At 37.9% G+C, this 67171-nt stretch overlaps 1 protein-coding gene across 6 annotated transcripts; it reads left to right on the forward strand.

Moving 5' to 3' along the window:
- Window positions 1-44149: 44149 nt before the first annotated feature.
- On the forward strand, window positions 44150-60654 carry LOC131240338 (homeobox-leucine zipper protein REVOLUTA-like). Of its 6 annotated transcripts, none has more exons than XM_058238476.1 (19): window positions 44150-45513; window positions 46207-46366; window positions 47179-47264; window positions 47374-47464; window positions 47674-47769; window positions 48076-48189; window positions 48288-48371; window positions 48936-49091; window positions 49164-49238; window positions 49474-49580; window positions 49745-49928; window positions 50529-50717; window positions 51645-51725; window positions 52068-52202; window positions 52320-52657; window positions 53853-53958; window positions 55149-55298; window positions 57145-57317; window positions 59916-60654. In XM_058238476.1, the coding sequence occupies exons 1-18, from the start codon at window positions 45278-45280 to the stop codon at window positions 57289-57291; spliced, it is 2535 nt and encodes an 844-aa protein (XP_058094459.1). In that variant the 5' UTR covers window positions 44150-45277; the 3' UTR covers window positions 57292-57317; window positions 59916-60654. The 6 variants fall into 6 exon arrangements, with proteins under 6 accessions (XP_058094459.1, XP_058094458.1, XP_058094460.1 ...); XM_058238475.1 differs by lacking the exon at window positions 59916-60654 and adding an exon at window positions 57929-58134; XM_058238477.1 differs by lacking the exon at window positions 59916-60654 and adding an exon at window positions 57940-58134.
- The last annotated feature ends 6517 nt before the right edge of the window (window positions 60655-67171 follow it).

The following is a 67171-nucleotide window of genomic DNA, read 5'->3' on the forward strand; positions in this document are numbered from 1 at the left end:
GTATTTTATCCACGCTGTTCATTTATTTTTTCAGATTATTTTAGGTCATGAGCCAAAAAATCAGATAAATAAAATATCGAGTGGACCACCCCACATGAAACAGTGTCATTGAAGGCTTACCATTGAAAAGCCTTTTGAGGTCAGCAGAGTTTTGGATCAAGCTTATATTTGTGTTTTCAAGTCATGCAGGTTTGTGTGACCTTATCAATAGGTTGGATGGAAAATAAACTTTACAGTGGTCCCAAGGAAATTTTAATGGAAGAAATTCAGTCAGCACTGTTTTCCTGTAGTGTGGTCCACCTGAGAGTTGGACCTCCATCATTTTTGGGATCTTGACCTAAAATGAGCTGGAAAATGGATGTACTGCGTGGAAAAACACATATCATGGTGGGGCCCACATCTCTGACACCAGCTAGCTTGCTGGTGCCTGGGGTCAGGGTCACTAGCCAAACCGCGTACCAAGCTGCTGATCTGATGGGACCAATCAACAGGTTGGATTGCAAATAAACAACAGGATGGATGGCAAATAAACATCCCTGTAGGTCTTAGGAAGCTTTCAACGGTGGACATCATTATCCCCACTGTTTTATTTGGTGTGGTCCACTTGAGCTTTGGATATGATTCAATTTTGTGCTCGTATCATAAAATGAGATTTAAAAACAGATTAACAGCGTAGATGATGACATATACATCATGATGGCCCCACAGAGTTTACTCCGTACGCAATACCGTACACCGGCTGCGGTTCACCGTCAATTCTTTGAATCCATTCCGTGTATTTCAATAGGATAAGTCGAGACTTTAACCATTGTGATTGGGTTCATTTCAATGATCCAAACCGTTCACGTGATAGAGATCATCTATGATGGTGGATTTCCAAAATTTTCCTGAGATTAGATGTTTTAACCCCTTGACTAAAGAAATTTCATCGTTACCGTCCTTTTTCAAAGCAAAAGACCACGTTTCAAAGGGTTGAAAAAATCCAGTTTGAGAGATTTTATTCGTTGTCTATTCACCATTAAAGGTGACAGTGATAGTATAAACGGTCTAGATCGACCAAGGCACGAAGGTTAAAGTCCCGACAAATCATATTGAGATACCTAGGTATGTATTCCAGCAAACCTATGTCACTTTTTGAAATATCGGATATATCATCGGCTACTGTTACACCTCCAAGAATGGTCGTCTGTACAAAACCAGCTGGCCGTAGAATCCAGGCATTCCATATTTGGTGTGCTTTGGATGAAATGGGCCATCCATATATTATAGGACACATCAAACGGACGGTGCAGATTCATTGATAGCGTATCATTTTTACATTGGCAGCTAATCAAAAAGTCAATTCTCTGCATGCCGGGCAAGAGTCCGGCAATTTAAAACCGTGGGCTTTGATGGGACATGTGACTTTCTTACATGATGATCTGAACCATTCATGTTCTGAATACTATGTTACACAGTCCATCGCAAGAAGAATTCGTTGAAAGAATGATTGCGTGTGAAGATGGATTTGAAATATTGAAAATCAGAATTTTAAGGATATCATATTGAAATCCAAGAGTCAAACGTGATGACATCAATGCAACATGATTATAAGATCATAGCTTCTATTAGTAGCAATGAGAAGTGAGAGCTTGACCGACTTAGATCGTCATTTAAGAAAATAAGGAATAAGGGCCATTTGCATGCCAGTAAAATCAGGGTAAGTTGTATGCCTGTAAAATCAGATAAGTTGTGAAAGGTTTATCAGTAGATATTTTAGAGGGACTTTTGAATTGAAATTTTTGGGAATAAAGGCAAAAACCATGATTTGGATTCCAAGTAAGAATTAGACCTATGGAGAAATTATACATGGTAGAATATGGTGGTTGATACACACATGTTGATTTTGGGGCCACTGTGATGTGGACAGCACATCTAATTTATCCATCATGTGTCCCTTAATCTATCTTAGGCCTGTTCCAATTAAAAAAAAAAAAAGGCTGATTAATTCATCAAGTGAACTATATGATAAGAACAATTGGGATGGGATGCTTCTTGGGCTGGTGTCTAGCAAATTAAGGTGTACCTTAAATTTTTTGGCCATATAGATGTAATAGGGGCAAGGTATGCTGCAACTTATGATGACTAGATTTCTTTGGTAGATGAGTTATAGTGGATTGGTTAATTAATGATTTCACCTTAAACACAATAGATGTGGGTTACGTCGAAAATCGATTCCTCGATACGCCCTAGAGAACTTAAGATTAAATATATGATTGTTGATCAGTTTTAGTTGTGGTTTATAAATATGTGAATGCTCCATGCGCACACAATCTTCATCTACTGTTCTGGTTTCAATTGTGCAACTATAGTGTAGTATTAACTCAGGTGCATATGGTTTGGAGTCACCACTACTTAAATGAGGCTTAAAATCTACGGTCAATTAGAAATTGTAAAATCGTTTGTGGGTTTGTAAATCTTGAGATTCTCTAATTTAAATGATGACTCCCCTGATTGATTTATGATCGATGATTCAAAATAAGGCTTCAATGACAAAAAAAAGTAGGAATTAGGTACCATTTTCTTCCCATGACATGCGATCTTTATTTTATGGGACCTATAGGATTTTTAAGAGATTTAACAAAATTGACATTTTATACTTAGCCATGCTTCACAAAAACCATAAGGTTCTGGTAGGCAATAAGAAGAGAAAAGGACTATCTAACATTGCTTTGTAGAATCAGAAGTTTTAAATTGGCAAATAAAGCAAAGAAGTGGCCCTAACCTTACTTTGCAAAGCTGAAGGCTCCACATAGGCAAATAAAGTAAAAATGCAGTCTTAACCTTATTTTGCAGACCTAAAAGCTTCGAGCAGATAAATAAGTAAAAATGCAAGAAAGAATAATTGTGGATTGAAATTAAAGATAAATGTTACAAATGTGGTTGGAATGTCTAGAATAGAATGTGATCTGAGTTTACTTAAATGTGGGAAGGAAAGGGGGAGACCAAACACCCATTTTCCTAAAAAAGGATTGTCAGATATCCTTGATTCTAATTATATTTTAGATTTCAATAATTTCTTTTAGTGATTATATTGCTCCCTTAGATTAGGCAGCCTATTGGCATAATTGAAAATTTTCGAATTCTGTAGAACCTTAGTCCCCTCAAATACCTTCCGACTCTTGTAAGAATTCTCAACTCTTTCTAGATCTTACATATTTCTTGAATGGTAGCCATTATGCTATATTTCTGGACATGTTGCCGGTCTATGGCTAGTTGACAATGATGTATCTAGCAGCTGCCCACTCATAATGATTTTGCTTCGATAAGGTTAGGCAACATTTCTTGTTATATAAAAGTAAGTCAGGTGGAATGCGGGCTTACTATGAGCCAAGGGTTTGTTTTGTCCTTCTCTGAGCATGGCTTGCATGCGAAAAGGTTATTCAGTACCTTGGAAGATTCGGATGATCATGTGAGATTTAGCTTGCCCAATTCAAGACTGACAGATAGGATTCGTTGGTTATTTCCATAATGTATTAATGACCTTTTCGACCTAACTTGCTCAGGTTTTAAATGTTTCTTATGTCGATTAATCATAGTTTTTATAAAATTCTACTTAATTAGGGTTTCTAGAGAGTTTGGATAATTGACCCATATTTGATGTGTCAAGTTTCTGATCTACTAATTAGATCTGTTGATTGTTAAGGCTCATTCCTATGTAAATCGTTTGGATTTTCAATGGTTTTCAACTCACCTAGTGATAGTTTTATTGAGGTTTTATTGAAGTCAGAAGATTAGCTTATTCTTGTTTCTAGGTAGAGTGTCTAAAGGATCCTAATATCTTAGTGCACATGGAATTATGACAAATATGTGATATCGGATTATGAGATGTGCAACCATCTTATGTGAGATGACTAACTTAAATGTCAAGATATACAATCATGACCATCAAGATCAACTAGGTGTTGTTCTACCTTTTTTTACTTATCCTACATAAAAATTAACATGTGTCTCATAGACATATGATCCAAAATAAGACATTTGGATTTATATTGGTATGATAGAGGTCAAGTCAATAAGTTAGGAGCCCATTTTGATCAATTGGTGATCGGGACCTGATGATGCATGAAAGAAGATCAAACCTTAAACTTAAGGACTTGTAAGGATCACGATTTTGATAGACCAATTAAGGCTTTTCTCACGATGTAGATGTAATGATATATTATCTAAGCACTTTCATGAGAAGTCAATATTAATTCTTATACAAGCCAGCAAAGAATTCACTAAGTTTATATAGAGACACATCTATGTATCTGGATTTGATCATTACTTTTTTTATTACACTTAATGATGATTTGATGGCCCAAATATGAAAGACTATTTGATCAACATAGCATATAGATCTTTGGTGGATGACCATGACAATAGGAGAATTAAATCATGAATAGATATATTAATGATGTATTTAACGAAATTTCTTTACAATATGATACATTGAAGTCCATATAATAATGGAACACAAATACTTAAGTGTACTAAAACTTTTTCTCTTTACTTGGGTATGAAATCTTATTTACCAGTAAATGTTTTATAACTAAGGCTTAACAGAAAGAACATGATAACTAGAGTACCCATCAAATTCTTTTTTATGTAAAGTACTAATAACTTAAGGGCTTGTTTGGATTCACGTTTTAGGGTGTATTGTATGGTATTAAGGGGCTTGATGTGAAATGTACGGTGTTTGGTTTAGAGTTGAAAGAGGTGGAATGTCATGGGCGCAAATATAACGTGGAGCCAAAAAATCGCAGCAATTGTAATGTACTGTCAGACGTCTCGAATGACATCTTTACAACCTATTCAATGCATAGTATTCGCGTGCCAACGAATTTCAAAACGTTGTAGAAAGTCCAATGAGCGGGAAGAGGACTCAGGGGAGATAAAGTTGGCCGTGGCTATAAAATGGCTAGAAAGAGAGGTGCGATAAACAAAAGAGTGGCAGCAGCTTCAAGGGCTATAGTTGCAAATTTGTAGTTCTACTGTTGATGGGTTTATATTGCAAGGGTGATACTGACAATGAGATTGTTGGTTCCTACAAGATGCATGGAGGGACGAAGGCAAGAAAACAGGCAACAATGGATGACTGATTTGGTAGATGATTTGATGGTGGTGGAGAATGGGCCGATGGGAGGGTATCGATCACATTGGAGATGGATGGTTTGCAGCGGCAGTCAATGGTTTCGTGCCAAGATGAGATGAGTTTTTTTGTTGTGGTGTTATGTTTGGGCTGATAAGAGATGATGTAATAAGAATAGTGATTGTGAGACTAAAGGGTTCCATGGTGGCTTATTCGGGAGAAGATGTGGCTTGGTGTGATGGTTTTCAGTTGTGGACAGAGGAATCTGGTGCTGACGAGAGTAGATCTTGGATGATGGACTTTGGGAGTCATGGCTGTAGAAATGGATGATGATGCAGATCAAGATGATGGTGGGTCGTAGAGATGATAGCCCTAATGGCAGATCCAAGAAGAAAGCAATGGCAATGTCTGATGACAACTTATATTTCTAACATATGGCCCTTATACATCGTTTCCAAACATTGATCTGTACAAGAAACTGTATACTTGCCCGAACAATACCTCTTATCCAAACATTGGTTAATGGCATGTTGAGTTGGATGCATTCCGAAAATCATCGAACGTATACATGAATAGTAACTGGATACAATACAATACACCCTTATACGTGAATCCAAACAGGCCATAAGTCAAGCAGGTATATTGAAGTAAAAGTAGGATTTGAGTTAGGATTTTTATTACTTACCTCTCTTCATCTGCGATAGGTGTATTTATATGGTCTTTAAGCGGCTTCAAGACATGTGAATCCTGATGAGATCCATTGAATTTGTTGAAGGGTCCTTATTTGAATGAAAATTAACCCTCGAAAGTATCGTTGAGCCCGCCTCAGTTGACATGATTTTCAAGTAAAATCATATTGAATCTTTCCTTTTTTTGGATCAAGACAGAATTCTCTTCGATTTTTCATCCCGTTTCTAGCCATGGTTGATCTAGTTAGCTCATGAGGTAATTCACCCTTATCGAGCTTTGCCCTTAAGCAGCTTAGATTAGGGTCAGTTTAGGGCCCATCTTTTTGTCGGTAGGGTCACTTACTATATCGTCCGAGTTCCATGTCTTATTAGCTCGGGAAGCTCATCCTAGTACTCTAATCGGCTTAGCTTTAAGATATTTCTTTTATGATTGGTTACACTTCCTGTATGGCGAAGCAGTTTGATTTTCCATATAATAATTGTAATTATCAATTACTTTGTATGGATATGATTATATGATTATTGAGATGTCAGGACATGACCCTTTATTTGAGGGTACAGATCACCGAGAAGTCATTTTAGGGCCTGTTTGGATTCGCGTATTAGATTGCATTGTATGGTATTAGAGGGCTTGATTTGACACTTACGGTGTTTGGTTTGGAGTTGAGATGCGTAGAAAGTCATGCGCGCGAATACATCCTCTATCTAAAAATTCGAAGCAATGGTAAAGGATTGTCAAATGGCTCTGTTGCCATTAGTACTCTCTATTCAATGCACTGTATTCGCGTGCGAGAGGATTTTGAGAAATATAGAGAGTTTCTCTCTCTCTTTCTCTCTCCCATTTCTCTCTTTTCTTTCCTTGTTTGCGTTTTCCTGTGGTCAGACATGGGGTTTTATATTGTTCCAAAACCTCCAGATTGTTCCAACGTATTTTCCACACGGAACACATCTTGTGCGACACGGCTACGTTAGCGGGAGTGCGGAAGGCCGTTTGGACACATTCCACCATCCCTTCTCCCTTCTTTTCTGATGGCCAAGGTCGGTTTTGGACAGGCCTATCAGTGGACGGCTGAGATTAGCCTATGGAAGCCGCACGGTCTTCTTGGGTAGTCATCTTCCTGACGAGGAAGGTGGTGCACGTCAATGGCAGGTTCCAATATGGTCAATCGTCTTTCAAGATAGTTTCGTTAGATGGTTGGGATTTCCTCGTTGGTGTGTTTTGGGCCTCAAGATCGGAGGTCCGATCATTCTGGAAGTGGATTGCTTCCGGTTTCTCTGTCGTTTGTGGAATAAACGGCTTCGGTCTCCCTGTTATAGTCGGTGGGGTCCACTCACGATCATCTTGCGATGGATCAGGGTCATTTATTAGTTTTGTAGGATCGAGTTACGCCATAGTCCAAATGTGAATTGAATCCGCGTCTTTGGGTAGACGACATCAAAATCATTCGTAGTGTTGCTTTCACCTGTGTTGTGACCGCTGGTGTGTACATGGATGCTTATGGACGGCATAGGCTTGGTAGGATTTGCCTCTCGGATGCAATGAACGGTTCAGATTTTCCTATCAGATTTTTCATCCGTACAAATGTTATTGTATGTTGTATGATTGTACAATACACAGGCCTAATACATTGTATCCAAACATTGATCTGTATGAGAAATTGTATACTTGCCCGAACAATACCTTATATCCAAACATTGATTAATGGTATGCTGATTTGGATGTATTCTGAAAACCATCAAACATATAGATGAATATTACCCAGATACAATACAATACACCCTAATACGCGAATCCAAACGGGCTTAGGCATTAGAGGGTGCCTGTCCGCAATAGACAACCCTGCTATTCCCTCCAAATTCAAGCAATAACAACAATAAAATTAGTCATATACTCCATGAGACTAAATCGAATGATTGGGGCTATCTGATGGGAAAGGTTGTGGGTTGTATATCTCCACTCCAGCTTCGGGCCCATCGTACGAACTGTTTGGATCGCAGGAAGGAAGACACCGCATGTGAAGTTTGTTGGTCCAGCCAAAGCACCATTATGCATTTTATATTTCATTTCACAAATGGCTCCCACGGCTCAGTAATCAGATTATTAGCCTGATGGCCCACCAGTGATGTGATATGCACCAAAAATCTCCTAGATGTGATCATCCCAACATTTTGATTTCTGCCCCACATAAACGGACGGCTGACATACGTGATATTCTACGAAAAAGTTCCATCCACGGTGGGAAACAACAGACCAATGGTCTGGATTACCGATCCACGGTCCCCACTTGTCAAAAAAACAAAGAAAAAAAAAAACCCGAGTAGAAATGGGCCGAGGACGAGTAATTCCTCTGCACTGTGTTTTCTTCCCCGACAGAAGGAGAGCTGGTGTGCGTATGTGTTAAAGCGTCACTTCGGTAGCGTGCTTTTTCGACCCCCGACAGGAACAGTCGAGATGCTCTCAGCTCCTATGGTTGTTGCGAGTGACATGGTGGGCCCCGCACTCCACCGAAACACCACCGCCCCGAAAGCGACGTCCACATCTGCTATCTGCCTATTCACGCAACATATCTAAGGGAAGTAGTGGGCCACACCTCCCTCTCCCGGACAAGGTGGACCCCACAAGCCAGGGGTCTTGATTAGACCTCTGGGGTCCCAAAAAGATGTAAGCAAGCCCCATGTATATATTCCTTCCCTGTGACTAAAGCAATGGGCTAAAGGAAAAGGAGATAAGAACACACCACCCGTCTATGATCATCAAAAGCAAATAAATAAATAAATAAAATAAATAAAACCAGCGATGCTCCAGTTCTCTCCGAACACTATAACTTATAGTGCTCCTACTTGTACTGAGTCACTTAAACAGTTTCATCAATTGATCTAGACTGTCCATTAGGTCTAATACATATTTCATTAGATACCATATAAATATCAGTCCAATCAGACGATCTTAAACATCTACTCAACAGCCACTAATAAGGACGGTCAAGATCATTTATACAAAAATAGGTGTAACTAACAATTAGATCCGTCTATTTGATTGCTTCCTTCGTGGATTCCTTATGATTCAAAAGAATCACTTCTATTAGGAAATCCTAACCATCCCATCCATGGGTAAAAAAATGGATGGATAAGGTCGAATCTAGGATGGAATGATAATCCGATCAGAATTTTTTTGCATGGTAGTACTTGAAATGTGTTCTACACATAATGGACGGCTTGGATCGATCTATTGGATGGTCCAAGTTACACGATGCAACTGAGATCAGTGTACTCAATATTTCTCTAAGAGCACTGGAGCTTTTTTTCTTTGAAAATTACAAAAAGAAAAAAAAAGAAAAAAGAGAAAAGGATGGGAGGAGACAAAGTGGAAGGAAGTTAAAACCCATCAATAAAGGAAAAGTAAGTGTACCCCATTTGACTTGTTTAGAGCTCATCATAGACCATTGATTGTAGTGGGATACTGGAGATCTGGAATGGTCTTTCGAGACGCGCATGGACGTAGGAACTCCTTGCATGTGTCCCTGTAGCAACATCCTGGCCGTTCACTGCATGGGGATCACAGTACTGACGCTGATACAGCTATTTCTTTCATGGTGACGTGTCTTGTATGGAATATCTGATCCATGAGAAAGGTGGGCCACACCATGATGATAACCTGGGATGAAAATCAGGTCAAACGAATTATTTGTTGGGCCACATGTGTACACTGAGTGTTCCATCATCATGGTGTGGTGGGGTTTTAGCGTGGAATGGATATTCTATAAATGCTCCATGCTGCTTGGAAAGAAATGAGTGTATCAGATTCAGCTCTTGTATCTGATCGGATCTCAGCAAAAACACATTCACTTGGTCTTCTCGTCAGCAGGTCCAGCGTGGCTGTGAAAAGAACGGATGCGGATTCCGGTGGAACCGCGACTGCAGGGCCCACTGTGATGTATGTGTTTTATATCCATCCTGTCCATCCGTTTTTACAGCTCATTTTAGGGCATGAGCCCAAAAATGAAGCAGATCTAAATCTCAAGTTGACCACACCACAGGAAACAGTGGTGATTGAATGGCCACCATTAAAGACCTCTTACAGCCCACGACAGTTTTGAATCAAGCTGATATTTGTGTTTTACCTTAATACAAGTCCGTGTGACTTTATCAACAGGTTGGATGGCAAATAAATATTACGGTGGGCCCTAGGAAGCTTTTAACGATGGCCTTTAGTAATCACACTGTTTCCCGTGGCGTGGTCCATTTAAGATTTGGATCTGCTTCTCTTTTGGGCTCATGCTCTAAAGCGATCTGAAAAAAAAAAAAAAGGATGGACGGCGTGGATATAAAGAAAATACATCAAGGTGGGCCTCACAGTCAGGGAACCACCGAATCCCTAGGGAAGGACAGACAACTGTACACCTTCAACGTACATGTGTGGGCCACTCTCGATTTTAGCAGCTCACGAGATGAATGCTCTGGAACTCCCGAATGAGTACCATGCCGGCACATGTTGGGGCGCTTGTGTTTAGCGCGTGGAGATTCACGATTGCACATCGCATTCATCGATAGAGACGGAAGAAACCCGCTGGCATCACTCGCGTGTGGACGAGGAGTGTGTACCTACCTATGTGGGTGTGACTTTCATGAAATCTAATCCGTTAATCAGGAACTTTGTCTCTCGATCAATGAAGGATCTATAAATCATGGAGATAAAAAATTCATCTAAGCCACACCATAGGAAAGAGTTGGGATGCAATGGTCACCGTTAGTTTTTTGTAGGGCCCTTCGTAATGTATATATCTCATCCAATCCATTCATAAAACTTACATGATCAGGATAAGAGAATTCCCCAAGAATTACGGTATTCCGAGATTCATATGGGCCAAAACAGGTGAGTTTAGAGGTTTAAGCAACAATTCCCTAATAGACCGGCCAACAATAGTATTAAATCATCCCAAGTTCCGGGATAAGAGAAAACAATAGATTTCCTAACAGATGGACGGTTGGATCTCATTAAAAAAAATCCATTCCCCTCATAAAATCGTCAGGCACGCTTCCTGCGTACCTACGCAGGACACGCAAGATTTCCCGGGTATAGAAGGGTCTCAAAGGATTATGTCCGAGGTGCTTAGATACAATAATGCCGACAGCACTATCTATGGTGCATGAAAGCCTTTTCACTCTCTAAAAATGTCCATTGCTTTTGCTTTTTTATTTTTATTTTTTCTTTATGAAAATTCCGTAAGTTCTATCTGATTTAAGCACGCTTCACAAGGGTAGATCTGGGGCAGGCAAGGTCGGTCCACAATAGCCAAACGTTTTTGAATTTTGTTGGAAAAAATCACATAACCGATCACCTACAACCAACTGTAGGTTATCTCAACCTGTGATTTACAATCACTGTCCTAGAAAATAAAATTGAAAATCAAAAGCTCCCAAGACATAAAGTGGTCGTTTGGACCATGGATATTTCAGTTATCTGATATTGGAAACATGATCTCCGGCGCCCTTTGCACACGTGTCATGATAACAAAATCGGAACGGTCCATGTGATGCGGCACCCATGAAACCTCCAGATTTCAAATTTTAGCATGAACCAAAATTCTAGTGGACCACAGAAAACGGAAACAATGTCCTCCCTTAATTTTCCCCTTCCTTTGCAATGGGCCACCAGTGTTTTAGATCAGGATAAAATTTGGGTCTTGGGGTTTCATGGGATGCCGCGCATGTGGACCGTTCAGATTTTGTGTTTATGACACGTGTGTGAAGGTATGCATGAATTCTCACTTAAGGTGTGCAGAAGAGCATTTCTCTTTGATATTGTAATGTTTTTTATTGTGTTTGTTAGCAAATATGATTTTATTTTTTTATTTTTTTTGTCCTTGTAATCTATTTTACTTGGGTATTGTGATTTCTATAAATTATAATGCTGCTGTTTGGTTGGCTTACAGGGTGTGAATCACATGTGGTATACTGTCTTTTAAGAAGCGTACATCTAAATTCAATGAACAAGTGGCCTATTTTTATTAACGGATTAACTACATCTCTCAAATATAAATTGTAAGTTGTGCGCTTAAATCGATGGGTGAGATTGTGTGTTGCTTGCATGAGCAAAATTTGGATGTGTGATCTTCAATGCCAGGGGAATGGACGGCTTATGTTGCATATATACATGTGGGTCTCACTATTGATCACCCATCCTATAAGAAAATCACTTTTATCAGATGATCCTAACCATCCATTCAAATATTACATAGATGTTCATATTAATTATACTGCAAACATTTTAGTCATTGATCAGGTCATTAATCATGCAGTCCTGCCCTTAATTGCCCATCACTAATATATATATATATATATATATATATATATATATATATATATATATACTTTTTATTTTATTCAATAATTAGGAAAATTGATGGTTTACAATTATCATACCGCAACATTGATCTAAACCATCCATCTTATGGATCCCACCCTTGGTTCGTCATTCCTCTTAAAAAATCACTTCTATCCAATCCTAATCATCCATTCAATGCTTAAGTAAATGGACAATCCATATTGATCATGCTATAAGCAATCCCATCATTGATCAAGACATTCACCATGTGGGTCACACCTTTGATTATCCATCCATCTCAAAAATCAGCTTAGACAAGCAATCTTAGCCTTTTAATCAATGGCAAAGGAAATGAATGCCCACACTACAATGGTATAATCATTTATTTAGACCCTCAATCATGTGGGTCCCATACCTTTAATTATTTACCACTCTCAAAAAATCACTTTGGCCTATTGATCTCAACGATGACGTGTTTTCCACCTGAAATTGCGCATCCCTCTCAACGGAGTAGCCACAACCATAATTTAGATGAACATCCATGTCCCGCATGAGTTGCGTGTGCATGTGCATGTGTGGATAGTAAACCTCCACATTTGATAAAAATATTCCTATGGACGTTGTTATTTTCACTTGGCCGTATGAGAAACGGTTGTGCGTGCGATGAAAGAAAATGAAAGAAAGATCCATTCTCAACCACACACATAATAATATTGAAACAAATAAATAAAAGAAAATATAAACTACAATAGAGATTTATATGATTCTCTTTTAGTGTGTCCACAAATTTATCATGTAGAAAAGTTATAAAAATGAAGAAGCAACTCTCTCTCTCTCTCTCTCTCTCTCTCTCTCTCTCTCTCTCTCTCTCTATATATATATATATATATATATATATATATACACACACACACACACACAACAAATAAATTAGGGTTTACATAAAACAATGTGAAATTACAAAACAAGTTTCCAAATAGTGTAATTAACTCGACTCATGACAACACTAGCTGGATGAATTGTACATCTTTGATAGTCAAGCTCCACAAAGCTTAACAATGTGTATGTCATATTGTAGTAAAAGTGTGTTACTTTGGCCCAACGCACTCCTATTCCAATAAACGATGTTTAAATCATGCATTATAAGTATTTCATTTCATTTATTGATGAAAAAAAATAGACTAAACAACTTTCAGATGAACATCATCATAACATTTGCCTAAATATAAGCAATCCGAGGCTAGCAATTGGCTTTTAAATGATAAATAGGCCAAAGTTGTGCTAAGATCAATTGCTGCTATATATCAATTTTCATTTTTTTCATGTCGAAGATGTTGAAATTGCTAGCTGTGGACAATAACAGGAGCTAGCACACTAATATAGTTTAGAAATTCATGGTTTTAAGACTCAACCGAGTTTCATGCCATTTGTCTGGGTCAACTCAGACTCATTCAAACCCAGTTTGGGTTGACTCACCGGAGCCAGCTATATTGAACCATGCTGAGCCCGGGTCGAGTCAATGCTCGAAAGAGTCACATCATATTACTCATCCAATAACTCCGACGATTTTCATTATCACATTAGACTCATCTGAGTCGACTGGATGATTTAGATGCCACTCATTCGAGTCAGCTCAAACTAATCCCAGTCAGCCACAACATCTCGTCCTGAATGTTAAAACCATCAAGACATCATCTTTGCTTTATTTAAATTATTTTTAAGGAGCATTGATTCTTCAATGTTATCAACATAGCATACTGATATCATCACAAAAGAATCACATTGTCTTTTCTAATTATCTACTATTCTACATTTATGTCCTATGTTTGTGACTGATACAAAACGTTAAAAGGAAGATTACACAAATACTATATTCAGACAACTATCAATTTTAATATAAATACAGTATTTAAATAAATCGCATGTCGCCGCTGTTTGTTTTTTCGTCCCCGACGCAAACTCACCTTTCGGCTTCCAATTGCCTTTTTATTTATTTATTTATTTATGTATCTTGCTTGCACTTAAAAAAACAAATAAATAACTAAATCATTCATTATTTATACTGTAAAAATAATCCTACAATATTGTGTGAGTAGCTGGCATTTTCTTAAGTAGTGGCAACTCATTCCTAGCAAACATTGCACACATGTATGTCAATTTAGACCATTCCATATCACAATGATCAGGCGATCCTAACCGTCCAACAGCTGGCCATTCAATGTATGGTTGAGTAAAAAGTGGTCAGTGGTCCAAATCCAACCGGAGGTATCCAATGGTTAACATTGTCCAGATAGAGTCAATTTTGAGTTATGGTCATCCCAAAATGGATCCCAAGATTTGAATGGCTTGGATCAATGTACATATATGCCACATGAACTGACAGAATTCAGCAACTTGTGGCAAACTTACACAACAATCTATCCATCTAATATTGAAGCTGGGTGTCTGAGAGCTCTCAGGCTGAGGGGGTGGGATGCACATGAGACTGCTTTTTTCGCATGCGAAAAGCATATGAAAATGCAATATAAAAAAAGGGTATAAAATGGCTTTTTTGTATTATTATTATTTTTTTAATATAGAGGAGGTATTATATTAGAGGAAACTACGATACTCTGGCAGACTGTGAAGGATGATACACATGTTCTGTGAAATTGCGCATGTAGCATACAAGCTATTTAAAATTGAACTGGCCAAATTACAGGTCCCAGTTTAGATTTACCATAAACCAAAAATTACTATTATTTGATTATACAACTGTCAGATTAGTGGACATTTATTGGACGGTTGAAATGAAAGATATCCAACCATCTTGTTTCAGCAAACAAGTATCCATGAATCAGAATTTAGATTGTTCAACCAAACTGATTTTGGGGTTGTGACTTATAACGGTTTCCGCAATATTAACAGTTGATTTGAGTTAATGTATGCCACGTGTATAAATTCCACGTGCCTGAATATCAAGAATCATGCGCTGCCAGAGTATCAAATAACTCCTCATTATATTATTGATTGTGGGCGCTATTCACTCACTTCTTTATTAACCGATAGAACTTTTAATTCTTGTTTATAAGGTCGGTTCCTCTGTAAGTGCGTGGAGAATAAGTATATTCTACATCCGATGTACGCAGGCCCACCTTGGTTTGTGCATTGCATCTAATCTATCCAACGGTGTCATCACACCATGAAAGTTCGATGGTCCAAAAATGAGGCTGATCCAACCATCAGATGTGCCACCACGTGAATGTGAAGATTATGGGGTTGTTAGCCTTTTTTTCATTCGGCATGGCCCACCTAACGATTGGATAGGCTTGACTATAGGGAGTGTTATCATTATGATGGGGATCATGTAATGTGACGGTTGGATGGCACACAGAGAAAGTAGTGGGCCCATACAAGCAGTTGTATAAGGTGGACAACTTCGTACACGCAGAAAAATAAGGTTATTCTACAAGCAGTGGTAGAAGAATCGGCGTCTTTGGCCATATAATAGTAGAAAATTGTACCATTTTACCCCAAAAATGCATAAAGAAAAGAGGAGCGGATTAGGGGCGACCCAACGTCAAGCCAACATGGTGCGCAGCTCTGACAGTGGGGCCGACCTTGATATATGTATTGTATATCCACGCCATCCATCTGTTTTTCCAACTTATTTTTTAGCATAAAACCAAAAATTTATTAAATCCAAATACCAGTGGACCACAACACATGAAAAAGTGATAATTGACCACTAAAAACTTCTTGTGGGCCACAGAATTTTTGGATCAAGATGATATTTATTTTTTAGCTTCATCCAGGTCTGTGTGACCTTATCAAGGGATTGGATGGGAAATAAACATTACGGTTGGCATTAAGGTGGGCCCTAGGAAGTTGTTAATGGTGAACATTCAATCCCCATTGTTTCTTATGGTTTGGTCCACCTGAGATTTGGATATACTTCATTTTTGGGCTCAATCTGTAAAATGAGCTAGATAAGTGGATGGATGGCATGGATTACAATACACACATCAAGTTAGGCCTTACAGTTAGGGCTGCACTGCGTTGGTGCCGGTAAGGCTGTTCTAATCTACCCCGAAGAAGGAAAAAAAGAAAAAGAAAAAAAAAAAGAAAAGGGTGAACTAATAAGTCACGATGCATTCATCTATTGATATACTCTTTTGAATATGTTTTTTTTTTTCTTTGAATAACCTATATAGTTTGGCAAAATGTTGTGTGTGTGTGTATGTATATGAGGTGGACCTGATGGGAAACTTATAATAACATCCATTCTATTAATTATATGCTTCCTTTTATAGGAAGTGTATGAATAGATTTTCTTAGCAGTTTAGTACAAATTTATAATTGGTACTAATTGGATGCTACACATTATTAAATTAGGATTTATGACCAGCATGATATTGTGTTCAAGAGAAAGAAAATCTTAAAGTGCGATCAAAAGATGAAATATGGCCGAGAAGAATGAAATATGACTGAAGGAAATATATTACAGTTGACAGAAGACGAATAGTCACAAAAGGAAAACATAACAGAAATAAGGATATAAAGAAATGTTTTTTAAAATACTATAATCGCTGGAGTAATGATAGAAATATTTAGAAGAATAAGATATGCATCAAACATATATAAATAAGAGAGGAAATCTACAAAGCAAGTACTGAACACAATCCAATCCAATGACAAACAAATTTATCAATTTACTTTATCTCAGTTGTCTTAGGATTAGTGATAATCCAATAGTAATGATTCTTAGTTGTAATCCAAATCTGCGCTCATACATTGGATTTGTCTTTTATCCAATATCACGCAGATCTTTCAAGAGACACATTCTTACAATTTCTCTTAACGACCGAATGTGAGTTTTTCCTTTTATTTGATTGTATTAGTATTTTGAAAATTCATTTCTTGGGGAAGGCAAGGTGTAACCCATCTTTCGAGGAAAAGCCCTATCCTTTGACAATCGCTTGATCATTATAAATTGCAAGTGGCTAAGTAAGTAACTGATCTTCTCAGAATTTGGTCATATACGTTCACGTCGGACGTATCTTCTTATTTCAGTGCTTGGGGTCAAAAGTTGTTCGGTTTGGATCGAGTACTATATCGATTCTAGCATACTTGCGCATTCACAAACATGACAGAAAACAAACTGGAGAAAGAGCACCAACATTTTTCTCACGCCCAATGGGACTCAATTACAAGTTATACTTATCAGTGTAATAATTTCTTAGAATCATGAGCCGAATGTGTAATCGTAATGCTTCAACATCCATAGTTAATGATGTTGTAGCCAGCGAGCACCCTGCTCAGGAGGAAGAGTTATAAGTTCAATATGTGTCTGAGCAAGTAAATCAATTACCTAGTCTGGTGCTTGTTCCATTGAACTCAAATATACCATCAATATCCCGGGTTGAACCTCTCAAGATTATGTCAGCCGAAATAGTTGATGTGCAAAAGAGAATTCAACACATCGCATAATTGTTATGAGTTCAGGCTAAATAGTCATGAGCTCAAATTGAAGTCTTTAATAGGTAGATGGTCGCTCATATCGAAAGCATGAATCGGTTGGTAGCTTTATTTGCGGAAAGAGCACCTTTTGCACCTCAGTAACAGGTTGATAGTAGTTCTATTGGGAATCTTTCACATGTACTACCAGCCCAACCAGTGTCACAGTCACTTCCTTTTTGGCGAACTATACCCCTATTACTATCCTTAGTCTAATCTAGGACTTGTGAAATTCACCACCACCATTATATTTCAGAAGTTCTGAATATGGGAATAGAAACTTAATCCCGAAACCAGGAATCAAGGGATACTAAGGGGGCAACCTTTGCTCAAAAATTAACTTTATAATAAAGAGTAATATTGGGTTGATACAGAAATATCATCAGTTGTTGCATAACAATATTGAGATCGTAGTTAAATTGTTCAACTAATTTAGAAAGTAGTATGCCAAGTTCTCGGCCGAACTACTATTCTAGTTGACTATAAGCCATATCCCGATTGGATCGACTATCAATATCTACTACCGAGGAATTATCGATATGATTTTACACTATTTACATGTGAAACATGTCAATTGACTATAGAACACATAGCTTGTTTTATCATATAATATGGAGAGTTGGACAATAATTATTATTATAAATTATAACTATTTTATCATTCACTCAATAAAGTAGATTTCACTTGGTATTCCAGTTTGCTATCAAATTCCATACATAATTGGCAAAAGATGGAAGAAAAGTTTCATACTTAGTTCTTTTATAAGGACATATAAATTTTTATGGTTAATCTTGCTTATTTTATTTTTTTTACAATTGACAGGAGAATCAGTTGAAAATTATATTATTTAGTTTAAGAGAGCAAAAATTTGATGCAAGATAGTTACGACCGAAATAAAAATTATCCAATTATCTCAAGACATGTTAGAATTCAAGCTTCAAAAGAATTTTATCGGTACTGAATTCACAAATCTATATGATATTGACTAAAAATGTGTCTTGGCATGAGGCTCTTCTTCAGCAATCGATGCGACAAAAGAATCCATCAGCAGAGATATATTATTATAGCCCTAATTATGATGTTATAGTAGTATCTAGACAACTATTCGTATGCTCGGCATAAATTAAAGCAGAGGCAATGTTATCTTCTCATCAGAAAGCTCAAAGAACATACATCTTTGATTTTACTTGTATTGACGAAATCTTTGATATCATGTAAGCTGATAAATTTATCAAAATTCCTATTAACCATAAGATTTCGACAACCGAAGAATTAAATAAAATTAATTACTATAAATTGCATGGAACTCGGTTGCATTCCACTAATAAATTTGTTATTTTCAGAAATTTTATCTAAGACAACATCGATTAAGAGTTGTTGAAGTTTTTTGAAAAAGAAAAAGAAACGTTGTTGATCAATACTGATCCATTTTTGTTCAATATGTAAATCAATATTGTTACCATTAATCCTTAAAAGTTAGTTTGGATGTGACAACAAAAATGATCTTGAAATTCAAATGAATTAAGCCAATGTGCAAAATGTTGAAAAAAGGAGTATGAGACCTAAGCATATGGTTGAACAAACCGAAGCACGTCTGGATGCAATAATTTCAAATTATCAGCACTTTTGTGAGAAATGTACGAGACCGACTAGACTGAATTGGAGATTTTATCAACCGAACCATCAGATAGGACAATTGACCAATTGAAACATTGAAGAATGAAATTCTTCTCACCCCACAGAGGATTAAATATGTCATCGATCACCCTAGGCTTATCCTAAGGCAAAAACGATTAACCCTCAGCCTAATCAAGAAGGAGTTTACAAAAGATCGAGTCAGTAGTACAAGAAGGAATAACTCGTATTAAAAAAATGATGTTAAAAAAGGCATCAGGCCACAAAATGAAGATAGTTAGCCATTGTATGGGACGAATCTCAGATAAGATACCTGTTAACCCAATCAAGACTAGCAATACCAAAGATAGAAGAAGAACAAATATCAGTTAATATAAGGTGAGAACGGATATGGAAGGATCGACCTAATTCTTTATTGATTGAAATTTTTCAGATGATCTTCTAGTCGAAGAATTGCTTGCAAAAGTGAGATAATTAGAACTAGCCTCTTATAAACTAAATGAGGTAATTGAGAAAGAAGATGTAAATGAAGTTAATAAACAACTGAATTTGGAAATACCTGGGGCAATGTCCAAATTCGGTAACACAACTTGGCTCATTTTCATCGATTATGTTGGATTGCAGTATGGTGCTGATACTTCTATTGAACTTTCAAGGTAAATCATCTCAAACAAATAAGATGGAATGAGATGTAGAAGAGTTAGGTCCTCTTATAATCATATAATATAGTTCCTTTCACTCCGACGAAGAAGCCAAAAAGGTGTCGACGGTTATGTTCGAACTAGGATCCTCTTTTGAAAAAATAATTATTGAAAGACTAACTCTTATAATGACCCAGCACTTGAAGCCATTATATATCTCCGTACACTTAGAAGGGTATCCCGTTACTCGGGTTCTGTTTAATAATGGAGCTATTGTTAACATACTCCCAGATAGAATAATAGCTAGATTGGGAAAGACTCAAGACGGCCTTATTCTAACTGATGTCATAATGAGTAATTTTGCTGGAAGAATAATGTAAACACAACGTATTTTAGCGGTCGAACTAATACTAGAAAATAAGAAGGTGTTGGCCGCTTTCTTTGTGGTCAATACTTCATTAAATTACAATGCTTTACTTGGACAAGATTGGATTCATTCGTTCTCGTATATTTCATCATCACTATACCAATTCGTGATTTTTGGAATCAAGATATAGTAGAATTTGTATTGGTTGATAATAAAATATTCTTAGACATATCCAATGTGGCCGAGGCTTATTTCTATAGAAATAAGATCAGACCAATATAATTTACAGGACAAGACAAGAATGACAGACTAACTAGAATTGATGTCAAACTCAACCCGAATAATGTCGTATAGGATATTACTAACATTATTCGACTAAATGAAAAGTTACCGAAGACTATAATTCCTTTATGTACAACTATAAGCTAGATAATAAAAAAAAATTCATGATGGACCGATCTTCGATTAAGGCCAATTTCACGATCAGAATACGACAGTTTGTGAAAATATGATAACGGATGTTTTGTTGATATTTGGGTGAAATAACAATGTTGCCTGATCAAATAACTGAATATGGTAAAGTTCAAGTTTAAGATTCTCTAATAGAGATAAATTTTAGAACAGAATAAGATCCTAAGTCTATTTTTATTAGTGGATTATTGGATTCTCAAATACAAGTCAAACTTATTGACTTCATTAAAGAGTTCACTGATTGTTTTGCGATTATCATGAATGCTTGAATTAGACGAAATATGATTGAACATAAGTTACATATATAAAAAAGTTATCGATCGCATAAATAACTACTTAGGCGGATGACAACTAAAGTGATACGCAAATAATAAATGAAAAAATTGAATAGTTTTTGGAAGCATGTTTCATTAAACCCATAAAATATGCCAAATAAATTTTGAATATAGTGTCTGTTATCAAGAAAAACGATAAGCTCAAAGTATGCATTGACTTTTAAAATTTAAATCGAGTCACACCAAAGGATAAGTATCATATGCATATGGTCGATCAACTGATTGATCAGGTTGTTGACATCAAATGATATCCTTTATGGATAGCCATTTAGGCTATAATCAAATAAATATTGTAGTGGAAGATGCCCTAAAGATAACCTTCAAATGTCTTGGTCCTTCGGGTATATTTTTTTGAGTTGTAATGCCATTTATGCTTTAAAATGCAGGTGTTACTGATCAAATAGCTATGAATGTTATTTTTCATATAATATAATTGATCAATTTGTGGAAATTATATCAATGATGTAGTAGTCAAAATGGTCAGTTCAGCCAAACATTTTGACCAGTTGCATAAGTCATTTGAAGGGATAAGGATTCATAAGCTTAAAATGAACCCCATTAAATGCGCCTTTTTGTTTATCAATTAATTATTTTTTTTAGATTCATGGTATATTAAAAAAAATGATTAGCATAAGCACGAATAATAGTAGAAGCTCGACCACTGAGAAATAAAACAAGTTATAAAAGTTTCTTAGCAAAGTTAACTTTATACAATAATTTATTTTTAACTGTGTAGGAAAAACTAGTGTATTTTCTTCTTTGCTGAAGCTGAATCAAGGAGATGAGTTTAGATGGGAGACAGAACATTAGTTTTCTTTTAACAACATTAAAGATTATTTATCCAGGCCTAGTGTTAATGCCACCAGTAAATGGTCGATCGCTCAAGCTGTATATTTCAACTTTTACAAAATCGTTGACGTTCTGCTAGTACAAGACGACGATGATTAAAAATAACGTACGGTCTATTATCTTAATTGCATATTGTTAGATATTGAGAGACAGTATTCCTCCATAGAAAAGTTACATTTATTATTGTACCTCGTGGCTAAAAAATTATGACATTATTTATTGACTAAAATAGTCAATATAATTATTATAATTGATTTAATAAAATATATGCTAAATTAACTGATTCTGAATAGTTGAATTGTCAAATGAGTTCTCGCATTATCTGAGTTTGACATAGTATACGTGCTACAAAGAGTTATAAAAGGGTAAGCCATTGCGGATTTTCTAGTTGATCAACCTTTAAACATAAAAAGTTAATTTTCTTTGGAAGTATTAGATTTATGTATGATCTATTAATCACCCTGAAAACTGATATTTTACAATTCATTTACCAATAAACGATCAAGATTAGGGATTGTCCTGATCAATGTAACTAGTAGAAAATAAGAATCTGCATTCCATTTTGAGTTTGATTACAACAATAATCAAGTTGAATACAAAGGTTTGATAATCAGTTTAAAATGTTGACCGATTTAAGATCAAAAGATGTATTGGTAATGAGCGATTCCTTATTGGTAATAAACTAATTAATTGATTTATTTAATTTATAAGTATTGCCTTACAGTCATATCATATTTTTGCAATACAATTTCTACGTAAATTCGATGAGGTCAAGTTAAAACATATTATTCGATAAAACAATATTGATGCACATGAAATAACATAGTTAATATCGAGATTTTAGATCATCCAATGATTTTAACAAAGAATAATAACTATTCAAAAAAATCATTACCTTTAGTCTTCCAACGAAAATCAGTTGAGAAAATTTCTCAATTCGACATAAGTAATGATAATTGAAGAACTCTAATCATAAATTACTTACAATCATCATGGACAAAAGTCGACGAAGACATTAGAAGATTAGCTATAAATTATGTATTGATAGATAATGAATTATATCGAAAGAGGGCAATGGAGTATTGTTGCTCATAAGAAAAAGTGACTCTATGTTGGCTATGGGTGAAGTGTATGAAGAAATTTATGGAATACATAAGGTCAGAAGGAAAATGAGGCTTACATTTCGATGCTATGAATATTTCTAGGCGAGCATTAGAAGTGGGCATCGAACTGAGTTAAGTCGAGGTGGGCCAAGCTCAGCTCGGCTTATCCATGGTGTACTCGAGTTCGAGCTCAACATTGAAGCTTGGCTTATTCGCCAAAGCTGTCGAGTTGAGTTCGAGTCGAGCTAGTAGTTCGAGTCGAGTCAAGTTTACCTCGAGTCGAGCTCGAGCTTGTTATGCATTGGACAGATGTTTCTCTGAAAATGGAGAAAAACTTTTCTCAGCGGAGAAATTATAAGATGTTAGATGCATTAGGATGACAATGTTGTGATAGGGTTCATGGTACGTTGATCCCGACCATTACTCTAACAAGCCCCACAGTGGATAGAAGATGCCCCAAAAACCTTCTATATTTGAGAATCCTAATCGTTCAATCTTGAGCACTTTCTCTGAGACCATTCTTTATTTATTTTTTACTATCTACTGGTAGCCCACTGACCAAAGGGTCAAAAGTTTCGACCCTAGAAGGTTTTTGGAGTTTTCCCCATCCATGGCGGTCATCTGGATGGTTTGCACCACTCAACCATGGATACACCTAATACCCTTTTTATAATAAAGTTAATGTTGAACAGGGGTTGTTGAGAGCATTTTCAACCCTTGGATCTCCAATGGAATCAAGAAAGAGAAGAAGAAGAAGAAGAAGAATATTAAGAAGAAGAAAGAGATGCACTCACCTTATCGGGATTGGGCGAGATCGGGTGGACCGTGGACGTTTAGGCAGCGTTCGGGCAGTAGTATGCCATAGGTGGTGGTGGCCCACCTCTAATTGATGTTGCTTGTTGTCGGGCAAGTGTGCTATGGCTGGCGGGTAGTGGGCTAGGTGGGGTAGAGATAGAGGAGAAACGGAAAGGTGCGGCCGTGCGGGTGGAGTAGGTAAGGTTTTTACTTTTATTATTATTATTATTATATATATATATATATATATAATATTTAAATTAATAACATATTTCTAATCGAGCCTAGTCGAGCTCGAGTTCGAGTCGAGTTAAAATGGCCCATGGTCGAACTCGGCTCGAACTCAACTTGAACTAGAATATTTAAGCTTGACTCGGCTCGACTCAGCCATTCAAGCCGAGTCAATCTGAGCTCACTCGAGCCAAGTCGAGCGAGTTAATCGAGCTAGCTTGACTCATGAATAGCCCTAACGAGCATGCCATCCGATTGTAATAAATATGCTAAAAGGTGTGACGCATGTCCAAAGCATAAGCCGATACAACATGTACCCGTAACCGGATTGCATCATATTGTCAAACCTTAGCCATTTCAATGATGGGCCATCGATTTGATAAGAAAAATTTATCCTCTGTCATCTAAAGTGCATAGTTTTATTATTGTAATGACCAATTACTTCACAAGATGGGTAGAAGCAAAACCTATATTGGGAACAAATCATCGAAACTTTATTGAATTCATCAAGACTTATATAATTCATCGGTTTGGAATTCCTAAATCAATCACTATGAACCAACGAATAATATTTTCATACAAAGAGGTCAAGGCAATGGTCGATTAGTATAAAATCAAATTATTGCATTCATCACCTTATGATACTCAGGCCAACTACAGGCCGAGGCTAGTAACAAGGTTATCAAAAATATTTTGTAGGAAATAATTTATAAAAATCCTAAATAATAGTATATTAAGTTGTTAGAAGCTCTTTAGACTTACCGCATCTCGTTTCGAACAAGCACATGGATAAGTCCATTAATATTTACATAATATTTACATATGGACATGATATTGTATAAACTTTGGAGGTGGATGTGCCATCATTACAAGTAGCATATTATACTAACTTAAACCTCGACCGAGTTCATAAAGGCTATGTTGGTTGAATTCGAGGAGTGGACGAAATATAACTAAAGGACTTAAATTTTATTATGATAAACAAAGCTAGAGTTGCTCGAGCATACAATAAGAAAGTGAAAAGGAAGGCTTTCAGAGAAGGGAATATTGTTTGAAAAATGATATTGTCTCTCGAAACTAAGGATGTCGAGTTTTATAAATGGTCCAATGTTCGCCTACATGGGATGGACCATTTACAGTGATAAACAATCGATTTTTAAAAATATATTATTTTAGTCTATAGGAGATATGAAAAGATCAGGCGAAGCGATGGCTAGAATAGTCACAAATAATGCATAAAGACAAAAAATTGGTTGAAAGATAGAAGTAAAAAGAATGTATATTCTATTATAAGGCCGAGAATAATAATAAAGATGTTGTTAAGGCCAATTACATATCCTTATATATATATATATATATATGGAAACAAAAAGAAAAAGAAGAACCTAACTGAAATATAATTCAAGTGTAAGCAGAATTCATCTTGTGAAATTCCTTAACGGTACGCTCCTTGATGAGTTCAGTCGTTCGCTTTTGAGCCTTTCAGGACTCTCCATTTCTAAAACACGGTCGATAAAGCGCAAAACTTAGTCGATGTGGCGACCGATGACATTGGCTTTGTGCTTTGTCTCTCTTTTTCGTTCACTGCTTTCACATGACCGAGCTTGATAAAAAAATCAATATAAGAGGTAATGAAGTTTAAAAGACTTTGGGTATAATTCGATTACCTTTAATGATATATGCACTCGGTCTCTTGAAGGTCATCATCAACTTCTTTGCATTGAACCTGTAGAATTCTCAACATCACCTTGTTAAAATGATGCTGCCGAGTCTGGTGCATATGATTATATCAAGGCCAATCATATTGATTGGAGAGTATGTTTGTTTCCCTGTGAATAACAACACACTCATTTGCATAAGCATCAAGAGTTTCCAAATTATTTTTATCAATGAAGTATATATGTATCACCGATGCACTGGAGTTTAGATAAAATATATAGTAGTTCATTTAAAGAAACATCATTCCACGTAATCACTCGGAAGTCATGAACGAAAGGGTAAATGTCATAATAAAGGGTGAAGTAAGCAAAAGCATTGACGTCAAGAGAAATAATTTCCCTCAAGAAATCTGAAGCTTGATCGATATGGGACATGGGGACAACATTCATGGTAACAAGCAGAAGAGGCTTGGAAGTTGAACATAGAAAATTTAGTTGCATAAGGAAAGAATGACCAAGAATCTCTTTATATAAAGCCTTAAAGAAGTACCAATTGCACGCCAATAGACACATTGACTAAAGCACCTATCCATGATAGGTCGTGTTTCCAAGGAAAAGGAAATGAACATCCACTTTGGCAATTATTGTCAAATAAAATAATAAATATAACTTTTCATTTTTATTACGATGTCAACAATCATTCCCATTCTACATGGAAGAAAAATGAAAACCAGTCTAAGTGTCAAAAGTGGTCGAACACAAGGAAAGAGTGAGAGAAAAGGTACTGCAGCTGATTTCATTAAAATCGAAGTACAATTACAATATCAGAATGAAAAGGAAGAGAAATTGGCCGATGACTTCATAATCTTGATACGCTTCTCTAATTTTTTCACAAGATGCGTTTGCATCTATAAAGCCATTTGCATTACTTGTTCAATGGAGTAAGTATTTGATCAACAAACTTGACTAATAAGTTCAATTCTTTCTCCTGCACCAAGCTAGAACATCTCTTCTATCTCTTCACGCTCTTTCTTCACAATTCGTAACTGTTCCATTAATGTCGCTTCTTGAGCACAAAGATCAACCTGCTTTCCTTTAAATTCTTTGAATTTGCTGAAATCAGCTGAAAGTTTCTCCCCGGTAGCACTTATCTCTTTGATCTCAAGAGTTGCAGCCACATTCTCACTCTAAAGCTTCTCGACAAAGAAAGTAAGTCTTTGATAATCTTGTGTACGATCTGACAATTCTCAAAGTGTTGAAATCTTGGTCGAAAAAGCTTCAACCAAATCTACAAACTCTTGAAGGCGATCAATTTAAAGAAGAAAATTGCTTCACTATACTAGAAGATAAAATGTTAATGACTCCAGACCGAATGAATTTCTGAACCTCATTTTGTATTTATTGTAACTCTAGTGAAGGAATAGGTAAATCGGCCAAAGAATACTCAGTGTTTATAATCGGCCTGGATCGTGTGCATTAATGAGGAAGTAATCATAACCACTCAGATGACGTAACCAGGTGTGACGTGTCGTAAGAGGAGTGAGGAACAAACTGTCATTCGGTTGTTCTCTCGGTCGCATTGGTCAATAGGGAGCTGACACGTGGCAAAAGACATGGCATTAATTATATCGGGCAACGAAACAACGTCGCCATCACTTTTTTCTCAAAGGCGAGGTGATGTGGGAGGCATTATTATACCCTATTTTTTAATCGATTGAAGCACAACTAATAAGGAAACAATATGTGGCATTACACTTGGAATAGGAGGTGTCTAAATAAATTTTTTGAGGGATTTAGAACGAATCATAGTTGACATTAATTTGATGTTAAACATCATCAGAGGAGGATGTGTGACCAGCAAGATACTATGTTCAAGAGAAATATAAGTTTGGAGTCCAGTTTAGAGTCAAAATGCAGCCTAGAAGAATGAACTATGATCGAAGGAAACAGAGTGCGACTGACAGAAGAAAAACAATCACAAAAGGAAAACATTGAAAAAAGAAGAATCTAGAGAAAGTCTTTTTGACTACTGTAACCATTAGAGTAATGATAAAAATATTTATAAGAATAAGATGTGCAGTATAAATCTATAAATAAAAAAAGAAAGTTACTAAGTAAGAACTTGACACAATCCAATCTAATACTTAACAAATTTATCAATTTACTTTATATCAATTATACTAGAAGTATTGATAATCTATTAGCAGTAATTCTTGTTGGATATTTGTATTATGGAATCACACAGATCTAGATCTAGGATAGCAATCCAATGACACCAAGCACCCATAAGAGAACACATAGATTTAATGTGGAAAACCCTTGCGGGAAAAAAACCATGGCACAAAGCGACAGAAATTCACTATGAAAGCATAAATTACAAAGAGAGAGGACTCACCCGATTTGAATAACCTTGACTCTCACCCTTGCTACACCCTCTGATAACCCCAGAACCCTTTAGAATACCTTTAGGAAGCCTTAGAATACTTTAGAATAGCCCTAGGGACCCATATTTATAGTTTAGGAAACTCCACTTACGCACCTCCTTTGAAAAAGTCCGAAAACTGTATCAAATTTACGCAGTCCGTGCAAGATCTGCGCAACCTCGACTAGTCGAAGAAGGGCCTCAATTGGTTGAGCAACCCACTCGATCGGTCGAGCCTGACCCTCGACTGGTCGAGCATCACAAATACCCAAAAAATGAGCTCGCTAGACTTTGAGTCGAGCGGGCCTCAACCGGTCGAGTGGATCCTCGACCGGTCGAGCAATGCGAAAGATGTGAAGACATTTCTCTGACAACAATCTCCGTCATGTCTATAATCTTCAATCATGTAGCTTCTTGACCTCTTCTCTTATATTTACATCGTATCATAGCTTCAATCAATGTTTCTCATGCACACTCCATCCTTCTTTTATGCCATCGCCAAGTCTAGAGAAGTTGCACAGAACTTGAACTTCTCTATAGGAACGACCTTGGTGAGCATTTCTATTGGATTCATGCTGGTATGAATCTTCTCCAGTGTTACGCCTCCTTCCTCAAGCACCTGTTGGATAAAGTGGTGACGAACATCAATGTGTTGAGTACGTGAGTGATAAACATAATTTTTAGCCAAATTAATAGTGCTCTCGCTATCACAGTTAATCGGCACGGCCTCCTGCTAAAGTCTCAACTGATTTATCATGCCTCTGAGCCAAACAACTTCTTTAAACGCTTCCGTCATTGCCATATATTTTGTTTCAGTCGTGGAAAGAGCCACTACAGACTGAAGCTTCGACATCCAACTAATTGCTCCACCCGCTAGTACAAACGAGTATCCTAAAGTAGACTTCTTGAAATCTATACTGCCTGCGTAGTCAGATCCACATACCCTACCAACTTTATCCCTGTCTTTTCAAAATTTAAGACGTAGTCTTTCGTACCTCGAATGTATCGAAGTAGCCATTTCACCGCTTTCCAATGTTGCTTGCCGGGGTTTGACATGTATCCACTCACAACACCGATTGTTTGTAAAATATCCGGTCTCGTACAAACCATGGCATACATTAAACTGTCAACCACATTCGAGTAGGGTACATGAGACATAACCTGTTTTTCCTCATTGAATTTAGGACATTATTCTGAGGAAAGCTTGAAGTGAGCTGTGTGGGGAACGCTCACCAGCTTTGCCTAATCTATCCCATACTTGATCAATATCTTTTCAAGATATTCTGCATGTGATAACTAAAGCCTGCTCCTCTTCCTGTGTTTATGAATATCTATGTCGAGAACCCTTTTTGTAGCCTCCAGATCTTTCATCTCGAATGTCCCTGATAACCGAGTCTTCAGTATGTTAATTTCTGACATATTATAATAGGCAATCAACATATCATCAATATACAATACTAGGATGATGAATTTGCCATAACTCAGTGTCTTATAATAGACACAGTGATCGTATTCACTCCGAGTAAATTTCTGATTCACCATAAAAGAATCAAAATTTTTATACCACTGCCTAAGCGACTGTTTCAGGTCGTACAACGACCTCATTAACCTTCAAACCTTTTTCTCTGTCCCTTTAACTTCGTAACTCTCTGGTTGTTTCATGTAGATCTGCTCTTCCAACTCTCCATGTAGGAATGCAATCTTGACATCCATTTGTTCCAGCTCGAGATCGTATTGGGCAACCAGCGCCAACACGAATTGATAGACACCTGCTTAACCACCGACGTGAATATCTCTGTGAGTCGATTCCTTCTCTCTAAGCATAGCCCTTCGCTACTAATCTAGCTTTGTATCTATCTTGTTTCCTTTTTAATAACCACTTGCAGCCGATCGCTTTTCGGCCCATAGGAAGCTCCACCAGCTCCCACGTGTGACTTTTATGTAAGGAATCTATCTCATTGTCCATAGCCGCCTTCCACTTTTTTGCATCAGACTCATCAAGTGCCTCCTGAATAGTAGACAGGTACTCATCATCTGTAACGAGGGTATATGAAATATTAGAGTCGTCCTTGTATCTTATCGGTAACCTACGATCATGCGGTGGATTCCTTCTCATAGGTGGTTGCTCCACCTGATCATGTACCTCTGTCTTTGCATCTGTCTTTGTCTGAGTATAATCTGTATCAATCTGGACATTTACGATCACCATTTCTAGTTCCTCTTACTCTTTTTGATCATTCTTGCAAAATAGGGAGCTTTCATCGAATCTAACGTCATGGTTAGTGATGACCTTGCGTGTGACCTTGTCGAATAACCTGTAACCTTTCACACCAATGTCATAGCCAACAAAGATATACTTTTTGGCTCTATGGTCTAGCTTATCCCTCTCAATTGATGATACATGAGAGTAAGCCTCACAACTAAATATGCATAGATCTGGGTAGTTGATTTTCTGACCACTCCATACTTCCCCTGGAATTTTATATTCAATTGTCGTTGAAGGAGACCAGTTCACCAAATAACAAGCCATGTTAACGGCCTCAATCCATAGGTCCTTGCCCAACGCAGCATTACTTAACATGCATCTGGCCCTCTCCAGGAGAGTTCGATTCATTCGCTCAGGCACACCGTTTTGCTCGGATGTGTGACGCACTGTATTGTGCTTGATGATCCCTTCATCCTTGCAATAATCATTAAATTCAATAGAAGTAAATTCTCCACCATTGTCAGTTCTTAAAATCTTTATTTTCTGTTCTGATTATTTTTTCATCATTGCCTTCCATTGTTTGAATATGGTGAAAACTTCAAATTTACGTTTCATAAAGTAAACCTAAACTTTCCTGTAGTAGTTATCAATGAATGAAACAAACCATGATGACCCCTCAATGGAAACTTCTGGCGATGTCCCCGATACATCAGAGTGCACATAATCAAGCACTCCCTTACAAACATATTCTCTAAATTTAAAAGACAATCTAGATTGTTTACCATATATACAATGCTCGCATATATCTAAATTAGAAATTTTAAAAATTGGAATCAAACATCGATCAGAAAGTACCTTCATGCCTCGCTCGCTTATGTGGCCCAGACGAGCATGCCACATATGTAGAGACGTGGAGTCTGTAATAGCTGTTGCTTCTCCACCTGTTGAAGTGCTCCCAATCAACCTGTAAAGGTTTCCGTACCTTTTGCGCTCTCATAATCACGAGTGTCCCTTTTGAAACTTTAAGGACACCATCAATACCAGTGAACTTGTACCCTATAGCCTCAAGTGCACCGAGAGAAATCAGACTTTTCTTCATATCAGGAACGTGTCTGACGTCAGTCAAGGTACGCTCCATCCCATTAAACATCTTGATGCTCACCGTATCTATAGCCACAACATTACAGGCATTATCATTGCCCATAAAAATCTGTCCACCATCGCATTCATTGCAACTGGCGAACCAACTCGAATGAGGATTCATGTGATAAAATGCTCATGTGTCAAGTATCCACTCATCTTTATGATTGTCGTATAAGTGACCAATCATGGAAATAGACAGAACTCACCATCACTTGATTCTTCATCAAATATGACCACATTGGCCTCCTTGGAAGAAACCCTTGAATTTTCTTTCTTCCCTTTAGGATTGGTACAATCCTTCTTTATGTGTCCGGACATCCCATAGTTCCAGCACTTTAGTGTTCCTTTTTCATTGCCCTTAGATTTGGATCTAGGTCTTGAAGGTCCTGTATCTCGCTAAGAATTCCTGCCTCTCGTAATCAGTGAATCAGAAGATGTCCCTGTGTCGCCGTTAAGCTTTCTCATAGCCTTTCTTTGAAGGACTGAGATAATGGTGTCGACACTCAGGGTTTTATTCGTGGAGCACATTATGTCTTTAAATGACTCATACGAAGTCGGGAGAGAATTCAATAACATACATGATTGTTCCTCATCTTTCATCACTTCCTCCATATCTAGCAATTTACAAACCAATTTATTAAAGTTGCTGATATGGGCCTCTAAATCTCCACCCTCTGTCATCTTGAAGTTATACCACTACCGCTTCAAGTGTAGACGACTTTCAGAAGATTTTTTTGTAAAAATATCCTCTAACTTTGCCCATAAACTAGCCGCAGTTTTCTCCCTCAAAACATTATAGAGAACCTCATCTGCGAGACATAAGCGGATTGAGGATAAGGCCTTCTTATCAAGAATATTCCATTAATCATCAGTCATACTAGACTTTCTCGCCTCAAGAGCACCATCTTCGCCTTGCTTAGTTAAGGAACTGATCATCTTGATCTTTCATAACTCAAAATTATTTTTTCCTGAGTATTTCTCAATATCATACCTAGTACTTCCCATTATTGCTAATCCTGCAGATTCGGATCTGTGCCCCAACGATTGCTCTAATAGTACTTGTTAGGGATTTGTGCTGTGGAATCACACAGATCTAGATCTAGGATAACAATCCAATGACACCAAACACACACAAGAGAACACACGGATTTAACGTGGAAAACCTTTGTGAAAAAAAAAAATCACGGCACAAAGTGACTGAAATCCACTATGAAAGCATAAATTATAAAGAGAGATGATTTACCCGATTAGAATAACCTCGAATCTTACCCTTGCTACACCCTCGGATAACCCTAGAACCTCTTAGAATACCTCTAGAAAGCCTTAGAATACTTTAGAATAACCCTAGGGACCCCTATTTATAGTTTAGGAAACTCCATTTATGCACCTCCTTTGGAAAAGTTCGGAAGCCGCCTCAAATTTACGCAGTCCGCGCAGGATCTGCGTAACCTTGACTAGTCGAAGGAGGACCTCGACTGGTCGAGCGGATCCTCGACTGGTCGAGTGGTTCGCTCAATCGGTCGAGCAGTGCGAAAGATGTGAAGACATTTCTTTGACAACAATTCTTAACTATAGTTCTTAGTTGTAATCCAAATCTACACTCATATGTTAGATTTGCCTTTTATCCAATATCACATAGTTCTTTCAAGAGACGCATTCTTGCAATTGCTTCTAGCGATCGATTGTGAGTTATTCCTTTTGTTTGAGTGCACTGGTATTTTGAAGTCTTTTCTTGAGGAAGGCAAAGCATTGCCCATCTTCAAAGGAAGAACGTCACCTTGATCATTACAAAATTCTGTTAGTGGCTGAATAAGCAACCATTCTTCTCAGAATCCACTCATATATATTCACGTTGGATGTGTTTGCTTATTTTTACGCTTGAGGTCAAAAGTTGTTCGGTTTAAATCGAGTTGCTATATCAATTCTGGAATGCCCACGCATTCGTACACATGAGATAACAAATTGAAAAAAGAGAGCCAACAATAAGCATGTGTTGAAGAAATTATACACGTGAAATATAATTAATCCACATCAAACCATCCAAGATGTGGGCCCAAGGCAGCGAATATAAGTAAAGTTGTACACGAGTCGAATAGAGTCCAGCTTGGCTCATCTTGACTCAACTCGGCCACTAGCTGACCCCCACTCGAACTCGGCTCAGTTTGGCCAGCAACTTGGGCCAGTTCAAGCTGAGTTCAAGCCAAGATCGAGCCTTTGTGGCATTTTCTCAAACACATGGAGTACACCTTTAATTTCTCACGGAATGTAAAATAGCAGCATCGGTGTACATGTATTTCATCAAACACTCAGTAGGCAACATAAAAAACAAAATACAAGGGTATTTGTTTCATATGCATACCTTCCTCGCCACTAGTCGATGCTACGTTGAGTCATTTCATCAAATACTTGCTAAGCAACATCAATATCAAAATAACCGAATCACCGAACTAGTTCGATCTGAGTTGGATTCAAGTTGGGGTTCGATCTGGGTTGAGTCGAGCTCGAACTCAACTCAAAATTTTTTCGAGCTTAAAAAATCAGCTTGACGCGGCTCCAACTTAGTTTAAAACCGAGTTGAATCAAGCTTTTTCGAGTCTAATCGAGCGAGCTAACCGACCTAAATCGGTTCGTGTACAGCCTCATATAAGCCAAGATATGCAATCACCTGATATTACAAGCACTCGATTGCTGAAGATGTAGTGGACGGTCGGATGAAAATGGTCAACCTTCTCAGTTCAGTAAACAACTCCGCGAATCAGAATCAGTGTCCAGAGAGGCTCAGCCAATGTGATTTTGGGTATAAAACCTACCTAAAGTGGGACACAGGGTTTGCACAGTCATCATCCTGCCAAATTATCAAATAACTACCCTTAGGGCCTGTTTGGATTCGTGTATAGTATTGTATTGTATTATATTTGGGTACTGTTCATGTATGCATTGGACGGTTTTTAGAATACATCCCAATTAAGCAAATACTAATCAATGTTTGGATTGGACGTATTGGTTGACATAGTATATAATACCTTATACAGATCAATGTTTGGACAGGAGGTATTAAAACTCGGCATTGTACAATCATACAAATTTCAACTCTACCAGTACGGATGGTCAACCCACGTTTGGGTAGCAACCCACCTGTGATACGTGGACCCCATGTGTAATCTTGACGTCATCCACGCCCCAAAAAACAAAATAACAAAAACAAAATAAGAAAAAATACATTTTAATTTGAAAAAAATTAGAGAAAATAAGTAAATGATATTAATGGTTCCAGAAAACAAAACAACAAAAAATAAATTTTAAAAAAATAAAAAAATTACTCATGTATATTACAAATGATATTGTAAGTTACAGAAAAAAAAACTAAGTATATTAAAAACAAATATTACAAATGCGACACCCATAAGTGGTTACTTTAAAATAGTCCAAACAATTCGTTGAGTGTTACAGACGTAAAAGATTATCCACTGCTGCGGACATTTACGTAAGTAACCGCAAACAATATGAAGAGACCAAGTAGCAAACTAACAAGCGGACGAGGGAAATGTGGGTCGTTTCCTGGACCATCAGGTCCCACTCTTTCTTCATTGCCATCCTGCGGACCATTGTCATCAATTACTGTTGGCTCTATGGGTGCAGCTACACATATTCTGTTATCCATCGTCGTGGTAGTAGCTGATGCACGAACATACCAAGTTAAATCTATTTCGTCCGCTCCTCTACCGATGGCGGTGGCCTGAATAATGTAATAAACAATGTGTGATCTTTATTAACAGTATGATTGTAACATATGTATATCAATCAAGGAAATTTGATTTCTTATAATATACGAATACTTGTTAAAGTTTCATCCAACCTTATGTTGATTCCATGCAAGCATTGCATCTTCTTAAACCGTGAATGACTTATGTTTGCATCCACTGAATCCATGAACTTGAGCTTTGCACTCCTCCCATGTCTCATATATGCCGGGCGTTTTTCCCTCAAACACTACGTAAAACCTCTTCATTTTCTCCGCAATTAATAAACATACAGTATCTCAGTCCGAATATTAAGTGATGAAATTATAATAAATTTTGAAGAGAATGATTATGCTAGCTGTGTCAAAGTCTGTATGTTACATCATGAAGGTCAGAAGCTTATCACTATATAAATAGATTCAACTACCTCTGTTTTAGTTATTTTCTGTCAATATAACCTATCAAAAAAATTCATACAAGAGTGTGCCAGTAATACTGGGAATCAGAAAGATTAATATCAACAATAACATGTCGGATATAATCCAAATCTGTGAATGTTATTTGTATGTAGATAATGAAATTCAAACCTGTAAATCTGTATCATTCCTATATTCTGAATCAGAAACTCAATGCATCCTGTGAATATTAACTGTCAATAATCCCCAATTGCAATAACTACATCAATTTAAAATATAAGCATATACATCAATTTATTATAATGTCAGGTTGAAGCATGGCAGAAATGTAGCAATAAGAGGCTGATGATAGCAATATTACAAAGCAGTCAGTGGAATAGTTAAAAGGCCATAGCGTAAATGCCACATAACTTAGTGGCCAGCATTAAAATCCACACCCGTCCTAGTATTATCCACTTCCTACATTATTTGAAACTTAATACTATCCAGCAGTTCAAGTCAGGCATAAACCCATTCACCTGCATAAAAATCTACAGTAATGAATAGAATTTCAAATCAATCTACTATATATGTAGATTTATATTGTCTTCAGTATTGCTGATCGAAACAGCAACAGAAATCATTCAACAGTATTATAGTTCATTCTTACATCACCCTAACAAGCCAAGATAGGCCTGCTAAAACAGAAACCATAACCACTCAGCCAAAAAAAAAAGAACCATTCAGTCAAAAAATCAGTATTCTCCATGCCACCATTAATAAATCATTCAAAGTTTAAATGACCCGACATCACTCGAAGCCACACCGAGGAAGGATAACTTTTTTTATCCATTCCTTTCTTCTTTCGTGTACCATTTTCATAAAATAACCCGCACTGACTAAATCGGATTGCAGAACCTTTGCAGCCCAAATTTGATCCTCATTACTAAGACCTTCAACCTCTTCAAGTATCCCTAGCAACAGCTGCACATGCGTCATAGCCTTGCCCTGCGCCATAGTTATGGTCAAGGTCTTTACAGCAGTAACGACTTCCCTCATCCCGTCCCCAATTTGCTCGCTCGGCTTACACTTCCTATGACGGTTTACGTCACTCGCAAATGTTCGACTGTGGCGAGATCCAGATGTTGCCTCCATATGGCTTTTGTTATGCTTCTTAGTAATATTTATGGATCCATTGCCTCTTCGAGTGCGAGGAGTATGCCTCTGATCATTTTGTGGATCCTCATCATCAGATGAGAGTTTTACAGTATTAGAAGCCTTCTCCTCTGAGCCGTTATCAGAAGATATTTCATTACGATGCCATTTTTCTAATATAGGTGAAGAGTAAGCCATGCTAGCAAACAATACATGGGCACATTCATTCCTAAAAATAAAGGCCAAATCATCCCATCTATCAATATGTTTGCCCCAGACTCGATTGGCATTAGGGTGTGTTTGTAGACACAAAGACAATGTGTTAAACATGAGGATAATGGAAAGTATATGTACTAAACTGGAATTTGTAGAATTATCATGATCCTACCGCAAGATACCCATCCCATACATCATCGGTTGCGACAACCATCTTTGTGTGATGATCCCAACAAAACCCAGAGGCATTTAGCAGATCCTTGATAGCCCAGTACAACCTATTTAAAGTCCTCAAGTGATTAGATATGTGGTGATTTTCAAGTAAAATGTCATATGTATCATTAATTTCTTTGATGGTTGCCTTATAAGCCTCGGGTTTAAACCCGATATCACTTTTTAGGCCCATATTTACTTGTCCAACTAACGCATCAACCAATGAATTGTCCATGTTGTCGGTCCGTTGTACTTTACTTGTTTTACTAGTAGAGGCAATCTTACGCCTTGGAGTGGATAATCTCCTTGGTGATGACCCTTTCCTCGAGGGCGTAGCAGTTTTTTTCAGAGTTGAAAGAGGTTGTGTGAGTGATCTTGGATTTAGAGCTAGATGACCACCCCTATGTGATGGTGAAATTTTGATGTTTTTATTCCTTGGATCTTTTGTGCCGCTTCGTAGAAAATTCATTTTACCTACAAACATAAGATATTAATAACAATATGACAGGATCACAAGATAAACTCATAAAGTAATGATTCATATACGAAACATGAAAATGTTTGAAAACGTTATCTAGTTTGGGTAGTCACACGAATAGTAAATATTTGTTAAAACATTCCTGTTATAAACATAGCTGATAAGTACAATCCCAGAAAAGAACTAAGTACGTTGTCTGGTGCATGGAAGATTGTCATTCTACATTCTCTCAGCTATGTCGTCTCTCTTCCTCAATCATTCCTCCCGACTGCAGTTCGTCACCTAAGATAGAGCTCGCCCTTCCTCCAACATAGATATCTCTACAGGGGATGGTGCAACATCCTCTATACTATCTCCATTGTCCTCTACTACCTCAGCCAATTCGTCATCACCACTAACACGAATGAAATTATGAAGGACACAACAAACAATAACAATCTTAACTTGTGTTTTAAACTTGAACTAGGGAGGAGTACGCAGAATAGGAAAGCGACACTTTAAAAGCCCAAATGACCTCTCTATGACATTACGCAATTGTGCGTGGTGATAATTGAATAGTTCTTTTTTATTAGCAGGCTTGCTTCTAGTACGGAACTCATTCAAATGATATCGCACACCTCGATAGGGGGCCATAAACCCAGGCGAATGTGCATAGCCAGCATCAACGACATAATATTTTCCTACACATTAGAAGATATGTTTCAGTTATGTTATGAACATAAACTCCTAAAATATAAAGAAATACCCCATATATATGATTACCATGAGGAATAAGAAAACAGTTTGGGCGACAGGTTAATACATCTTGTAAGACACATGCATCCGATGCGGAGCCATTCTAACCAGCAAGTACGTATACAAATTTCATATCGAAAGTACATGCAGCAAAAACATTTTGAGACAAAAATCCTTTCCTATTTCTGAAAGTTGCGTACGTTTCTTTGGGAAAAAAGTCGGGATATGGGTGCCATTGAGGACCCTGATGCAGTCCTACAATCAAACGTGTGCCACATAAATACATCATTCATATTACGAAGTAAAAAAATCCCACCAATGACATCCAACACTTGTATAATATTACCTGAAAGTAGGCACTCCATAGCGGATTGTCGGATATTTCTTTAGGTATGCATAGACTAAGAAACTTCACGTATTTTGGACATACACCGATGATAACATCCAAGACCCTAGTAAAGTGTCTACTTATGGTCTCACAAGATCTTGTAAATCGATGACTAATCACACGATTACGTACATTGTATTTGATAATATGTAAGAACATTACAAGCCGTTCCTCTATAGTACATCTCCTGGTATCGGATAAGAGTTTCCGATCTCTCAACAATGAACATAATTCAATGAAAGTATCCCTGCCCATTCTCAGTTGTGCAAGGCAATCCACATCGCTCTTTCTTATGATGCCATTAACAAATCTATTCCTATCAATGCGACATTCCTTATTCTTTAACTTTATACAGTAATGACGATAATATTCCGCAGCGCCCATTACACATGCGGAGGCTGCAATGGTTGTTATTACAGAAACTACTTCACTCTCAGTCCAATCACTAACAGAGGACCTTTCATCACTATTTTCAGCACTATCGGAAGCCATAAGCTAATTGTAGATGAAATTAATCTAAATGAGAATTGGAATGCAGTATTAAGATTGTTAATCATGTAGGGAGTGATATGTAGGAGTTACTACAGAGATTCTAAGTGTGTCATGAAAGATTTGTTATGCAAAACTTTATTGAGTTGTGTACAGTTTGTAATGCAAATGACTGAAGCAGGAATATCTGATTACAAGTGAATGAGGCGTGAATTTGGTAGAAGCATGGATGTCATCTGACTGTAGTTTATTCTTACATTGAAATATTCACAGTTATGTAAGTAGATTTTTATCTGAAATTCATGTTTTCAGACAATTATTTCTCAACTGTGTTTATATGGTAATCAGTTATGTACGCATCACTACAGAACTGAAAACATGAAATTAAGCAAGCAGGAATATGTGATTACAGTTACTGGCCTACACATGAATATTTGTTTTTGAGAATTTAAATATATCTTTGATATTTGCTTATAGTTCTTTGTCAAAATAATAATATTGGTTTCTATGGTCTTAAAATTTTAAAACCCTATTTTCACTTCAAACGAAGCTGCATACGATAACCACATTTACTTCATTGAGCGTATCAACATCTCTTTATCCTGATTTTTTAAGCATACGAGAATATATGTTGATTGTTAGTTTTGCAAATATGGATATCGATTTGCAGAAAGATATGTTTGATCAGGAAACACAATTTCATATCAGACCAATAATGGATAATCAATCATAGATTTACTATTCTCATATTCTATTTACATGTAGCTGTTTAGATAGCTATCAGTGAACATCATATTATCAAAAGAGAAATAGCAATATGAGAATCAGAAATGACATACCTTGTTCGATAAAAAATGAGATTGTAATGAACTGTCAAATTTACACAGACAGATGGAGAGACTGCTAATGTCTACATCGACGCATGATTAGATTAGGGGTTAGGCTTTGATTAAGCCATAAATAGACATTACGTCAATGAGATGGAAGTTTAAAACATGTCTGTTTAGACGAACATTAAAACCGGAAACATATTCTCATGTGACCTTTGATATTAATAGTCGCCATTCTCAAACATATCTGTGTTACCACAAAGGATCAAAAACATGAAGTTATCGGCACTTTCAAATATATACAAAGATGGAAAGGCATGTAGCTACTGCTGAATATCTCAGGGTAGCCACATGTAACCAAGCAACCCTGTAGTTCTAAATATGCAGATGAACTATGATTTTAGGAATATCATACAACGATCTTACCAACAGTTTATAGGGAATATGTTGGCGAAAATGGTTAACATTTGATGGGGGGAGATTCATCTTAAAAGGGCCATAATGAATCGAAAACATGCAAAAAGAGAGTGCAATTTAGAGAAACGGGTGTTTTAGGAGAGTAATACCTTACAAACAACTCACCCTAGAAGACTCAGAGCATGTTTGTAGGGAATATGATTTTTATAAACCAACACGTTCCAAACACCGATAAATCTGCAAGCCACAGCCATAATCGTGTATCTGATTCTGTGGCGCATGCTCCTGTCATTTCCAGCTTTCCACACACACCACCCCGATTTTGCAAAATTCCAATGTTGGATTCTTACTCTCAGAGATTTAAATCGGATTTTCAGCCTAGCGAAGGTATAGTCATAGGTGGATAGGGAGTAGATGCTATACAAATATGTTGGGGTATACAACAGACCGTATACACACCATGGCGCAAAGGAAATAGGACATGCATGTTTCTGAGGGCGATACCAGGGCCAAACAGATGTAAACCGCTAACTCGCATTGGTTTTTTACTCCCAGTATGACCCTTGTTTGGAAGAGGGAGATTCATACCTGTAGGTTCGCCGAGTGAAACCACGATCAAGTTTGCGATTGCCCGATTAGCAAGTCGCAACATCGCAAGCAGAGAATCTTGCCCATTGAACGGAGAAACCTGCGTGCGGAAGAGAAGATTTTCAACAGCAAAACGACATGCAGAAGATCGATGTTAAATGAAGGGAATGATGATGCAGAGATATCTCCTTCTCCCATTGGAGAATAGCCTCTGGAGTTTTGAAAAACTCGTCCGCTGCAGAATACAGCGCAATGAAGAGTGCAGTACTGACGGACTATTTACTTCTTGACAATACTCTACCACCTTTTAAAAATTTTAGCTCGCAGCTGTATTCATGCACATGGGATTCAATTCTTATTCACTCTAATCCAAATAAGGTAAATGTCACATCATACCATCTAATACGATACAATACAACTGAAAACGCGTATCCAAACAGGCCCCTAGTGTAGTCCTCTCCTCACGTGTGAAAAATGGCCTCTATGTTATTTTTATTCTTTTTTATTTTTATTTATTTATTTATTTATTTTTGCTCATTTTTCCTAAAAATAACTAGAGTCATTATAGTGACCGGAATAGTAGAATCCAGGGCCCGAGGACTTGCACTTTCTACTTGGGTTTTGAATTTGTACAAGCACGGCCCGTGTTCAGGGGATCCACACCGTTGATCTGGAGGAAGCCACGACAGATTTATGATGCCTAAAAATTTCCAGTTCAGAAAATCTTGACCCTTGCATTTCTGCCTACAAATTAACGGTCAGCAAAAAAAAGAAAAACAGATTGAGGTAATTGTCATACCTTCAACGGTCGACTGTCCACGTATTTCTAGATCATGGGTCACCTGATCAGTGAGCCAGCCTGATGTTGGGGTGATAACATATTCAAGGTGGGATCTACTCGGGGGACATCTCGGATATTGCACCAATATTACAACAGAAGGGCACGTGTGGCTGCGTGTAGATGCTATCCGTGTACACGCATGTGGCTTAGCGAACCACTTTCAATATGATTGCCGCCGTCTGCACCAAAGATCTCCCAAAAACTCTAGCCCGTCAGTTGGCGGCTAACAAGCGGAACATGGACGGTCCATATTCAACCAAGCAAAGGTAAAAAATATTCATAGACCAAAATCTTTCCATCTGGAGGGGAGCGGATTGGGTGCGACCCCGGTCTCACCCAAGACGGTGCAGCCCTCACCGTAGGGCTCACCTTGACGTATGTATTCTGTATCCACACCGTTCATCCGTTTTTTCAGATCATTTTAGGGCAATATACCAAAACGGAAACAGAACCAGGTGGACCCTACCATAGGAAACATTGATGAGTGACCATTAATGAGCCATAAAAGTTTTTTTATCAAGCTCATATTTGTTTTTTACGTTCATCCAGACTTATGTGACCTTCAAAATAGATTGGATGGCTAATAAATACTACCTAAACATTAAGGTGCGCCCTAAGAAGTTTCTAACGGTAGGATATTCAATCACCATTGCTTCCTATGGTATGGTCCACCCGATTATTAGATCTTCTTCATTTTTGGGATAATGATATAAAATGATCTGGAAAAACATATGGACGGCACGGATACAAAGAATACATACATCAGGGTGGGCCTCAGGGTAAGGGCGGCACCGTCTTGGGTGAGGCTGCATCTCCCCTAATCCGCTCCCAGAATAGAGGAGACTGACTGTACGTATTCACGGCTGATATTACAGGGAAAATGCCAACAATTCCCGCTCCTGAAGGCGTGCTGCTCGCCCCTTCTGCCCCACTCCACCATGATCCAGACCGTTCATCTGTTCGTAGATAGGTTACATGAAAAGAAAAAAATAATACTCGTCATTGTCCATATAAAAGCAACTTAGACTCACCTTTTGAATGCACGTTGAATGCCCCTGATCAGTGATATCTTTGCTGTGTGGTCCTTATAGGATGGGATTTTAGATAAACGGTCTGGATAGCTTTCAGTTGGCCCATCCTGAAAATCATAAAGCAAGGGTACTTTTCCCTTCCCCTTCTGTAATGAGCTATTGGCTCAATTTTCTCCAAATGGACATCTCCGTTTTCCGTATCCCGACGCACTGGAGGGGGATTGGGCGCTATCACCTCCTGTCACGAGCTCGCAACAGGCGGGGACTTTGAGGGCCCACCGTCATGTATGGGTTTAATCTACACTGTTCATCAATTGTTTCATATCATTTAAGTATACTATTTAAAAAATGAGACAGATCCAAGGCGTAAGTGGACCACACCACAGGAAGCGGCAGTGATAATGGCGCCCACCATTGAAATCTCTCCAGGCCGACCGTGATGCTTTTTGCCAGACTACCTGTTCATAAGGTCATGTAGACCTGGATGAAGGGAAAGCACAAACATCACTTTGATTCATAACTTCTGTTGTACCAAGAAGTTTTCAACGGTAAGAATTCAATCCTCAATATGTGGCCCACTTGAGCATTGGATCTGCCTTATTTTTGGTATTATGTCCTAAAATGATATGGAAAAATGGATGGACGGTATGGATAAAACTCATACGTCATGATGGCCCCTCAGAGCCACATTGTCGAGCTCGGAACAGGCGGGGTAGCACGCAATCCGCGTACCTTTTCACTGTTGTGTGGGTTTTTCTCTAGCCATTCTTTTTTAGGATATTAATCCAAATGCTAGAATTATATGATTTTAGAATATCTTTCTTCATCATCCATCCAATGCATTTTTCATCGGATCAACGGTTAGGATCACGAATCTAGAGGTCCTACAAGTACAGTCTGGGTGAATCAGTACCCTATCTATAGTTCATCCACAATCGGCCCCAAGATAGTGAGCTTTCAGTAATTTCACATGTCCTGTTCAAATTGCAGGATCCATCAGTTAATGTCTAAAAGATTAGGGGCATTCTCGCAAGCTCGGTCGCTATAAATTGAGCTCGGGATTTTCGATTTGCGGGCAAGCAAGTCCTTTTTCTACAGTTTGAGCGGAGAACGAGCTTCTGTTCTTCCCCCTTTCGAACACTGACCTTTGATCTCATTTGTTCTCTCTCTCTCTCTCTCTCTCTCTCTCTCTCTAGAAATGACTAGGGTTTCCTTTCCTCTCTACGAAATATCCACCGCATTCAAGGCAGCTTACTGATGAGGTAGAGAAAAGGCTCTCTTCATCGAGAGAGCCGTTTTTAGGAGGAAAAAAATTTGCATTTTCGTGGTCTTTTTGCTGCAATTTGGAGTGATTTTGCTCTGATTAGCTCGAAGAGAGGATTTCCGGAGCTTCTTCTGAGAACCGGAGCTAAAAATTCGAAGATCGAGGTCGAAATAGAGGTTGAGAAGTAAAATGAGGTTTTCTGGCGTTTCCGCTTAAAATCGAGCTCGAAATTGAGGGATTTCATTCGGAGCATAGACAGAAAAGAGATTTCAGAAGATTTTGGGGAACCCGAACTTGAATTGTGAGGATTTGGTAGATTCTTTTCTTTGAGGAAACTTTTTGAGCATTTTCTCTTGGAATCTTAGCTCAACGGGTGGAGAATTTCGGTCAGACTGCATCAGCTGAAGGATTTTGGGCTTGTTTGATCATTTTGTTTGAATCCAGCTCGGATTCAGTTCGAAATCAGGGCAGAGACAGGATATCCGTGTCAAAGAACCCTCGCAGATCATCTTTCTGCGATTCTACGTTCGAGATCGCGGGGAAGTTGCTCAGAACTGTAGAAAGAGACTAGCTCAGTGGTGATTTTTCAGCGAAACGAGCCCAAATCTGCTGATGATGAGCACTTTTCCATGATACAGGACGTATCTCTGCCTCGTTCCTGAGAACAAAGGAAAGAGACGAGAATCAGACAGTTTTAGATTGAATCGCTGGGCCTCTCCATTTCTGTGCTGAAAAAGAGCTTTTCCAAGCAGTTTTCTGCAATTCCATCGGCCACAACACGGGGATTTTCTATCCCGCGACCGTCTCTGTGCACTTTTCTGCCATCTGGCCGTAGTGTTGTATATAAGGTCGAAATCTGCGCTTTGAAAGGCCGGGAATCTTTTTAAGCTCGTTTTTTCGTCCAAACCTTGCAAAGCTGACGGAGTTTCCAAGAGGGCAAAACAGCGGGCGCAGGAGTTTTATTTCTTCTTCTGCTTCTTTCACTCTTCCATCTGATTTTTTTCATCCTGTTGAAGAAATGGCGATGGCGATTGCTCAACATCGCGAGAGTGGCAGCAGCAGCAGCAGCATCAACAAGCATCTTGACTCCGGGAAGTATGTCCGGTACACAGCCGAACAGGTTGAAGCACTGGAGCGAGTGTACGCCGAGTGTCCTAAGCCAAGCTCGATGCGTCGGCAGCAGTTGATTCGCGAGTGTCCTATCCTGTCTAACATCGAGCCAAAGCAGATCAAAGTCTGGTTTCAGAATCGCAGGCAAGAGTCGTGCAATATTGAATTTGTTTATTCATTTCCTTCTCTCTCTCTCTCTCTCTCTCTCTCTCTCTCTCTCTCTCTTTTGGCTTGATGACTGTGTTCGGAACTGGACGGGCTTCATCTCTGAGACCTTTCTTTGCATGCATGTAAAACGGTTCCTTTAAATTTTGGTGATACTCGCCGGGTTGATTCAGCAAGATTTCCTCATGGGAAGATGGTTTATTTAGGAAGATAAAAGAAAAGAGGTTGAAAACGGAGATCACTATTTAATTTCTTTTATTTGATTTTTTCTTTCTTTATTTATTGTTGAAATGGAGGATGAAAAACAGAGCAAAGAGGAGAGTACGTGAGAACAAAGGGAAAAAAATTGTAAATTTTTTTTTAAAAACAAAATTTAAATATCTGTGTGCTTTATTGAAGAACAGAAAGGGGGAAATCTAATATTTCCCTCGGATCTGATGGTATTTTGTCAAAAATGCCACATGGAGAAATTAGTCCCATTTCTCTGGAGAACTGTCTCTATGAGGATGAGCTTGTGTCTGCCTAATTTTTAAGTTGTCTTTGTCCATTCCTTCTCTCCCATCTGCTTTACAGAGAAAGGTCTGGCCGTTTTGGATCTGGATTTCTTTTACCATTAGGACTTGCTCCGTGTTGCAGAGGGTAGGATTTTGAAGATGGTCTTGGTTTTTGCAGGTGCCGCGAGAAGCAGAGGAAAGAGGCTTCAAGACTGCAGACTGTTAACAGGAAACTGACAGCTATGAACAAGCTGTTGATGGAGGAAAATGATCGCCTGCAGAAACAGGTCTCACAGCTGGTTTATGAGAACGGGTACATGCGGCAGCAACTGCAAAATGTAAATTTTCTCATCACAGGCTTTTACCTGTTACCTTCTTTTTGTTTCTTCTCTCTGTTTTTCTCCAGACCTTATTTACAGTGCCAGAGGACTTGCAATTCAATCAATGCATTTAAGAGAATTCAAGTGGTTAAGATTAATTGGCATCTTCAATCTCTGAAGTGCATTTAATTCACTTGTTCTGCTATCACTGGTTTTAAGTGAAGCATTTTTTTTTCTTCATCAGAATATCTTCCAAAAAATTTATGCATGCCCTCCTAGGTATCTTCTTCCATAGGGAAGTTCATCTTTAGTGATAGTTTTACCAACTCATTGATTCAAGCATTTAGGATTCTACTCATAAAAAAGCATGCAAGGGTACTTTCTGTAACCCATCATTAGACAATTTTTAGTTCTTTCTTCAATCTAAGCATGTTACGATGATGCATATTATCCATGTTGAGATTTAGAGCAACTTTGCCCCACTCTCATAGAAATTTAGTTTTGAGTTCAATATGTGCAAATTATATTGGCTGATTAGAAGTTACCATAAGCATTATTTGTGAAAATTTATGAGCAGAATCAATTGGAAGGTTTTCTTTTCTGGTTTTATAGCACGTGAGATCTTCTAAATGCCATGATCGAGAGGTTTCCTGTTAAGATAGATAATGGCAAATAAGGACTTGTTTTTCTCTTTATAGCAGAAAAATTACCATGATTCTCTTGACTATGGTATATGGAAGAATAAGAAGCCAGTTTATGGATCCTCTTTCTTTTAGTATGTATTGGGTTTCTTTATGTGGAGTTCTCTAATTATAGACACTTTTCTGCAGGCTTCTGTAGCCACTACAGACACAAGTTGCGAGTCTGTGGTTACCACTCCTCAGCATCCTCTAAAGGATGCTAATAATCCCGCTGGGTAATCTAAATTACCAAAATCTTTTTTTTTACCCTCCATGCCTCTCCAATTTAGACGCCATTATTTCTTTTGCGGCTTTTGATCTTTGGTTCTTTTGTGTTTTGTCCAGACTCCTGTCAATTGCAGAGGAGACCTTGGCAGAGTTCCTTGCGAAGGCTACAGGAACTGCTGTCGATTGGGTCCAGATGCCTGGGATGAAGGTGTTTGATCCTTAACCCTACTTCTTTGTATTTTAGTAACCGTGTTATTTCTATTATTCCTTCTATCAATGTAAGAAGCCTTGTTGTGTTTGGAATTTGAATTTACTGCTGACTTATGCACCTTACCCTCATGTTAATCGGAGAAAAAAAATTTCCTTCTCATTTTTGTTTTTTGTTTCTTTGTTTTTTGTTTTTGTTTTGGTGAATAGCCTGGTCCGGATTCGATTGGGATTGTTGCCATTTCACACCGTTGCAGTGGAGTGGCAGCACGTGCCTGTGGTCTAGTGAGCTTAGAACCTACAAAGGTAAGTTTTGGTTTTCTTAACTTTGGAAATTGGAATCCTACTTCTGAAAAAAATAAAAATTGGCAATGACTACTTCTGAAAATTTTGAATTGATTAGAAATCATCTATACAGAGTTTTTATGCCCTTGTTTGCTAGACTTGAACATTTCAAGGTTTTGGGTTAAATTCATTTTGATTATTTTCAGCCAGTTAAGACATTTCGTGGTTTTCCATCAATTCATTTGGAAATCGAGGGTTGAATAAATTTTTTTCCTAGTTATTAGTGATTTGATCAACTACCAGTAATTCAATTCCATCCTTTGACAGATCGCAGAGATCCTCAAAGATCGTCCATCTTGGTTCCGGGATTGCCGGAGCCTTGAAGTCTTCAACATGTTTCCTGCTGGAAACAGAGGGACAATTGAACTGATATACATGCAGGTTGGTAAGAGTAGTATGACTTTATTCCATCTCTGTCCATTATCAGAACTATCACTTCTCTCCCCTATCCAGATCACTGACATCTCAGTTGTTTTCAGATGTATGCTCCAACAACTTTAGCTCCTCCACGTGACTTCTGGACTTTGAGATACACCACAAGTTTAGAAGATGGCAGTCTAGTGGTATGTCATGCCACCAAGTCCTCTATTCTAGCATTCTAGTTTATTGTCACCTTTGTAGATAGCTGATTAGTAAGTGTTTCATTTGGGGAGCCACTATGCATTCCCACCCCTTCGATTTGCTAGTACCCATCTTCCATTTTGGTAATTGAAACCATTCTAGTATACAATACCCATTTCCCATTTTGGCAATATAAATTGTTTAAGTCTACTATTTCAATTACCAAAATGCAAATTGGGTAATAGCAAATCATTCAGGGTGATTTTGGATATTATTTCCTTTACTACCTGGAGCTGTTGGAAAGGGTCCAGAAAACCAATTCCATGTGTACAGATTGCAGTTGCCTGGGATCAAGTGACTGGAACCCGGAGGCTAAGTAGTAAGCAATTAGAAGTTCCATTGAGTGTCTTGGGTGGTTTGACAACCCAGATTAGTTTGAACATTATTGCTGGCTATTAAACTGGGCCTGTCCTTTTTTATTTTCCCATTTATTAGTTGGTAAGTTGGCACAGCAAATGCTTCATTTAATTATTCTTTTGTCGTTGGTTTGATATCAATCTGTCAAGGTCTGTGAGAGATCACTAAGTGGTGCTGGTGCTGCACTGAGTGGGTCCACTGCTTCCCAATCCGTAAGAGCTGAGATGCTGCCTAGTGGTTATTTAATTCGGCCATGTGATGGTGGAGGGTCGATCATCCACATTGTTGACCATCTGAATCTTGAGGTTTGATTTCCAACTTTTACCTGTCTAATTCGGCCTTCCTTGGCGGTAACTTAATTCCTGTCATTCCTTCAGGCATGGAGTGTGCCTGAGGTGCTGCGGCCACTTTATGAGTCATCGAAGGTCATTGCTCAGAAAATGACCATTGCGGTATGTATAAAATGTTTATAGTATTGGTAATTAGGCCAACGTGCACGCTATGGTTTTCATGAATATTCTATTCTTCATCTGTTGTCTTAAACTTAGCTTCGCTGGTTTTGAGCTTAACATTGAATGAAGGACTGAGATTGTCCTCAATGTTGGAGTTGTCAATGGGTTTTAGTTTTTACTGAATGATCCTTACACCCGAAACAAAATGAGAACTAATTAACAATCTCCTGCAAAGGCCTTGCGTAACATCAGACAAATAGCACAGGAGATGAGTGGCGAGGTGGTGTATGGTTTGGGCAGGCAGCCTGCTGTTCTGCGAACTTTTAGCCAAAGATTGAGCAGGTAATTTCTATACTTCTTATAAATGTATTTATATTGGTCTTTCAAAATAAATAAATGTATTATATTGCCTGTGTGCACATTCAGTTTTTTCTTGTTATCAATATATTTCTATTTTCTATTGTGTGCACACCTTGAGTTTCTTTTTTCTTTTTTAACTTTGGCAGGGGTTTCAATGATGCCATCAATGGATTCCATGATGATGGCTGGTCCGTGTTGGATTCAGATGGAGTCGAAGATGTAATAATTGCAATTAATTCAACCAAGAATATGGGCACCCACGTCACTAATGCAAATGCTCTCCCACTGCCTGAAGGCATTCTCTGTGCAAAGGCCTCCATGTTACTCCAGGTAAGCTCTAAGCTTATTACAACATTTTTCTCTCTGCCCTCCTTTTTCAGATGATAGTGCTTCGTCAACAATTCCATCACACAGTTAACAGTTAATGTTGTTTTCAATTCTTATCGCATGATGAGAAATCAATTGAGGCACTGCATTAGAAAATAACGAATATGTAGAACTCAATGGTCAGAAACTTACAAATGGATTTGTTAGGCCTGGGTCTAAATTCCAAGTCCAATCTCTGACTTCGTAAAAATTGCAGTCATTACTTCTATTGCCTTCTTGAAATCTTCAGTGGCAACATTTGAGAATTTTGCTTGGCACTTAGGGCAGTTATGTAAGTTATCCTCATAATTGTGTATTCTCCTTATTGACTCATCCACCAAATCGGAGTTCAAGTTAACTCAGTTCAGCAGCTCTGAATACCAAGTCCAAACTGAGTCATCGAACTTGGCAAGTTTTCATTATTTGAATGAGTGGAACTTGGGAATAAACATGGTCTTTGAAAAGAGCTCTTTAACATTCTAATAACAGTTGTACCAGTTCATTTGTGTAGTTTTCTTTACCTGTTGCAAGAATTGCTGAGATATTGTATGCCTTCCTTCCTAGAATGTTCCTCCTGCACTGCTGGTTCGATTTCTGAGGGAGCATCGTTCCGAATGGGCTGATTACAACATTGATGCGTATTCTGCTGCATCACTGAAAGCTGGCTCAAATGCCTTTCCAGGATTAAGGCCAACAAGATTTTCTGGGAGCCAAATCATCATGCCTCTTGCTCACACAGTGGAAAACGAAGAGGTCTGTATGCACTTTTTATTCTAGTCATCGAAGTCAGCCTAACTTGGACTCTGACATGTGTTTGCAATTTCAATACACTTGTGGAAACATAAAATCATCTTTGTAACCTTGCCCAGCTCTTAAAATGTAGCAATATGATATTTAGAATTTTCAATGCCTGAGCAATATGATATGAAGAAGAAAACCGAGATTAAGAATATTAAATATAAAAAAGCAAGAGCCATTTTCCATTGTGTCAACATCTTCTCTATGTCAATACGTATCAACATGGATAGAAAACCTGTAAGCAGCACGCTCTTGTTACCTAAGTGAAGAACAAATTTAGGTGCTTTAGTATTGCCTTTACAATATTGAGGATGCTAGGATATTTACAAGATGGTTTAAGTCCCAAGCTATCAAACTCTTCAAGTATCACCTAGAATTATGTAATCCCTAGATATTAAGATTAGGTAGCCAAATCAAATAAGGAAAAAGGATAGAACTGTCAAACACGGGAAATAATTGAAAAAATATGATCCATATCTAGTTATGCGGCCATATCTAGCTGTGCGGCATAGCCCCAAGACATCTGTCTGTGTCAGCACTTGATGTGTCCTTCATATGTTTGAGAGAAACTTCAGAGTTTGGATTCCCCTTCATCAAAACAAATTCAAGGTATTGACAATTGACATTTAGTCTAGCCAAATATCTCAATATCAATTAGTCAACCATTCCTGTTAACTCCATTAGTGATTTTTTTTAAAAAAAAAACGAAAAGTGCATCTTTCTTTTTATTGAAATTTCAGTTACAGAAAATTTCTAGGAATCTCTGAGGAGAAATGTGACAATTCTCTTGAGTTTGTATTCATAATCTGACTTCCCTATTTTTATTCTATTTGTCTATTTTTGCATTGATTCTTTTTCTTTGTTGATGGAAAATACATCTAGTTTCTTGAAGTAGTTCGACTTGAAGGACATGCCATCACCCAAGAAGAAGCTGTTCTATCAAGAGATATCCATCTCCTGCAGGTATTTGCTGCTTCTTTTTGCACTGAATTAAACTATGGTTTTTGCTGGTTTTTCTTTTACCTTTTTTTATGCTAGGAAGTGATACGCCAGCCAGTCCCAAGCCCAGGTAATGGAGGACTGATGGCAAGTGGGCAGCTGGTCTTAAAACCTTTACCAGGCAATTATGAGAATGCCGACTCCAAATAGCTGGGATGAGGTCTTAAAACCATTAGTAGTTCTGTCACTTCTATGCTGAATCTTGGAACCCACTGATAGTCACTCTTTACTTTGTCCCACTCTGTGGTTTTGCAAACACTCACTGATGTTGATGTTGTAATGATTTTGGGCAATTCCGTTTTGCAGCTTTGCAGTGGTGCAGATGAGAATGCAGTGGGAGCTTTCTCCGAGCTTGTTTTTGCTCCAATTGATGAATTATTCCCTGATGATGCTCCACTGCTGCCGTCTGGTTTCCGGGTCATTCCACTGGATTCAAAAACAGTTGAGTCTAAATCTACTGAATGGCTGTTTCCTGAATCTCTTATTAAACCGGATGATATTATTTTTCTCCGTCTATTTTCTGTATTGTTTTTCCTACTCTAATTGCTATTTGTATAGGGCGAAGCGCAGGATGGCTTAAGCGCACATCGGACCTTGGATTTGGCATCTAGTCTTGAAGCAGGCTCTGCTGTGAACCGCACAAGTGGAGATGCTTCTACAAACACTTCTAGCCTGCGCTCTGTGCTGACAATCGCCTTCCAGTTCCCTTATGAAATCCACCTCCGGGACAGCGTTGTGACCATGGCTCGACAGTACTTGCGGAGTGTCATTTCATCTGTACAGCGGGTTGCCACAGCCATATCTCCCTCTCGACTTGGATCACATATGGGGCCAAAGCTACCTCTGGGGTCTCCAGAAGCTCTTACACTTGCTCGTTGGATCTGCCAGAGCTATAGGCAAGTTCTACTGTACTAATTCAGTGTCTCTACCTTAAATGATATGCAAAAACCCGATGTTAAAATTCCCCCTAGTTGTAGTTGATCAAAAACTCGCTCGCGCTTGGCATTCGGCGAACATGTATCGGATAGATTCAGCCAATTTTTAAGTAATCAAAAGCTCTTGCACATTGTATGAATCCCTGGTTTTCCATTCTTTTGATGGAAAATGCTGGATTCTTGTTGACGACAAACTACCCCTGTAGAATCTTAAAAGTAAACTTCAAGAAGACTAGGTGGCCTTCATTTTTTATTTATTTTTTACAATTTTTTTGGAGTTGGATTAAAATAACCTCTGTAAAATGACAAAAGCAATCTTAAAAAACAATAGGTGCCCTTTGAAAAAGTCATCTGTACCTGTGGAAATGACTGTCATTTTAATTGATTTGTGGTAAGGTTTGAAAAAGTCGACCATAGCTGTGGAAACAACTGTCATTTTAACTGATTAGCAGTAAAATTGAAGAAGTAGACTGTATATGTGGAAACTTTCTTTCCCCATAATTTGGAATTTGACCACTGGACTAAACATTCGTTTATACATGGGGTTGAGATGCGAATGTGGTGGCAGATATGTTGTCTAAAGGGGTGTATTGCCCTTCTCTCTGTATTAAGGACCCATTTCCCTTACCTTGATGTTCTTCTTTTTCTCTTTAATAGAATTTTTGTTACCTCTCAAAACAATAATAATAATAATAATAATAATTTGAAGGTTCGTCAATTCAGTTTTTGTCAACGTTCTTGATTACCAAATTAAAACTCTGATTCAGTGAGTTTTTCATTGACTAGACTAGTCAAGCTCGAAAAATCAATTACCAAAAGCCATCTTGTGTTTGAATTTTGACCATTATGAGAGTAGATGCTCTTATTATGCCCTCCATTGATAGGTGAGAACAGAGGTATATCACTCGAGTGACACAAGAAACAAAGCAAGCTTGACAGACTGACAGGGGCATCCAATAAATATGAACTATGTGAATAAATCCAGGCAAATATCACACACAAAAACTGTGTTCCACCGTAAAACATGAAAAGATATGTAGTTTTAAGGTATTTTTGTTGTCCATTCTCTTGCATGCGCTCGCTTGCTTTCAGTTTTTCCAATTTTATCTATGTTCTTGCTGTGAAATTGATTTGGCCTGTGTTTTCCTTTTTGCAGTTACCATTTAGGAGTAGATCTCTTGAGGTCTGAATGCCCATCCAGTGACTCCATGTTGAAACTGTTGTGGCATCATCCGGATGCCATTTTATGTTGCTCTTTGAAGGTACGATAACAAGTTTGAACAATCACTCCCGTTTTAAAAAGCCACAGTCAGATATCCATGTTAGGCACTGTTGGGCATGTCGATTTGAGGCAGCTAGTAGTCCCAAGTGGTATTATTCAAAGTTGGAAGGATCCTATGGTATAAGTACTGTGTTTGGGTATCTTGATCCTAGTGACCAACTGCAGAACTTTTTCGTCTGAATGTGGACTTATGCCTGTCCCATTCTTTAAATTTTTTTTAAAAAAGGACCTGTTCCTACCTGCCTATCTGTAATTCTCGAAAGCCCTTCAATCAGCAGCTAGGATTACTCAACTGGTATGATTTTTGGGGTACCCCTGGTCCATGGTAGCGGACAACATATAAACAGCCCACATTGTGTGCACGTGTGTCCCACCTGTGGAGACAAGGTTGCTTGATAACTAGAACAGTATTATGACTGCGCCTGACCCTTTCTCCCATTAATATATAATGACTCTCTGATATTTAAACATTGTGATGGTTAGTACTGGGAACTGACACTGGTGTATGGCCTATAAATTTTGATTCTCCAATTTCAAATGTCTTTTGAGTGCATAGTGTACTATTTTATATATTATTGCTTTATTTCTTGTTATCTGGTTGCTTTTTTCTGTCTTATACTATGCAAGCTGACATCTTGTGATGAGTGGATGTTAAAAAAAAGCATCCAATTCATGCAAGTTGATATAGTTGCCTCTGGCTTGAGAGTCGGTGTCGGACTGTTTTGTGTGTGGCCCTGCCAGAGGGAAGACCTAGGATCAAAACCCACTGTGATTACGGTGTATAAATCACCTTTGTCCCATCTGTACGAATGCCCATCTATTTTTAGTTTCCAACTGACTGGCCAATTTGATGCTCCCAATAATCATATGAATAACTTGATTTTGGACAAAGTTATGGGGAAAATCCATTAAAAGGCTGATTAATTGGACACTTAGGCATTCCAAGTTGGTGTAATTTTTGGGTAACGACCTGCCTAGAGATGGTCAATTTATTCAATGATCCAAATATTTGGAGTGATTCAACGATTTGCAGAGATCAGAAAAGGCATCTGGTTTATTCCAAGTGCATCAGTGACCCCCTTTTTTTCTGTTTGTATTGTGTTTGCTACTGATCTAAAGAAATGGGAGCAGAATCTTAGTAGATGAATTTCTTTTGCTTTTGTTTGGCAGTCACCACCGGTCTTCACCTTTGCCAATCAAGCAGGCCTGGACATGCTGGAGACAACACTGTTGGCTTTACAGGACATAGCACTGGATAAGATATTTGATGAGTCTGGACAGAAAGCTCTATGCTCCGAATTTGCCAAAATAATGCAACAGGTAATGTGAAGCTCCCCTTTTCCTCTGGAATTCCCCCCCAAATCTGCATCTTCATTCCTCTGTTAGATGAGCTTAGGGAGCTTTTCGGATGCTTAACTGAACTGAATTGCAATTGATTCAGTTCATTATGGAGCATGCATATGTTAGGATATGGTGTCCAGTGCCACAGCACCATGCAGGGGTGGGTTTTAATCCCTGGTTGCATCTTTGATGTTGATCTGAACTGTTCATATTCCCATTACTGGGTTTCAAAAGCTATGATCTTATAATTGTATTTCATTGATGATCTTGACCTTTTGGCTCTTAGATTCAAATGTGAGCCATTAAAAATTTACTTTTCAATGTTCCAAGCTGATACAAAAACATGTATGAGCATGGCTATACATATGGGAATCAAAATATATTTTAAAAAAAAACTATAGACATAATAAGTTTCCATTTTATAGGAGCTTAATCATGCGTTATCAAAAAAATTAGCATAAAATAAATATATAAAATTTGTAGCCAATCAATAGAACGGCCAACGCTCGTTAATATATAAAATTCCACATTAGTTAACTGCGAAAAATACATATTTTCCAATATAAAATGGAAAAATTAGGATTTCACAAATTTCTCCCATTTTTCACACAGGTGTTAATTTTTTTTCCACCATAAATACATGTCAATGCATGAGAATCATACATAGAGATGGATTTCCATTGCAATTCATGCAAACACTCAAAGGAGGAAAAAGATAAAGTTACTATGGACATTTTTGTCACTTTTGAGTTTTAGCCTATCTTTGTTTCGAGTTGAAATTTCTTTCGAAATCCAAAGTTTGATTCAATAAAAACCAAGAGAGATTGAAATCACCGAAATCCAGAGTTTTAGCCTATGGACATTTGCAGGTGTCTCCTAGGAAACTTTTATATGGGATTCTTCTCAAAATATCGTTGTTATCTATAATATCGATAAGTATCGCCGATATTATTAAAAATATCAGTGATATTTGAAATTTTTTAAACTGCCAATAGTTTCGGTATCACTGACATGGCGAGACTGATAATATTGTTGATATTATCGATAATATCGCTGATATTTCAAACACTAGTTCTAAGCTCATCTTCATACACTATCATCTGGTCGGCAAATCTTTCTTAGGATGGCCCTGATAGCATAGAATCCATAATATGTACGGTTTAGACCATTAACTAAGATGCAATCCGAGGGTGAAAACCTTAACATTACGTATGGTAGTTGTGATACGGTGGGCACCTTATCCTATCAAAGCCCTATGGAGGAGACATGACATTGTGTGAGGAATATCATTTTAATTCATGGGAAAGGATTGTGTCCACACGGTGAGCACCAAGAATTGGTGCACCCATAATGCCCAACATTCCATAATGTTGTGTGAGAACCTTAACATGCATTTATCTAAGAAAGGAGAATTGCATTTCAAAATGGGCGTTTGAAAATTCACATTTTTGTAATGCATGCAACATCTTGCCAACTGTCTATGTCACTAGATAATGTGCGCATTGGCATTTGATGCCTCCATGTGTGGATTCAACTTGTGCCCTTCATTCATAATGAAAACCAAAAAACCAAATCCCCGATGCAAATGCATGCGTTTCAAGTTGGACTCACAATGATGGTAATAGCAATTTGGGTGCAAGTTGTCCATTATGAATGGAGTGGGCCTAGCCTTGCTTTGCTCTCTTACCCTTTCTTCAATTGATTGGTATTCAGTTCAAGCATCCTAACTCAATGTCAAAACTAGTTTGAAAACGTATTACCATTTTGGCAGGCAATGACAGTTCCCTTGTATTGTTTTGTCTTCTGCTTCACTTCTCATTTGCAGGGTTACACATATCTACCCGTCGGCCTCTGCCTGTCTACCATGGGTCGCCATGTTTCATATGATCAGGCCGTTGCTTGGAAGGTCATTGGCGAGGATAGCACTGTGTACTGCCTCGCATTCTCTTTCATCAACTGGTCCTTTGTCTAAACTTTATAAACCAAGCAAAGATAAAGGTATTCACCCATTTTTGTACTTATAATCCAGTATTTACATATTAATTTAATCACTCTCATGTCTTTATTTGAGTTTGGGATAGAGAATAGAAAATTGAGACACCACTCCAGGGACTCTTTTTTCATCCAGGATTTTTATTTTTTATTTTTTCAATTCGGCTTTCTCATCTCCGGTGTAAGTTAGGGTTGAAGAGAAATGGCTTTTGTTATCTCCAGAAGCAAGTGGTGCCTACTGCACCCTCGCATTGTAAAAGGTACCTTGCCCCTTCGTTCTGTATTGAAGAAGCCAAATAGAAGGAATGAATTGATGCAGGATATCTCAATCTTCCTTCCGTATGGTGTATATCCCAAAAGCAAGTAATAGGTGGCATGGTTTAGAAACGGCGACCTAGGGTTACCAGTAAATAATGGTGACGACACTTTATGAAAAGAAAATAGGAAAATGGAAAAAATTTGGTCCATGGGAAATAACGGTCAGATTTATATAACTGTTTGGTAGATGCCTAAAAATGTGCTCATCTTATTTTAATTAATAGTAATTGTTAACTAAAATGAGTTTGAACTCATTGTTAGGAACCTACAAAACCGGGCCTAATGCTTTTATTGCTCAGCTTTTATACAGATTGACCGTTATTCCGTTATTCTCATCTCTCTCTCTCATTGAAGTTATATTCTCCAGAATAGCATTATTTTGCTGTAATAAAACAGGTTTCTCGTTGCATAACAGTCCTGAAAATGACCATTTTTGTTATGAAAGCCATTGTCACTGAACATCAAGCTTTGAGGATTTTCTGATGAATGCATTTTCCTTTATGAATGCCATTGTCACAGAATCTCAACTGTTATTTAATGAGCATTTCTAATGTTCCATAAACAGTGATTTGAATGCCATTCTTAAAGACTTTAATAGGGTCGTGATTCAGAGAGCGTTGAATATGGGCCAGAGATCTGGGCCTTTCATCAGGTAAGGCTCGCTGTGAATGTGTCACATGCCAAAAATCAGTTTAGCATGCTTTCAAGCGAGCCTTGAATTTTTACTTTCAGACCTATTCTCGTTTTATTGCCTTTTTCGTCATAAAGGTTTGTCCTACCTGATTAGTGAACCAGCATTATTTTTTTGTCCATGGCATGTTCACGGTATATCCTACCTGATGAATGCCCCAGATCTCTAGCACGTGTTTGGCCTCTCACGTGAGGGGCTGCTCACTGAAACAAGATCCATGCATTGCACGAGTTGCACAGCATGGCCTGCAAAATATGCACACTGCTTCTGGACACGTGGCTGACGAACCCCAAAGTGTTCAAATAGGTCCTCACTGTATGTGGCCATAGCTGCGGATCGATTGCAGGATCCTAACCTTTGATCAAGGGGGCATTTTCTTCTTGAATTTGGACTTTTTCACATGACCATCCATTTGATGGCCACCACCACGTTGATGGTCTGGATTGTTAATATGAACGCTGATGCGCCTGTGTGTGCATGTAGAGCTATGGTTTAGCGATCCTGGCCATTGATCTGTCTGAAGGATTCCGCTGTGGATGGATGACCCAAGAAGCGCCCAGATCAAGACGCTTTTGGCCTCGGATCAGCAACCTACTAATAATGGTTAAAGCAAAACACAAAAAAAAATAAAAATAAAAAAAAATTCTCAGAATGAGTTCTGGATCATATGAATCATCTAATCTTCGGATGCGGATTGCCCGGTGACCCCAACACCACCTAACTACGTCGTGTCAGGATTCTCAGGACTCTGGGACCCACTGATGTGTTTTATCCACTCCGACCATACATTTTGGCAGCTCATTGTAGGTCATGGGCCCCAAATTGAAGCATATCCAAAGCTCAAGTGGACCACAAACAGGAAACTGGAAGGAACCTTCCTAGGGCTCAGTGTTTTTTATTTGTCTCCCAATCTTTTCATAAGACCTGGATGAAGGGAAAGCACATAGGTCAGCTTCATACACAACTTCTGTGTCCCCCAAAAAGTTTTCAACAGTAGGCAGCCGTTCAAGCCCCCCTGTTTCCCATGGCGTGATCCACTTGAGCTTTGGATACGCTTTGATTTTGGGTTCGTGTCCTTAAATGCGCTGGCAAACCAACGGTCTGCACAAAATCAATACATCATGGTGGGCTCCACCGTCCTGACACCGCATATCTACATGGTGCTGGGTAACCACGGAATCCGCGTCCCTATTCTTCAGATATGTTTGGAGCACACAAACAATAAGGCCCACCATATCAACGGTCCCTGTCACCATGCAACGTGCCTCTTATACAAAAGGGCGGCATCAGACCCTCACAGCTGCTCATTTTTTAGTTACGATCATTTGGCCCATGATTCGAACGGTTTGCACGGGGGAACATGTAAGCCACGTGGACAGCGGCTGCGTCTCTGTACGACGATCACCAGCGCAAATACTATTTGAACTCGGATTGGGTACTGGTACTGCCCCTGTTATCTGTGCCACGTGGTGGGATTTGACTGAACTACAGGCTCTTTAGATGGGCCATGCATGTTTGAAAATTGGTGGATCTCGTACTCGAGTGGGCCATGTCCGACAGCGGCCTGACATCTATTATTGTCCTCTATTGTACAGGACTCCTTCCGACGTGATGTTTGTGCCCTGGAATACGTTCACGTATTGAATTGACAAGGCACCGATAGCAGTACGATACTGTCTGAAGGGGAGGAAATGATTCGATAACATCCAGATACTTGCTGGAAACGATTGGGTCGCGTAAAAGCCTCAGAAATTTTCTTGGATAAATGCCATGTGCAGGCGGCTCCAATTCACCCGCCTCACTCGTGGAAAAGTGGAACACGTTCGAGATCGTAGTCCTCCATCCAGCGATGCCATGTCTAAAAAAATCAGGCCCGTTTGATTGATCATCTGGTACTCTAAACATGTACCCATAATCTCACTGTTGCTTAACCCTGATAACCGTTCATTTGTTTGTGATTGTGACTCGAGCATGGCGTTAACCTCTTTTCGAGTCTTGGAATCCGTCGAGGGAGGAATTCCCCCATATACGGCTCTGATATCACACTGGTATTTTAAAGCCGCAAGAGCCATGGCGGAAATGCCTGTGACACTGGTATTCAAGTGTGGCCTACCTCAGAACAGAGTTGCAAATTTTCAGCAGCAGGAGGATATGGAGAAAGGAAAAGACAAGATTACCCTCTCATTATTACAGAAAGACTTGAATATACATGAAAAAGTACTCTTGAACCCAATAAAATTAACGATGGATGAATGAATTATTGTCAACATTAAAAGACTGTTTGTTTTGTCGATTTTCATGATAATGTGATGTAATTGTGTATTGATACTGTTTTATCATAGTCAAACCAAATACAAGTATAACCAATGAGTTAAATGCTATGTTTTAAGCAAGCAGGTGAAGTAATTTATAATTATTGTATGTAATTATTTAAAAATCTCTATCCAAAAAATAGCATCAAATTATTTTGATTATGATTTGGCATCAGAGTTATGTATAATTATTATCATTACAATTTTACTATTGATAAATCAAATAATATAAAATTAATATTATTGCAATCAAATAAAGTTAAAGTTAATAAATAAATAATTTGTAATTATTGCTCATTTTCTTTATTACATGATAATGAACGAGACAAATAAACTCAACTGACATGATTTGTGCAAGTGATTTTTAATTACACGTAAAATGATGAATGTTTTTTAAATAGTAAGCAACAACTTTAAATTAAGATAAGACTCTTGTCACCTTCAAAGAATTAACAAGAATAACAAATTTAAAATTTACAAAAAATAGTAAAAATTAAATTTAGATTAAAACTCTCCGCAAAATGTATAAAGATAATCAACTCTGCCGTTGGCATGTCATAGGTCTCAATAATAGCTATTCAAAAACATATTATTATAACAATTTTGATAAACTGGCCAAAAACTCTAGCCATCGGGCACCATAGCTCACGTTGGGGAGCTTTTACACTAATTCAGTACGTGGTATCTGATTTCTTTCGTCCCAAACTCCATAATGCTGTTAGCTACATTTTTTGTTGAAAAAAGAGACAATGTTGCACCGAGCATGTCCAATAATGGAGCTTTTGTGGGTCATTCCCAATAAAATCAGCCTATTCGCAAGGTGGGCCACAACTTAGGAAACAACATAGAGGCCACCATCCATAGGTTGTGTGTAATCATTGGGTTAGGCCAAAATATGCAAGTCCCCCAACGGCTGGGCCATTAGCACTACAACAACGTTAGGCCTGTTGATGGGTCTGGCCAGGACTCATGAATCCCACCCCAAAAACCTCTAAGCTAGCCAAAGCTGGGCCTATGGTTAAAAGAAAATCCAAACCATTTCCGATCTCTCTCTATATGGCAGTTTATTTGCCTTGGCCACCTTGGTCGGGTTCATGACTATTTGTGCATGATAAGTGTGTAAAAATAAAATAAAAGTAATTAATATATATTAGTCTGATTTAAGTTATTATACACTGCTGCACCGTTTCAGGCACCTTTATCTGAAGCATGGGGTTTTTAATGGGTACCTAGACCCATGAATAAAGTTGGTACCATTTCGTGGACTAATTCAGATCATTTGCTTGCCATAAGCAGAAAAATCATCTCAGCCTATTTCTTAGGAGATTCTGAATTATTCAATAATATAGACTAATCACAATACAGGAAAGCATGAAATTTAATTGAAAATATACGAAGACGCAATAGTTGTTATAGTGAATTAAGGTTTCCTGGGCCTTACTCTTGGGAAAGACCATTTACATATAATTAGATCTAGTGCATTGATTATGCAGGCTCAACCGTGAAAGTGCTATTATTCAGGCCGATTATAAACATAGATCCAAAGGCCAGACGGGTCCCAACAAGTATCCGAATCCGATTCAATCCATATCCAGACCTGAAATGATCGAGGCTCGGCAAGACCCAAATAACATTAGGCTGATGCACGTATGCTACTGAACAAGTCAGCCAGAGCATGAAGAAACTTTGCCAGTGAACAGGAGAAAACATGACGCTGGCACTGTACATTTCAGAGCTACAAACATGCTGATGGCCCAGACAACTTTTTGGGTGGACCCCACCGATGAATGGCCCAAATGTCTTACAAGTAATGCAGATGCACAGGCACAAGTGCGGGGAAGTAAATCCAAGAATGATTTGACTTGAGGATTTGTCAGGAAAGACAGGATGGTAGTTAAGCAGCGTCAGTGCTGAGACTGAGTATCGGAGAACTTGCCTTCTTCATTATATCGACAAGACACGACACCTTTTCTCTGCCCAACTCGATTAGGGACCGGATAAGGTGCAGCCCTGGCTTTATTCAACACAGTGCAGCGCTGACCGTGGGGTCCACCATGATGTATTTATTTTGTATCCACGCCGTCCGTCCGTTTTTAAATATAATTTTGGAGAAACAACCTAAATATAAAGGATATATACCTCTCATTCAGACCACACCATAGAAAAAAGTGGTGATTGAACGTCCACCATTAAAAACTTAGTAGGGCCTATATTAACGTTTATTTTCCATCCAACCTGTTGGTAAGATCACACTGACATGAATGAAGGAAAAAGGCAGATGTCAGGTCGATCCAAAACTTTGTGGTACAAGATCATTTTTTAATGGTAAATTACCAATGTTTCAAGTGGTGTGGTCTACCCGAGATTTGCATCTGCTTTTTTTTTTTTCTATCCCAATGCTCTAAAATGAGCTTAAAAAATGGATGGACGGCGTGGATATACAATAAATACATCAAGGTAGGCCCACGGTCTGGACCGCACTGTAGTGGGTTAGGCCGGGGCCGCACTTAATCCACCCCTCGAATAGTCAGTGAACCCCGTTTCACGCAACACGTACAAAACGCATGGCTAGCATACCGCGTAATCCAGTCCGTGTTGTTTGTTCCCTCTGATCTGGTCTAGAATTTTGGAGAGCACGTTATTGACGGAGTGGATTTTATATGCCCAACAAGGTGGGCCCATAGAGTGCAGTCCTTCTGCGGGGCCTACCTTGATGCATGTAAAGTACATACGCGCCAGTATCCGTTTTTCAAACCATTTCCGGGCACGAGACGAAAGCGAGGGAGATCCAAATCTCAATTGGACCACCTTACACGAAACGGTGTTGATTTTGATATATATATATATATATTTTGTTGGTTACAAATTTTTTTAATCCAGGTAATACATGTCTTTTCCCTTCATCCATCCAAATCCATGTGACGTTATAGACATTGCGAGTCAGGTACTTGTAGGCTAAAGATAAGAATTTTCATGTTTTTTGAAATATAAGTCACATTCATTGATTTTAATGTACCAGTACTGACATCAGCAGTAACAGTACGACTCAATTACAATGCAAGAAAAAGGGAAATTCTCATTGGGAGGGTAGATTTGAAACCCCACGTTTGAAATCCTCCTATTATGTTTGGCACTCTAGATTGAGAATAAGCTTTAATACAAAGGTAGTGATGTATGATATATTGACATAGGCTTGAATTTAAATACTAAATCAACTTTAATATCTCTAATTATTGAATGTATGTAATATTTAACACATTGGTTGCAATAAGTCCATTGAAATATATGCTTTGCCCAAACATGATGAAATTACTCGAATGGGCCACAAGCACAAAGTCATGTCTTTGTTTGGCCGGTGTTGATCACCTTATTAAAGTAACAATAGTGATGCAATTGATAATCTAATTATTTTGGGACATCGTTAATGGCCCATCTGCCCAATAGAATAAGTCGGGTGACATACATATCACACATGCAACTCTTGAAAGAATTTTAGATGTAATCTAAGTTTTCAATGTGAATTTCAAACCCCCTTATATTTGAAACCCCCCAATTACTTTATTGTGCTGAACAACTGAAATTTAAAATCCCCTCAAATCTCTCCAAATCCATGGTTCCAAACGACCATCTTATTCTCAAGAAACAAGATACAATTCAAACATTACACTTGGCTCTTAGAAGTCATCATTGTTTCACATGGTATATTAGACTTGAGATTTTGTATCTGCTTCAATTTTGAACTCATACCCTAAAAAGCTGGCAAAATGGATGGACCGCATGGTTATACCCCATATCGGGCCCCACAGTCAGGGCCCCACCAAATCTTCTCCCAAACAGTAGCTGCAGAGGACTTCTCCCTGCCAATCATACACTACAGTAATTTTGGCCAGGTGTCTCAGTAAAATGATGGGATTCTCGAGTGTGGCATGGTTCACATTTCACACGTCAGAGATCCGAGTCATTTCATGTTAAAGATTAGGCTACTGCACTCATCTATTTTCATCATTTGGGTGCACGGTTAACATTCCATGTGGGTTGAATTACACATATACCTTGATTTAGATGGGTGGACTTTTTGGGCGTGTTTGGACAGGCCCATCCCATGGGATTAGATTGTATTAGGGTGGATGGCAGGTAATGATGGCTGCCTCAGTGGATTGCTGGTAATCCAATGGGATTGCTATATCAGGGAATCTGTCACCGAGTATGTTTGGCCCGCCTGGCCAATCCCGGGATTATGCCTGGCCAATCCCTTCCAATCCATCCACCCAAACGTGTCCTAAGCAAAATAGATGGGATTAGGAGGGATTGGGCGGATTTCAAGGTAATGATGGTGATGTCAGTGGATTGCTGATCCAGGCAGAAGTTCAACGTGCCTCTTTGGCACGCCCGGCCAATCCCAGGATTGCTCCTTCCCATCCCTTCCAATACAATCTAATCACATCCAGTCTGCCCGGCCAAACAGGCCTTTTGTCTCTTACACTAATTTTCTTTTGTATTTTTGGCCTCTTTGGCCAGCGCACCAACATTCGTTTCGGTCCACACCATGTTTAGAGTGTGCACTACTAGATGGACTGAGTGGATCACTCACATGTGTGCATGCACGCGATTCTTTCATATCATGTTGATTTATCCTCAATGTTAAAAAGAAAAGGACAAATAAAATAAAATGTATAATGACTATAAATTACGTGACTTTAGACAATGTATGTATTTGACTTTTGATTTATTGCTGGTAAAATCGTGATAATGACATTTACATTACTTTATTACTAAGTTATCATTAAAATATATTGATGTTCTTGTTTGGATGTAATTTCTTTTTACAATAATACTATATATATATATATATATATATATATATATATAAAAAGGTATTGGCGTTGGTGGGGAATAGGGTGAAAATGAGAAAGATTATTGTCTTTCTCAAGTAGGGAAAATCTTGAATCCAGAAGATAAAAAGGGAAATTTGCAAATTTATTATTCATTGATGTCTAGTGCTTATCATTTATCAATTACACTATTAATAAAGAAAAATTTAAATCCTAATTAAAAATTATCTTAAATAGAAAATTTCTAACATAATTGAAAGTTATCTAAAATAATAAAACTTATCTAAATCTTAATTTGCTAAAAATAAAAAATCTAGATAAACCTTATCAGATGAGTTCATTACAGATAATTTCTATATATATATATATATATATATATATATATATATATATATATATATATATATATATATATATATATATATATATATAAAGATGAAAATCTAAAACTCTAAATAAGAAAATACGATTAAAAATTGAAATTACTAAAAATAGTAAAAAAAATTAAAATCTCATTTTTGAATTGGAAGCATGCATTTTCTCACAAAATGGACAAACACGATCCAATTTTTGGGTCGGTTGATCTTAGATGGCCCATTACGGTAAAGATTGTTAAGTCGTGCATCTCATAATAATACTTGAATTAAAAGTTTATGGTCAAATTATGGTTCACACTTCAAATGGCAATTTCTCCATATCTTGATTGAAATTCTTTGAACCGATCACACTTTGGGTCCAATTACATCATGTGCTTATGTAAGATTGAGCTCAAATCTAAAGGATTACTTCCATTTCTGTTTGTCCTTCTTTTGGCCAACCACACTAAGCATGTATCTGTGTCACATCATACGGCAGGTACAATAATTATTAATTTCTTTGCCTACCTCAATAATGTATCTACATTTAACTAATGGTTCCGTGTTTGGTTTGGTGGTCATAAAATAAAGATGATGACACATTTTCTTCATGTTACTAGGGTATTTGACAAAATAGACAAGTCATTGCTCTTTTTTTCTTTTCAAGTGTGGTTAGACGGTGAAAAAAAATAAAAGATGACTTCTTATTATTGTTGAAATTTTGAATTAAAAATTTATTCATTAGATTTTTAAAAATAATCATTACTCAAAAAATAAATTCTAACATTCACATGTGAAGATTTTTCATTTGAAAGTCATAGAATTTATATTTCAATATTATTCATAAAAATCTTAAAATTTATCATTTATATTATTATTATTTTCTTCTTCTTCATTTCTTACTATCCAAAGAGCATTCATTTTCTTTCATTTCATTTCCTTTCTTCCATTAAAGCTTATCATCGGACTTGAAGAGCCATTTGGATGTAAGTAAATAAAGAAAAATGAAGAATTTGAGAGGAAATGAAGGTAGATGGTATTTGAGGTGTGTTTGAATTAGAGTAAATGCATGAAAATGAAATGAAAGTAAATGCACCTTTAAATGAAATCATCTCCATAAGAAAAGATTTGTGAGTAAATGGGGTGAAATGCCTTCTGGAGCTCTCTTGAAGGGTTGCACAAGTAAATATATGCGCCACCACACACGTCTACCATACACATTATTGGGGGCTATTGCACAAAACCTTAGGATTTAGCCGCCTAAAACCACCAGAATTATGGGATAATAAAGCAATGAAATAAATCAAAGCATAAACCATACGACACTAGAGAATTTTACGTGGAAAACCCT

Source organism: Magnolia sinica, chromosome 3, assembly GCF_029962835.1.
Source record: "Magnolia sinica isolate HGM2019 chromosome 3, MsV1, whole genome shotgun sequence".
Taxonomy (NCBI): domain Eukaryota; kingdom Viridiplantae; phylum Streptophyta; class Magnoliopsida; order Magnoliales; family Magnoliaceae; genus Magnolia; species Magnolia sinica.

What these genes read in the sequence shown, in the direction of transcription:
- LOC131240338 (XM_058238476.1), top strand. Translation starts at nt 45,278, where the DNA reads ATGGCGATGGCGATTGCTCAACATCGCGAGAGTGGCAGCAGCAGCAGC. An exon ending in TTCCACTGGATTCAAAAACA is followed by an intron (nt 52,203 to 52,319) that starts GTTGAGTCTAAA and finishes CTATTTGTATAG; the next exon opens with GGCGAAGCGCAGGATGGCTT. An exon ending in TGGATCTGCCAGAGCTATAG is followed by an intron (nt 52,658 to 53,852) that starts GCAAGTTCTACT and finishes TCCTTTTTGCAG; the next exon opens with TTACCATTTAGGAGTAGATC.